At 33.0% G+C, this 72,089-nt stretch overlaps 2 protein-coding genes across 4 annotated transcripts; one reads left to right on the top strand and one right to left on the bottom strand.

The window, feature by feature from the left end:
* Positions 1-48,104: 48,104 nt before the first annotated feature.
* Positions 48,105-59,094, top strand: LOC120086771 (transcription coactivator). Of its 3 annotated transcripts, XM_039043563.2 has the most exons (10): positions 48,105-48,473; positions 48,586-48,681; positions 48,819-48,923; positions 49,334-49,435; positions 49,540-49,624; positions 54,933-55,002; positions 55,112-55,156; positions 55,610-57,883; positions 58,072-58,288; positions 58,402-59,094. In XM_039043563.2, exons 1-10 carry the CDS (start codon positions 48,393-48,395, stop codon positions 58,960-58,962), a joined length of 3,636 nt encoding a protein of 1,211 aa, XP_038899491.1. In that variant the 5' UTR covers positions 48,105-48,392; the 3' UTR covers positions 58,963-59,094. The 3 variants fall into 3 exon arrangements, with proteins under 3 accessions (XP_038899491.1, XP_038899492.1, XP_038899493.1); XM_039043564.2 differs by lacking the exons at positions 48,105-48,473; positions 48,586-48,681 and having other exon boundaries at positions 49,323-49,435; XM_039043565.2 differs by lacking the exons at positions 48,105-48,473; positions 48,586-48,681; positions 48,819-48,923; ... (2 more) ...; positions 54,933-55,002; positions 55,112-55,156 and adding an exon at positions 55,406-55,495.
* An 8,585-nt stretch (positions 59,095-67,679) lies between these two features.
* Positions 67,680-70,813, bottom strand: LOC120087026 (Heat shock protein DnaJ with tetratricopeptide repeat-containing protein). Its single transcript, XM_039043872.2, has 3 exons — positions 70,327-70,813; positions 69,821-70,218; positions 67,680-69,310 (listed from the first exon to the last, which is right to left on the bottom strand). The coding sequence occupies exons 1-3, from the start codon at positions 70,390-70,392 to the stop codon at positions 68,005-68,007; spliced, it is 1,770 nt and encodes a 589-aa protein (XP_038899800.1). The 5' UTR covers positions 70,393-70,813; the 3' UTR covers positions 67,680-68,004.
* Between the last annotated feature and the right edge of the window lie 1,276 nt (positions 70,814-72,089).

The following is a 72,089-nucleotide window of genomic DNA, read 5'->3' as shown; positions in this document are numbered from 1 at the left end:
TACATTATATCGAGTATAATATAATCTATAGTTTTAAAACTTTAAATAATTCATGGAATTTTATATAAATCAAATTTATATCAAATTTAATTATATGAATCTTATCCATACAATTAGTATTTGAATCATATTCAAATATTTAATTTCTATCAAAATAAACTTTATATTATAATATATCAAATACATTATAGTAATTATATCACATATAATTAATTTAAAGTAATTATATCATATATAATTGATCCCTCAAATAATTTGAACAATTCAAATTAATCCATAATTAATTCTCAATAATCCCTGTTGAGCTACAAAGGGAACTTTATGGACCTGTAGATTGAAATTCCAATGGTACTTGAATAATTAATTAAATTTCTTTAATTACATTACTCAACATCAATTAACTATCGGCCACTCCACTAAAGATCGATAGTTGCACTTTTCACACTACAGATATATTTCTGTGTCCATTGGATATAACCAGTCAACAGCGCGATGACTTTTCATAAATTGCTCGTAAGTATAGCTGGGCCAAAATTACCATTTTGCCCCTAGAGTTATATCTAACTCTTTAAGTACCACTTATCCCTCTAATGAATAATAAGTCATAGTCCAACTATGACCAAACCCCTCTCGAGCCAATAGAGGGTGTGGTGCCACATTGTTCAAGCCCCAGAATCAGTCCTTAAGTAAGCAATTTATCTACTTACCCCAACATTATAGAATGAGTAAATTCTGTCTTGTGTAGCTGTGTTCCCAACTCCCCAATTAAACGAATTTCCAAAATGGTAAACATATTGAGTCAGAGATCTGGCCACTATCACCCATACAAATCAAAAGACCGCCTTCATAGGCAAGAGTTCACAACTCACTCAAGATTCAGGTCATGTCACCTATGGTCATCCTGGTGAAATGTAATTCTCTATTATTAACCGCGTTATATAATTAGACTATTCACTTCGTGATCTGGTCTTATACAAACTCTTTTGTATAGAACACCCCCACTCACATGTCTTTACATGAATGATCAGGGTTAGATCATTTGTAGAACTTTACAACAATTGTAACATCTACAAAACGGGTTGTATTCGTAGTGTCACCAGGATAAGGTAACCAACCTTATCCATTTACTATAGACCATTTAGGTTATCATTTAAACATGATCCACCTGTATGTCTCTACATACATGTTTAAGCTACAGAAGATAACATTGGATGTTAGTTTATTAGTTTTGTGGGTTAATACTACTAAATATCAAATAAAATACCTCAGAATTTATTAAATAGATAAATAAATTATTTTTACTTTACAATTACAAACTATAGGACCCACAAGATTCAGGGTATCAACCAACAATCTCTCATTTATCCCAAAGTTGGTGGGGTGTACATCATAAAAGTCATACTAATACAAAAGTACACAAAACAAGAAACCGGGGCATATAATGCGCCCAGTACAAAATCTCCCACTTGCCCTAGACTAGATGTGGCATATTCCATAAACTCATACTCTACATGTGACCCTCAAACACCTTAGCCGTGAGAGCCTTTATAAATAGATCGACAACATTGTGTGCCGAAGTTATCTACATGACGATCACCTCCTCTTGATACACAATCTCTCGAATGAGATGATAATTTTACTCTATGTGCTTCCCGCGTTTGTGACTCCTAAGCTATCGGAAATTAGCCACAACACCACTATTATCACAATAAAGAGTGATGGGCTTAGACATATTTGGAACCACTTCTAGATCAGTCAGGAATTTTATGAGCCATGCAACTTCCTTAGCAGTTTCACAGGCTGCTACATATTCAGCCTCCATAGTGAAGTCAGCAACACACCCTTACTTGGTGCTCCTCCAGACTACTGCCCATCTGTTAAGAGTGAACATTGATCCTGATGTGAATTTCCTAAAACCCTTATCGGTATGAAAATCAGAGTCTGCATATCCTATAAGGATCAGATCCTTAGAACCATACACGAGCATGTAGTCTTTCGATCTCCAACAGCGGTCCAGTGATCAAATCCTGGATTACATTGATATCTACTGACTATCCCCACCGCGTAGTAGATGTCAAGTCTAGTATCTAACATCACATACATCAGGTTACCAACAGTCGAAGCATAGGGGATCTGTCTCATTTCCTCAACTTCTTGAGGTATCTTAGGACATTGTTCCTTAGACAAAATAACTCCATGCCCGAAAGGGAGCAAGCCTCTCTTGAAGTTCTGCATCAAAAATTTGACAAGCATCTTTTTAATGTACGATGCCTAAGATAAGGTCAACATTTTGTTCTTTTGATCTCTAAAGATCTAAATGCCCAAAACAAACTGTGTCTCTCTCAAATCTTTCATTTGGAATTAGGTCACTAGTCAATTTTTAGTTTCAGTCAGTAGACCTATATCGTTCCCAATGAGTAGGATATCGTCTACATATAACACAAGAAAAGCTACTAAACTGTTGATGATTCTCTTGTAAACAGAAGGTTCGTCAACATTCTAATTAAAGCCATAAGATTTTATCACAGTATCAAATCTTATATTTCAAGATCGAGAAGCTTGTTTCAATCCATAAACGGACCGATTAAGCTTGCAAACTTTTTGCTCTTGACCTTGGGTTATGAATCCCTCAGGCTGCTTCATATATAGGTCTCCTCAAAATTGCTATTCAGAAAAGCAGTTTTAATGTTAATTTACCAAATCTCACAGTCATAGTATGAAGCAATGGACAAAAGTATCTGGATAGACTTTAACATGGCAACAGGTGAGAAAGTTCCCTCATAGTCGACTCCCTCAACTTGGGTATAACTCTTTGCCACAAATCTAGCCTTCATGGTTTGCACCTTCCCATCAGCACCTCGTTTTCTCTTGCAGATCTAACTTATAGGTTTAACCCCATCAGATTGATCTAAAAGATCCTAAACTGAATTGAAGTACATAGACTCCATTTCGAGATCCATGGCTTTGTTCATTCATCTTTGTCAACATCCTCCATTGTCTTCTTGTAAAGACAATGGATCCTCAACATCTCCGTCAGCCATGATAGCTAGAGTTTCTATTAAACCCATGTAACAACTAGGGGGTTTGCAACCCTCCCACTACGTCAAGGCTCCATCAACGTTTGAGGTGGATTTTACTTACTAGATGAACCAACTTCAACAACTCTTGTTGAGGTATTGGGCTTTTCAAAAACTCTTGTTGAAGGTGAAGGGATCGAATCCCAAACAGAAGCATATGGACGCCTTGCATTTAGAAATTTATTTTTTAAAGGAAAAAAATAGTAAAATAAAATATGTAATTTTAGGATAAACATTCAAAGAAAACATAGACATGCTTCAAAAGGGAAGAATATGAAAATTACAACTTACCTTTGTTAATTCCTCTAGTTTTCTTCTTCTACCGTTGTTAATAATCTTAAACTTCTCCAACGTAGAAGGACACCACCAATGAGGTTACCTTGTTATTCTCTAGGATTCAAAGAACTTGGAAGTATGGTCTCCAAGAACTTTGAGGAGGAAAAGGGTAGAGAATTCTATAGAGAATTAAAAAGAAGGTGGAGGCTAGGTTTTTGTGTGATATCAAAAACTTACCTAAAATGGCTATAAGGATGTATTTTTATGGGGAAGAGTTAACCTCTTCTCCAAGAATTTCCTTTTATGCCCTTAGTGTTAATTAGTTAAATAACCCTTATTTAATTAATTGACACATTAATTAAATAACCATATATTAAATCCTATTTAATATATATTTAATTAATCATTGTAAATATCATATATTTATGCTAACCTCCAATCTCTATTATTTCTTAATCAATTAATTAAGTAAATATATTAAATTATATTTAATATGGAGTTAAATTACATATTTATATGTATACATCTCTTTATGAATCTAATTCATATGGATTTAATATTTGAATCTTATTCAAATATATCTCTTTTACATAATTTGGATTATAGATCATATCTATAATTAACCATTATATATTAATCTCATTAATATAAAATTTCCTCATTTGATTTGAACAATTCAAATTATTCCTCATTAATATCCTTTTGTGAGCTAACAAAGGGACCTTATGGACCTACAAATTATAAGCTCCAATGATATAAGATTAATTGATTAAACTCCTTTAATCCAAGTAATCAATATTCATTAACTACCGATCACTCCATGAAAGATCGATAGTTGCACTCTTTGCACTGTAGATATATTTCTGTGTCCATGGATATAACCAATTAACAGAGCGATGACCTTCACAAATGCTCATAACTACAGTTGGGTCAAAATATTGTTTTGCCCCTACGATTATATCTAACTCCTTAAGTACCACTAATTCCTCTAATGAACTAACAGTTTATAGTCCAACTATAAACTAACACCTCTCGAGCCAGTAAGAGCTTGAGGCCTCATTATTCAAGACCTGAAATAAGCTATTAAGGGAACAATTTATCTACTTTCCAAAGGAATGGGAGGGAGTGAATTTCATCTTATGTAGTTGTATACCCAACTCCTTAATCAAACAAATCCCAAAATGGTAGGCTTGTTCAGTCAGCTATCATGGTCACTCTCCCCCATACAGATCAAATGACCGTCGTCGTAAACAAGAGTTCACAACTTACTTAGGATTAAGGTCAAGTCTCCTATGGTCATCCTAGTGAAATAATAGTTTCTTCAAGTAACGATGTTACAAAGAGAAACTAATTATTTTGCGGTCCAGTCTATGTATAAACTCCTTTATACAGGATACCCCCACTAACATGTCTCTACATGAACAATATGGTTCATGTTGTTTGTAACACTTACATCTCATATAACAATTACAAAGTAGGGTGTATCCGTAGTGTTACCATAATCCATTTACTACATACCTTTTAGATTATTACTTGAACATGAACCACTTGTATGTCAACTACATACTGTTCAAGTGACATCATATAACCTTAGATTTTAGTTTATTAGATTGAATTAATGTTGTCTAAATGTCAAATCAAATACCTCTGATTTTATTAGATAAATAATTTATGTTAACAAAATTATAAACCACGAGATACACTAGATTTAGGACATCAATCCCAATAGAAGATTCAGTAGTTTCATTGGAAAGTTAATTTAACACTATCTTACTGCAGAGCTTATGTTCCCTTATGTGGTCCTCTTCTAAAAAGGTAGTATTTGTCAATACAAACACTTTATTATCTTTAGGATCGTAGAAGCAATCACCTATTGTTCCTTTAGGGTAACCTACAAATAGGTACAATTTTGAACGAGATTTCAATTTCTTAGGATTTGCCTCAAGCACATGTGTTGGGCAACCCCAGATCCTGAAATTGAGTAAACTACCTTTACGACCAATCCATAATTCCAAAGGTGTTCCAGTAACACTTTTGGATGGAACGTAGTTCAAAATGTAAGTTGCAGTCTGTACTGCGTAACCTCAAAATAAGTCAGGTAAGGATGCATAACTCATCAAGACCGAACCAAGTCCAATAAAGTTCGATTTCTCCTTTCTGATACACCATTCTATTGAGATGTACCAGGTGCCGAGAGTTAGGATACAATTTCATGTTCTGTCAAAAGTCTTAGAATTTTAGATCCACATACTCTCCATCTCGATCAGATCGAAATATTTTGATCGTTTTATTTAATGCATTTTCAACTTCAGCCTTGTACTCCTTGAATTTTTTCAAGGGCTTCAGACTTATGTTGTATTAAATAAAAATACCCATATCTGGAATAATCATCGGTAAAAATGATGAAATGTTCAAACCCTTCTTTTGCCTTAACATTCATCGGACCACAGAGATCTGAATGTACAAACTCTAAGGGTTCTTTGGCCCTGTGACCTTTTCCAGTAAAAGATCTTTTAGTCATTTTGCCATCAAGGCATGACTCATATATAGGTAAAGATTTTTCTTCTAACTCACTTAGAAGTCCATTCTTAACCAGTCTCTCAATCTTATTGAGATTTATGTGTCTTAATCTTAGGTGCCAAAGATGGCATTTTCTTTAGGAGAATGTTTTTGTCTTTTATTATGAGTTACCCCATTTTTAAACAGTTCAGTATTTAGGAGAGCTTTTGTTGCTAACAGCCTTAACACATAAAGATTATTTTTCAACTTAGCATAACAAATATTGATACCATTTTTTTAAATAAATACTTTATTTATATTAAAAGATAATATATATTTTTGTTCAAGTAAACACTTTACAAAAATCAAGTTCCTCTTTAAATCAGGAACTACAAATACATTTTCTAATAAAATATAGTTTTTCTGGAAAATAAGCCAGAGACCTCATACTGCCCTCACATAGACAACGTACCCAGTTCCTATACGCATCATCATCTCACCAATGCCAACCGCCACCAAGAATCAATTCCCTGAAATGAAGAACAAATGTGGTTAGTGGCGCCTGAATCTATTATCTAGTCCGAATCGTCATTCTCTACTAAACAAGTTTCCAATACAAGTAAATCGTATTTACCTTGCTTGGTCTTCTTCTTTTATGCTAAGTATTTGGGATAATTCCTCTTCCAATGTCCCTCCTAGTTGCAGTGGAAATAAATTCCCTTTGCAGCCTTGGTCTTCTTAACTTTTTGGGCAAAAGCTGGTCGGTTAGCTTTCCCCTTTCCACCTTTCTTCTTCTTTTACTTTTTGGTGCCGGAAGAGGAAGACACAGACTTAATTTCAGAGGTCAAACCTCAGAATAAATTTTTGGAGGACGAGACAACATTTGCCTCACCCTTCTGTTCCTTGACTTTCATCAAGGATTGGAAAGTCTGCAACTCATTGAGCAAAGTGGTCAGATTGTAGTCAATCCTATTCATAACAGCATTGCTACAAAACTATAAGGAACTTTTAGGTAAAGTTTCCAGAATGAAGCTAACTTGACTGGCCTCATCAATGATAGACCCGTCCATCTCAGCCACATTAAAGTGGACCATCGTGTTGAGAACATGTTCTCGAATAAAGGCCTTTTCTTGCATAGGGGCATTGAAGATGAATTTAAGAGTGTCATGTCTAAGTTGAGTAGACAGTTGTCCGAGCATTCCCCATAGGGACTCCATGATCTCACGGGCAATGAGCATAGGCTTATGCTTCTTGACCAAGACTTCATAAAGGCTTGCCAATATTTATACTCGGGCCTTTTCATTTGCCCGTACATAGTGCTCATATGGCTCTTGAACGTTTCGAATGGCATTTTAAGTTGGGACTGGAGGACATTTCTCCACTAGGACAAATCTTAAGTCATCAATGATCAGGACTATATTTATTATGTTTTTCCAGGTGATGTAACTATCGCCAGTTAATTGTCAGCGGCGAGCAAATTTAAAGTTGCAGAAGTCATATTGAAAAAATGTTGAAACATACAATTTATTTATATTAGCAATGATGTTTCAATGAGGCAAGGTATAAGTCATTGTAGGGTGATCGGTTACTCCTTCAAAATGAGTCCATCTCAACCAATATATAGAACAACTCCTTGTTCCTGTAAATATTAGTCACCATTATTTCATCCAAAAATTGTTAACTAGCTTAACATTTTCTTTTAAGTGTAACTCCTCATTTTAGATTATAGAGTTTCGCCCAAATGAGCCAACTGTAGGGAAAAATCGGTTAGGGCAAAAACTAAGCAACCCTATCCATTTGTGGAGTTTGAGTAAATAATCTTGCAAATGTCATCCGTATGGGAACACAAGCAAAGGTGCCTCGAGGCTGAGCATGAGAATTTACTACAAACTGATGAGAAAGATCGTGGGATATGTAGACACATATCCCGCTCTCACTTACTATAAACACTCTCTCCATTCACCTTGATATTGACCTATATAAACACCGCTCATAGGGGAACACAAGCAAAGGTGCCTCGAGGCCAAGTATAGGTCTCACGATGTGAACTATAAGAGATAAACGTGAAAAGGAAAAATGAAGTATCACATACCTCATTTTCCTCCCACTGAGTGTTTTACCTAGGGTTAATTTTACTTAGAAAAATATGGCTATTTATTTTAATAAGTGATTGTTTAAGCTTGCCCAAAAGTAACACTTACTTTGAATAGTTAAATAATTTTGATTAATGTTCATTAAACATTTTAACAAACTTTAATAAACAATTGCATGCTTGTAGCAAATCTATCTAATTCACCTTCCATATTAGTTCCCAGGTAGGATGTTTCGTTTCCGTCAACTTAAACACCCCAGCCTAGACATAACTAGCCTTAGACAAAGGTCCCTTATAGATACATTTGCTACAATTTTAATCTTTTATTAAAATCAATTTAATCCTATTAAACTAATTAAAAAGAATAAACTAATTTATAATCATATTAGAAATTTTATGAACTTAGGTCTATGTGAATCATATTTTAAACTATTTAAGAAATTACTTTAACCTAAGTTTGCATGTAATTCTGAATTATTGATTTTAATTTCTAATTTTATTTAATTATAACAATTATTAAAATAAATGAAACAAACTAAAACCATACATTGCATTTGATGTCATTACTTTAGGACCCAAGGTTAATGCAGTCTACAAATTCAGACGTGCACTCGTCAAAAAAATGGACTAGAATCGATGATAAGAATGCTTAGAATAAAAGAAGAATTTAGAAAAAAAAACAGATGAAAAAAATCAAGTTGTTGTGTCTCCTTTCTTAGGTCTGACCTGTGTTAAATAGCGATGGAGAGGAAGACATGAATGGTCACAAACAAACAGTCACAAAACGAACGGTTGCAAACTGAACGATCCATTAACGGTAAAATAATGAACCGTCAACAAAATATTAATAAAAAAAAAATTATTAAAAAAATTTTTAAAAAAAATATTTTAAAAAAATAAGTAACGAAAATCTAGTTTTTTTTAGCACAAGCGCACGCATCAAATTATAATATAGTAACACGGCCAAGAGACAGAGTATCGTCATCTAGGAAATTGGTTTGACTCTTTTAGCTATTCATATATCCTTCTAATTTTATTTAAGGGATTGGACTGTGATGAGAATCTAATTAATCTACTCCTAAAAAGCAAATAAAAAATAACATTGGGGCGAAACTAGACAAAGACATGTTCTAAGGTATGATTTTATTAAATGGATTAACCAAATTAATTATTTTTACCTTAGATTGATTTCATGCAAATTATAGACCTAGGAGTCTTATGTCCAAGTTTCTTTCTTAAGTTCAACCCTTTCTAATAACTAACTGTCGACCCAAATCTCTTCTATCGCTTGATGAGTTACAACATTAAGTTTCTCCATCAACGATCTCTATTAATCTCCTATCACTCTCATACATACTTGATTAACAGTTTAACATGCTAGATATAACCCAATGCCCTCTCTCAAACAAGACATTAAGTAAAGAGCATTCAAACAATGATCAATTGTTCGCAAGCATTAAAAACAAGCATGCTAAAATAATTATGCATAAATTGAATCCAAGAAATAACCAATTTAGTTTAAGCAATCCATAAAACTAAAACAACATCCTAGAAACATAAATCAGTCACTCATGGTTACAACACAAACATAGACCATTCATAAAGTTTCAAACCAGAGGAATAGAAAATAAAAGAAGGAAGAAGATACAAGTCGTGTTCTTGACTCTCGTCCTCGAATCCGAAATCACAACCCAACGGACCCTTCAAATCTTCGATCCTTCGAAGCTCTGAGATTTCGCCTCTGTCTAGAATTATACTCTTGAGGGAGGTCTCGTCGCAATATCGAATTATGCTCTCAAAATAAGCTCTAAAATGCCTCTCTTTGACTGACAATGCAACACTGCTTTTATAGACTGTAATCACAGTGTTGCAACGCTGCAAATCAGTGTTGCAATGCTGACGTTGAATTAAATGTAGGGTTCTTCATCCAATCGAAGCGTCGCAATGCTGCAAGGCAACGTTGCGACGCTACCCTGTTTCCAAACGCTATCAGGTCTCTAGCATTGCATGGTAGCACTATAACGCTCGCTTGACGCTGCCCTGCCTCCAATCCTCACCTTTTCTTCACTTTTTCACCCTTTGATCATTGCCTTAGGTCAAAGTTTTGACCTTCTTGGGGTATTTTGGTCATTAATCCTAAAAAATTGTTTGTTTCGATCCAATTGCTTGATTCTCTACAATTAAACATAAAAAGTATCAAAGATCTCATATTAAGCATAAAAGTAACAAAATTCTAAGCCCAATGAACGCACTTTTGGAGTGTGTATCAATTGTCCGTTCGACCAGATGGACGACAGCGGCGGCGCGTGCATGTGATGAAAGGGTTAATACTTCCACCACCAACATACTTTGGATTCTCATCTAGAATGTCTTGGTATTTACAGCCTATAGACAATTCTAAATCTATCCATCTGCGACAAAACTTCCCACTCCCTTAACTTTTCCTATGGGCCTAAATCCAAAAGTTATTTCCATCAATATTTAGCTTTTTTTTTTAAATCATTGGTGAAAAATAGATAACAAAGGAAGAAAATTGGATGTGAAAGTAGTGTCTATAGGCTCAATTTTCAAAAATAAAAACTAAAAACAAAATGGTTACCAAGCAGGACCGTGACTTTTAAAAATTTATTTTTACTTTTGGAATTTGGCTAAGAATTCAAGCATTATAGTTAAGAAATAACGAATCATTAAAGAAATAAGGAGGAAATAGTCTTAATTTTTAAAAACAAAATGGTTATCGAACGAGATCTTAATTGTTATGTAATGGTTTTTTTTTTCACAAATATGTATATTGATAGATACACATTAGAGTTTTGATAGCGTTGTTGCATGGTGAGTATTCTTTTATGTATCTATGTAAACTTCTCTCTCTCTCTATCTCTTTTTTCTTTTTGGAAAGATCTTGATTTTCTTTAGCTGTTTTGAAAATAATAAACGTTCGACTAGCTTTTTATTGAGTTAGCAAATGCCTGTTTTTGTTTATTTTATTTTATTTTTATTTTTATTGGAAATTAAGAAAAGAGCTGAAGTTTGAATGCATAGACTTTGATGTATTCAAAAATATTATTTAGTCAATCCAACATGCAACCAATTTTAATTTTTTTTTATAATGCAGTTGAATGAATCCAATATTAATTATCCATTATAAATACATATTTACTTTGCATTGTAAGAATACTTCAATATTGCTATATTTAATCGAATTAATTAAAAGAAAATTTGATGTAGTTGAGTTGATCTTTTCAGAGTATCCATACTTGAATAGGGAGAAAATATTTTTTTCCAGAATTAAATAAATAACCTTTGAAAAATAGTCTTCTCAACTTGATCTTGATAAATTTCACAACACGAACATAAAATCACAAACAAGACACTACCACTTTATCTTCTCTACTGTTCTCTTTGGACAAGAAAATTTGTGAAAGTGAGGAAGGGAAAACTAATTCTACAAAAAACTTTTCTTTTTAGAAAGATTTTGAGAGATTTTGGGAGTGCGGATAATCATTATGTGAAAAAAAAAAAAAAACAGTAGTTTCAAATTTGGGATCTAATCCCTTAATATTACGTGAAAGGAGTTTGTAACTCACCTCCCCATTCACTGCACTGCAAGGAGTTATTTTAATAAAAATATTAATTAACTCTACTTCAATTAATTTATTTAATAATTAAATATTAATTTAATTTAATTCATTCATTAAATATAATTTAATTCATTCATTCATTTAAATATTAATGAACTAAATCTAATTTAATTAATCGATTTAGTGTATATATATATATGAATCATATTTCGATATACCTATTATCCCATAACCTATAGTTTTAATATGATTCTCGTTCACATTAATTATAACGTATAATATTAATATGAATCCATGTCATAGTAATTTAATATTTGAATCTTATTCAAATATTAATATTCTTATATTATAGATTTTTAATTTTGAATCTAATTCAAAATTAATTTTATAGTATAACGTATCTTATACATCATTTTAGTTGTATCATATGCAAAATATTAATTCCCTTATTTACTTTGAACATTTCAAATTCTTTCAACACTTAAAATCCTTGTTTAACCCGTTGTGAGTTAGTAGAGGGACTTGATGAACCAACAGTTATAAGCTCCAATGATGCGGTAATAATTAATTAAATTCTCTCATCATATTAATCAATATTCATTAACTCCACTAAAGTCCCATAGCTGCACTCTTATGAATTGTAAACTATTTATGTGTCTATTGATTTGACCATGTTACAATAATCAATAATTCACAAGTTGTTTATAATTACAATTTGGTCAAATTATCGTTTTACCCTTGTAATTATCTATTGCTCCTTAAGTACCACTGATCCTCTAATAAACAATTGTGTTTATGATCTGATAATAATCAAAGTCCCTCTCGAGCAAATGAAAAGGTGAGACCTCATTGTTCAAGTCTTAGGAGTCAGAACTTAAGGTAACAACCTATCTACTTACTCTAAAGTCGGAAATGAGTGAAATTCATCTTGTGAAGCTATGTTCCTAGTTCCTCACTCGGTATCGTTCCCAAAATGGTAGGAATATTGGGTCGACAACTAAGGCCACTCTCACCTATACAAATCAAAGAACAACCCTCACGAACAAGAGTTCATAACTCACTCAGGATTAAGATCGAGTTATATGGTTATCGTTTGGAATATTAACCTTTTCATTTAACAGTGTTATAAAGATAAATTAGATATTTCGCCATCCGGTTTTATACGAACTTATTGTATAAGATACTTTCAATTACATGTATTGACATGAACGATTTGGATCAATTTTTTTGTAACACTTACAATATTTGTAACATTTACAAAGTGGGACATATTCATAGTGTTACCAGGATAAAGCACTCGATCTTATCCACATACTATAGACCTTTTAGGTTATTACTTGAACATAATTCACTTGTAAGTCAATCACATTCTGTTAAAGTTACATTTAAATAACCTTGGATATTAGTTTATTGGATTTTGAGTTATTGATAACCTGTAGAAATACAAGTTATTGTTTTCTCAAAGTTGGAATAATTAGGACTATAAGCGATGTGAACGCATGAAATTGTATATTTGTGATAAACTCATACAAAAGTATCTTTTTAAGTGAAAAACTACATCACTAATGCACTTTAATGCAGGAATCAGAAAAAATCACTAAGTGTCAAAGACAAGGAAAACGCAAAGTGTATGCGTCCAACTTACTCTAATGCATGAAAGATGCATTTGGCTCGCACAATCCATGTCAAATCACAACTTGCAGACATGTGTTAGTTTCTAAAAACATGCAGCGGAAGAAAATAGAATTATTAAGCACTCTAATTCATCAATTTTAGCTCTAAAGACAGCATGCTCATCAAATGATAAAAGAGGGTTTCATATATACCTTCGAAGATCTTCTTCTTCAACGAAATTTAGCTGTAATCCTCTCGAATTCAAGTTGTGGGCCACCACTAGAGCTTTCCTACTATCCTTTAGGAGCTTTAGATTGAGTTGCGGAACTCAAAACAAGCTGGAATTGAGGGAATAAAGAAATAAGACACTGGTTTATCACAGCTGGAGAACCCTTTCTTCTAGCTTCAAAATTTTAGTAAATTCAATCAGTTTGCATGCCCAATTCTACTCAAAACTGAGTGTTTTTATGCAGGAGCTTCATGCAATCTGAAAGCCTCAACACAAGCCAGCTTCTTCTTTAAATTTGGTGGTAGAATAAGCTAAGGTGCTTGTTTTTCAAAGTAGGAAAATCTCACTTTTGGGATTTTTCCATTTCCAAAATCCTTTTATTTTTAAATTAATTTTCAAAAACAATACCATTTTTCAATTTAGTTTTCATTTTGAAACTAATTTCCAAAATAAAAACTATTTTCAATTTTAATTCTTTAATTAAAACTAAAAAGATTATTAATTTTACAAAAAATAATTCAATAATTAATTTTTCTAATAAAATTAATAATTAATAATTAATTAAATAATTTAATTAATTCTATTAATTTAATATCAAATATTAAATTAATTTGTCACCAATTCCATCACCATGAATCCCCATTCATGAAATCAATATTTAAATCATATTTAAATATTAATCGATTCTCCAATTTCGTTTTTTTCCATAATTAAACGTGTACTTATATTACATATAATTACTAATTCTCTTAATTCAAATTTGAACGATTCAAATTAACTTAGTATGCTATTCTAAGGCTAGCTTCATTTCTGAGCTAGTAGAGGGACCTAATAGACCTACAGATCATGGGCTCCAACAATCTGAGTTTAATTGGCTAAACTATTTACATCGAATTAATCCACATTCGTAAATTATCGGGTCACTCCACTAAAGCCCAGTAGTTGCACTTCTTTCACTGTAGATATATTGTGTCCACTCGATATAACCATGATTAATAAGTTAACCATTCACAGGTTCGTAATAACGACTGGATCAATAGTTGTTTTACCCTCGAGATTATCTCATGTTCCTTAAGTTCTACTGACCCTCTAATGAACAATTTGTTTGTGATCCAATCAACAAACTAAATCTCTCTCGAGCCAATGAGAGGGTGGGGCCCCTTGTTCAAGATCCAGAGTCAGCACTTAAGGGAACAACCTCTCTACTATCCCTGAATGCGGGTAAGAGTGAATTCTATCTTGCACCCAATGTCCTTAGTTATTTACCCGGTCTTACCCCTGAAATGGGAGGCTTATTGAGTCGACATTGTTGAGTCAATCCTCACCTATGAAAATTTAAGGATAATCTCAAATAAATAGGAGTTCATAATTAGCTCGGGATTAAGGTCAAGTTACCTAGGTCATTGTTATGAAATAGTTAGTCTTAAATAGTGAACAATGTTATAAAGTGAAAGTGACTTATTTCTTGGTCCGATCTTATGCAAACTCATTGCACGGGACACTCCCACTCCTCAAGTCACCATCCCTATATTTGTAGCACTTTACAACTCATTGTAACAACTATATAGTGGGCTACATCCAATAGTGTTACTAGAATAAGACATCCAACCTTATTCGTATACTATAGATCATTTTTACTATTTACTCGAACTTTATCCACTCTTATGTCTCCACATAAAATTCAAGTACTCATATAATAGTCATGGATCTTTTAGTTTATGGATGTATTTCTAAAACAAAATAAGCAATTCATATATTCAATAACAACTTTATTGAATCAAAACTTCAATGACTACTTTATCAATTTACTTAATAAGTTTATTGCTCACAAACCACAAGTTTTAGGACATAAAACCCAAAAGTATGGGCATCTGATTAGCAGCGTCTGATCGAAGTAGAATGGTAGGTGGCTGTCTCAGGTATGAAATTTAATGCAATCACATTACTAGATGGCTGAGCATATTGCCTATATAAGGAGGAGATACCTACAAATGGAAAAGTTGGCCAGTTAGCCAATTAGTTAGTTAGAGAGTTAGTCATTTTTCGCCTCTACCGTCTGCATGCAGGAAGTATGAGGGACGATAGTCATTCTCTACAATTGGTAACGAGGTGCTATCGGAGAAAAGCTCGAGAGAGACGTCTCTTTCAACCCCTCCATCGAGTTGGCAACAACAAGCATAAAAACAAGCCAAATTGGACAATAGATTGAACCCTCCGACTTGATTTCTTTCTTTTACCTTGCATTCTCATTAACCATCCCATTTGATTGAACTAAGATTATTCGTACCAAAACATATATCTTTAATTCAATCTCATTTTCGACCATTATTTATGTTAATTTTCTAAGTTGTTTGTGTATGTGAAGCTTGATAAGTGCATAAAAATTAGTACTTGAATCCACCCGATCAGTTGATTGAAGTGAAAAGGAAATTAGTCACTCAATAGAGTAGTTAATTGTCGAACGCATCAAGCTATGGCGTGAAGTAATTCTAGAGATAAAATTATTCATTTTACTTGTCTGTTCATTTTAACTGACACATGCACCCTAGAGATACGATAAGTGTGGCATCCACATCGAGAGATGTTGAGCATGAATTAAAGAACATATCCCTAACGCATCACGCATAAACTTAGATTTTAGCAAACACCCGTATCATTTCCATTTAATTGTCATTGTGCTTATATAGGATCGTTGTTCCCACTAGGAAATTAACGCATACCATCTACACTTAAGCCAACCATCCACGAACCCTTTTCATTTTTCCTGAACTTCTATTTCCTTCTTGCATGCGTGCTAGTAGTTTAGTGTACATAATTAACGCATATCAAATAATTGGAAAACCTCTGCAATAGATCCAAAGACCAAACCTGTGTTGGTGTACTCTAGAGTCCCTGCATTCAATCCTGGGCTTACTAGGACACTTATATTAGATTTATACTCGGGTCTAGCTTGAGAAAACTTATATGCACTAGCAAGGTGTGCACAAACATAAATCTATCATCAGTCCAATGCATTGATGGAACACGAGACATACGCAGAGGAATAAGGATCTAATTACACTCTGATTGCTTTTAATTTAAAGGAAATTAGCATGCAAAAAAGAGGAAAAAACAGTAAATTCAAAGGGTAGGATACAACCTTTGTAGCTCCCGATAAATGTTTTTTCTCATTGAATCTCGACCCGAACTCTTCCGGACTACCACTAGAGTTGACCTACTATCCTCTGGACTCGGAACCGGGTTGTGGGACTCGATGGATGAAGAAAACCGAGAGAGAGAAAAGAGATGGAAAATAAGAATGAATCTTCGGTTAGGTTTGGGTTTTTCTTTTCACAAAGTAGTGATTTTTCCAACCCAAATTTAGAAAACAATTTTGGAAAAATGGCCAAAAGTTTTAATACGAAATTGAAAGCCAAATTTATAGAAAAAAGCCATGCAACAATTACATGAAACAAATTCATAAAAACCCAACACCTATAATCCACTATCTTAGTAGGCTTAATGTCTCCACTATAAGCCAACACCTAGCCCACTATTTTGTTAGTGGAATTATTCTCACAAAAGTTTGAATTTTTCCACTAACTATAGTTAAAGGGCAAAATAGTCATTTGGTAAAAGTCGATCTTTGACCAATAAGTCAACATTTTGACTTTTTATGATTTTTTCCGTGTTGACTAATTTTGACCTCCCGAGCATGAATCCGCATTCATTTTCTCGAAATTCAAATCACATTTGAATATAAGGTCGGTCAAAGTTTGACTTTTCAAAGTCAAAAGTCAATTCTTTGACTTTTTCCATCTTTGACCATTTTCATTATTTCCGAGCTTCCAAACATGAACGTATTCATATTCTTGATATTTAAATAACATTTAAATATTAAAGTTGTATCTCTAAGCTATAAAATCAACCACTATATCACATATACTTGTCGGTTTCTCTCTCTTCACCTAATTCGAACAATTCGAATTATTCTATCACACTGTTCTAAGTTTATTCCATATGAGCTAGTAGGAGAACCTAATGGACCTATAGATCATGGGCTCATACGATCCGAGATTAGCTGGCTAAACTCTTTAGACGGAGCTAATCAACATTCGTTAACTAACGGGTCATTCCACTATAGTCCCGTAGTTGCACTCCCCTCACTATAGATATGTTTGTGTTCATTTGATATAACCATGATTAGTAAGCTAATCCTTCACAGGTTTTTCGTAATCTCGACTGGGTCATAAAAACCGTTTTACCCCCGAGACTACATCTTATTCCTTAAGTTCCACTAATTCTCCAATGAACAATTGGTTTAAGGTCCAACCTATAAACCGAATCCCTCTCGGGCCAAGGAGAGTGTGGGGCTCCTTATTCAAGACCTAGATTCAGTACTAAAGGGAACAACCTATCTACTATCCCTATAATGGGTGGGAGTGAATTCCGTCTTGCACCCTATGTTCCCAACTATCCACCCAATCTTACCCCTGAAATGGGAGGCTTATTGGGCCAGCGATGATGAACTGCCCTCACCTATGCAAATCTAAGGATAATTCCAAGTGAACAGGTATTCATAGTTGGCTCAGGATTAAGATTAAGTTACCTAGGTCATCAATTAACGAAATAGTCAGTTTTATACATAAAACGGCAATTAGAACGTAAAAAGTGACTATTTCATGGTTCAGTCTTATGCAAACTCATTGCATAGGATGCCCCCACTCACATATCTCTATATAAACGATTCAGGATCACATCATTTGTACTAACTACAAAGTGGGCCGCATCCATAATGTCCCCAGAATAAGGTGCCCAACCTTATTCATATACTATAAACCATTTTAGCTATATATTTGAACTTGATCCACATTTATGTCACTACATAAAGTTCAAACTACATTAAATAACCTTAGGACCTTAGTTTATTGAATTCAAGATTACAATTTCAATAACAACTTTATCTAAAAACAAAACAGAATATGTTTATTAATTTACAAACTATGAGTTTTAGGACATAAAATCCAACAAACTCCCACTTGGACTAAAACTCCTAGTGGAGTATCACCATGTTGAATTTAAGTGAGAAACATATGAGTACAATAAACTAGGGCATATACCCAAAAGTTATCCCACTTGTCCTAGTTTACAAACTTCGTAGACCTAGACTCTGTAGGTGACCTTCAAACACTTTAGCCCTGAGGGCCTTTGTAAAAGGATCAGCGATGTTTTGCTTAGAAGATATCTGGGTCACTACAACGTCTCCACGATGTACAATCTCCCAGATCAAATGGTATTTGTGCTCAATATACTTACCATGCTCGTGGCTTCTTGGTTCTCTTGAATTTGCAACTGCACCACTATTATCACAATATAGGGTGATAGGCAGATGCATATTTGGAACGATTTCCAAATCTGTAAAGAATTTCCTCAACCATACTGTTTCCTTTGCTGCTTCACATACAGCTACGTATTCAGCTTCCATTGTGGAGTCCGCAATACATTTTTGCTTCACACTTCTCCACACTACTGCTCCTCCATTTAGAATGAACACTAATCCCGATGTAGATTTTCTGGTATCTTTATCGGTTTGAAAATCAATATTCTTAGTACCATACACGAGCATGTAGTTCCTCGTTCTCCTAAGATACTTGAGGATATTTTTAACGGCAGTCCAATGATCGTATCCAGGATTGGACTGATACCTACTGACTATCCCTACTGCGTAGCATATGTCAGGTCTAGTACATAACATTGCATACATCAAGCTCCCTACTGCGGAAGCATAGGGAATGCGTCTCAAAGCCTCAACCTCTTGAGGTGTCTTAGGACATTGATCCTTTGACAAATGAATTCCATATCTGTAAGGTAACAGACCTCTTTTGGAATTTTGCATCTTACCTAGACAACATTTTGTCCATATAAGTTGCTTGAGACATGACTAGTGTTCTGTTCTTACGATTCTGAATTATCTAAATCCCGAGAACATACTGCGCATTTCCTAAATACTTCATTTAGAACTGTGTTGCTAGCCATTTCTTGATGTCAATTAGGTAACCTACTTCATTCCCAATGAGTAGAATATCGTCAACATATAAAACTAAGAATGCTATAGTAGAATTGACGATCTTCTTGTAAACACAAGGCTCATCAACATTCTGTACAAAGTCATAAGATTTGATCGCAGTATCAAATCTTATATTCCAAGATCTAGAAGCTTGTTTCAACCCATAAATGGATTTTTGAAGCTTACAAACCTTTTATTCTTGACCTTGTGCAATAAACCCCTTTGGTTGAGCCATATAGATACTCTCCTCAAGATCGCCATTTAGAAAGGTTGTCTTGACATCCATCTACCAAATTTCATAGTCATAAAAGATGGCAATGGATAAGAGTATTTTAATCGACTTAAGCATGGCAACGGGAGAGAAAGTTTCTTCATAGTCCACTCTCTCTCTCTGGGTATAACCCTTTGCCACAAATCGAGCCTTAAAAGTCTGTACTTTACCGGCTTAGTCTCGTTTTCTCTTGTAGATCCACTTACAACCAATTAATTTTACATCATTTTTTTTATCTACAAGTTCTCAGATAGAATTGAAGTACATAGACTCCATTTCGAGGTCCATGGCTTTGACCCACCGATCAAGGTCTACATATAGGTCGATGGATCCTCTATGCCATCATCGGGTATGACGGCTTGTGTTTCTGTTAAACCCAAGTAACGGTCAGGCTGATGAACAACCCTCCCACTACGTCGAGGCGTTCTCAACTCTTAAGAAGGATGTGACTGACCAGATGTACTAGTTTTATCTACTACTTTAGTAGATGAACTAGCTCTATCTGTAGCGTTTTTGGAAATTTCATTCAATACTAATCTACTGCGAGGTTAATGACTTCTTATGTGGTCTTCCTCTAAGAATGTGGTATTTGTCGATACAAATACCTTATTCTCTTGAGGATCGTAAAATAGACCACCTTTTGTTTCTTTTGGATAATTTACAAATAGGCATAGTTTTGAACGACATTCATATTTTTTAGGATTTTGCACCAACACGGGCGTCAAGCATCCCCAAATCCTAAAGTGATGTAAACTGCCTTTACGCCCTTTCTATAGCTCATAAGGTGTTTCTGATACACTTTTAGAGGGAACGTTATTCAAAATATAGATAGCAGTCTCTATGCATGTCCCCAAAAGGAATCAGGTAACTCAGCAAAGCTCATCATTAAACGAACCATGTCCAACAAGGTTCTATTTCTTCTTTTAGATACACTGTTTTACTAAGGCATATTAGGTGTAGAGAGTTGTGACTTGATTTCGTGTTCTACCATATAGTCCTGAAATCTTAAGTCCATGTACTCCCCACCTCAATCTGTTCGTAGTGCCTTAATTGTTTTACCTAACTGGTCTCAACTTCAGCCTTATATTCTTTGAACTTTTCAAAAGAATCAGACTTGTGATGCATTAGGTAAATATGACCATACCTTGAATAATCATCAATAAAACTGATGAAATATTCATACCCACCTCGAGCTTTGACATTCATCGGTCCACAGAGGTCCAAATGTACGAGCTCTAAGGGTACTATGGCTCTGAGACCTTTTCCAGTAAAAGATCTCTTAGTCATTTTTCCTTCAAGACAAGATTCGCGTTGAGGTAAAGAATTGTCTTCTAACTGATTTAGGAGTCCATTCTTAACCAATCTTTCAATCCTTTTGAGATTTATGTGACCAAGTCTTAAGTGTCATAGATAGGTATTAGAAGAAACTTTTTGTCTTTTATTCTGAGTTTCACTATTCTAAACATCTCAGTATTTAAGAAAAATTTTGCTTTAGTTGATCTTAACTTATATAAGTTGTTTTTAAGTATAGTAGAACAAATTTGAATACCTTTTCTGAAAATGAATGCTTCATTAACTTCAAAAGATATTTTATACATTTGCTTCAATATACATGTGATAGATATCAAATTCCGTCTCATTTTAGGAGCATACAAAACATCTTTAAGTATGATATACCTATCATTGAAAAATAATTTCAAGTCTCCCACTGCTTCGGCCGAAACAACCTCTCTTGTTCCAACCTTGAGTGGTGATCTCGCCTTCTTCAAGCTTTTTTCCAGGAACTAGTTTCCTGAAAAGAGAAGCAAATATGATTAGTGACTCCTAAATACAATATCCAGGTTGAGGTATCATCCTCCACTAAATATTTCTCAGCAACTTGTAAATCATATTTACCTTATGCTTCTTTCGAGGCAGGGGCCTGAGAACATTCCTCAGTTAAGACAAATCTCAGGTCATCTATTACTAGTGTTGAATTCATATTTGTTTTCCATGTTGAGTAGTTGTCACCATTAAGTTTCTCGGAAGGTAAGAGTTGATCTAAAGAGCTAGGCATGCTGAAAATAAAAACATATCCTTTTTAGTAAAAAAACATTAATCTTTTAAATCCAATCAAGTTTAGCACAAAAAAAAAAATAATAATGTACCCTTCATTATTATATTTTGCAATGATATTTCAATGATTTAAATTAACCTTCACCGAGGGGTGATTAACTATTCCTCCGTTGAACCAAGACTATCTTGACTAGATACTATCACCAGAATAACTCTTATTCCTATAGTAACTCAGTTATCGCTACTTTGGTCAAGAATTTTCTAACACTTAGTAATTCTCGTAAGTGTGACCATCCATTTTCAGACCTTACAGATTGGAATCATTATGCTCCCGAAGTTGAAAAAACAAGAATGAAAACGAACCTGAGAGACCCTATCAATTTCTAGAGTTCGCGGAGTTCCGAATCCTATAATACAGCCCTCCGATTCGTAAGGACGCTTTACGGTAGACATACAGGCGCATTATAGGAATCTCATGGTGTGACCTAGTAGAAGAGACCGTAGGATGTGTTGATACACTTCCTTCTCCCACTTACTATGAACAACTTCCCTTATTCACCTTGGTATTGACTCATGCAAACACTCTCCGAATGGAGTCTGCTCCCAAGGCGGCTCAAAGCCAAGCATGAATCTCACGGTGTGAACTCTTAGGGACGCTAGAGCTAAAAGTACATTACTTCTCTCCAGCTGAAGTGTTCTAGACGGTTAGGTATAAAATACTTAGCGATACATTTCGGCTAACTAATCTTAAGTCTAGGTGATTCATCCGAGTATAACTTTTATACTGAATTTTTAACCTACGATGTCTAGGTGATAAATAAATTTTACTACCTCGCACCGCTCATGCATGCTCATAAAATCGGTTTAACCTAACTCAGACGCTGACTCAATCTCCAGGTAGTAGATGTTCTGTGAACCATCAACTTAAAAACCTTCAACCTTAGTCATTTTATCTGACTTTTTGCCAAGATCTTGCTGGGTGAGTTTTCTTGTAACTTCAATTTTATAAGATATCGACCTATTTTCTATGAAAATTGGGATTGCTCGAAGGTTAACCCTAAATGAGCATGCATCTTATCTTTGTTATAGATTTTAGAAGTCTAGGTTATTTTATAACAATTATAACCCTAGAGCATTCATCTATAACATGCTTCCTTGAATCAAACATGCTTTAATATAATACTTATATTAAAACTAAGCATGCACAGTATATATTTTATAACACTTATAACATATAACACATACATGTCACATGCTTTTCCTATGGTGGGGTTTTAAAACTATATGGCATATTATATGCACACATAATCAAACAACATTATATATCACATACATAATAGGTAAACAACACTAAAGTGGACCGATTTGGAATTAAAAATAAACAAATAACTAATTTATTATAAAAACCAGCAACCAGCTACCCAAAACTGGCTTTGAACACTTTGAACCATCTAGAACCGCTCAGAAACTACTCGAACAAGCCCAAAAACACCAAAAATCAAGTTGAACAAGTCAAACCGGCTCAACCAGGTCAAATAGACAGGTCCAGACCGTCTGGACCGGCTGGTCAACGTTCGCTTGCGCAATCAATGGAGATTGAACGCGGGGCGGGTCGATAGAGCGCGTGGGTCGCAGGTCGCATGCGAACGGTGCACACGAGGCAGCTTCGGGCAAAGAATCGGGTCAGGTCTCGAAACGGGTCAGAGCATTTCTTCGACAGCTGGCGTGCGCGGGGCTTCTCCGAACCTGGTCGGATCTCGGGCTGCGAGTTAGGTCTGGGAGCTTGTCTTGGGTTTGGTGGCCAAATTCGGGTCTATGATCAATTTTTCTCTAATTTGGCTGTTGTCCTCTCTCCCATAATCAAGAAATTACAACCTAATTTCAACTCTAATGACTCCAAAAAATTTACAGACCCTTTTTCACACATTAATGCTCATAAACATGTGAGCAATTACAAATTTCCACAAGAAATTTAGAGAAAAACAATGCCAAAATCATAATAAACCCACTTTAGTGCACATTTCATTCAACATTTGAATAGAAAAGGAAAAACTACCCACCAAAAGCAATTGAGAGTAATTAAAGCATGCTCTGATACCACATGATGGAACACGAGACATACGCAGCGGAATAAGGATCTAATTACACTCTAATTGCTTTTAATTTAAAGGAAATTAGCATGCAAAAAAGAGGAAAAAACAGTAAATTAAAAGGGTATGATACAACCTTTGTAGCTCCCGAGTTTTTCCTCGTTGAATCTCAACCCAAACTCTTCTGGACCACCACTAGAGTTGACTTACTATCCTCTGGACTCAGAACCGGGTTGTGGGACCAGATGGATGAAGAAAACTGAGAGGGAGAAAAGAGATGGAAAATAAGAATGAATCTTGGGTTAGGTTTGGGTTTTTCTTTTCACAAAGTAGTGATTTTTCCAGCCAAAATTTAGAAAACAATTTTGGAAAAATGGCCAAAGTTTTTAATCCAAAATTGAAAGCCCAATTTATAGAAAAAAGTCATGCAACAATTGTATGAACAAATCCATAAAAACCCAACACCTATAATCCACTATCTTAGTGGGTTTAATGTCTCTACTATAAACCAACACTTAGCCCACTATTCTGTTAGTGAAATTATCCAACAAAAGTTTGGATTTTCCCACTAACTATAGTCAAAGGGCAAAATAGTCATTTGGTCAAAGTCAAACTTTGACCACTTTGACCAAAAAGTCAACATTCTGACTTTTTATGATTTTTCCCGTGTTGATTAATTTTGACCTCTGAGCATGAATCCGCATTCATTTTCTCAAAATTCAAATCACATTTGAATATAAGGTCGGTTAAAGTTTGACTTTTCAAGGTCAAAGTTTGACTTTACAAAGTCAAAAGTCAACTCTTTGACTTTTCCATGTTTGACCATTTCCATTATTTTCGAGCTTCCGAACATGAACGTATTCATATTCGTGATATTTAAGTCACATTTAAATATTAAAGCTGTATCTCTAAACTGTAAAATCGACCACTATATCACATATACTTGTTGGTTTCTCTCTCTTCACCTAATTCGAATTATTCTATCATACTGTTCTAAGTTTATTCCATATGAGCTAGTAAGGGAACCTAATGGACCTATGGATCATGGGCTCCAACGATCCGAGATTAGCTGGCTAAACTCTTTAGACGGAGCTAATCAACATTCGTTAACTAGCGGGTCATTCCACTATAGTCCCGTAGTTGCACTCCCCTCACTATAGATATATTTGTGTCCATTTGATATAACCATGATTAGTAAGCTAATCCTTTACAGGTTTTTCGTAATCTCGACTGGGTCATAAAAACCATTTTACCCCCCAGACTACATCTTATTCCTTAAGTTCCACTAATCCTCCAATGAACAATTGGTTTAAGGTCCAACCTATAAACCGAATCCCTCTCGGGCCAAGGAGAGGGTGGGGCTCCTTGTTCAAGACCTGGATTCAGTACTAAAGGGAACAACCTATCTACTATCCCTATAATGGGTAGAAGTGAATTCCGTCTTGTACCCTATGTTTCCAGCTATCCACCCGATCTTACCCCTGAAATGGGAGGCTTATTGGGCCAGCGATGATGAGCTGCCCTCACCTATACAGATTTAAGGATAATTCCAAGTGAACGAGTATTCATAGTTGGCTCAGGTTTAAGATTAAGTTACCTAGGTCATCAATTAACGAAATAGTCAGTTTATACATAAAACGACATTTAGAACGTAAAAAGTGACTATTTCATGGTTCAGTCTTATGCAAACTCATTACATATGATGCTCCTACTCACATTTCTCTATATGAACGATTCAGGATCACATCATTTGTATCAACTACAAAGTGGGTCGTATCCATAGTGTCCCCAAAATAAGGCGCCCAACCTTATTCATATACTATAGACCATTTTGGCTATATATTTTGAACTTGACCCACATTTATGTCACTACATAAAGTTCAAACTACATTAAATAGCCTCAGGACCTTAGTTTATTGGATTCAAGATTACGATTTCAATAACAACTTTATCGAAAAACAAAACAGAATATGTTTATTAATTTACAAACTACGAGTTTTAGGACATAAATTCCAACATGCATAACACCATCTTCATACCCATAGATGGATTAAACATCTTTTCCATTATCAGAGATGGACTAAACATCTTTTCCATTATCATTCATCCTTGAAAGCATAAACACGATGAAAGCACAAAACAGTTATTCAATTAATAAATAAGACTTATTTGAAAAATAACAATACTTTATTTATTAATATTTGTTTACAACACTTTACATACTACGAGATTTAGGATATAAATCCCAACATATGTAACACAATGATAAAATAAGTGCATATATCGCACAAAAATAGACCCATGTATAGTAAAAAAAAGACTACAAAGCCCATGCGCAACCCACCATCTCATATACTTCATCTTCCCGATTTTCTCAATTTGAAAGATAACACTAATAGCTGCTATCAGTGATAGTCTTCAATTCAATAAATATTAATACAATAACCTTGAAATATTAGTTTCCAATTTGCTATCGGTTATTAGTGGCCATCAATAATACACTTTCGTCAAATGGAATCAACCTTGAAATATTAACACTCAAGGTTATCAGTGGCTATCAATAATAGACTTTTATAAATAGTATCAACTTTGAAAGAAAATTATCAACTTTCAAATATTAACATTTAAAGCTATAAGTGATAGAAGTCTATCAATGAGAGGTCTATAAGTGACTATTCATTGATATCCACCTATGTCATAATTGGGGTTGATGTCCTAAATCTTGTGGTCTTTTAGTTTGTAAATTGTATTTGTACAAACAAATTATCTAATTAATAAAATAAGTGTTATTTTATTTAACATTTAGTTATATTAACCCAAAACCAATAAACTAAGATCCAAGATTATTCGATGAAGCTTAAACATATATGTGGAGACATATAGATGAATCATGTTTAAATAACAACTTTAACGGTTTGTAGTAGATGGGTAAGGTTGGGTACCTTATCCTGGTGACATTATGGATACAACCTGCTTTGTAATTGTTACAATTGTTATAAAGTGTTAAAAATGATTTGATCATGATCATTTATGTGGAGACATATGAGTGGGGGTATCTTATACAAAGAGTCTGTATAAGAGCGGACCACAAAATGAATAGCCTCTCTTTAGAACACCGTTGTTAAAAGAGACTTACATTTCACTAGGATGACCATAAGTAACTTGACCTTAATCTTGAATAAGTTGTGAACTCTTGCCCCTATGAGGGTGGTCCTTTGATCTGCATGGGTGAGAGTGGCCAGTATCACCGACTCAATATGTCTACCATTTTAGGGATTTGTATGATTGGGGAGTTAGGAACATGGCTACACAATAAGGAATTCGCTCATTCCTAATTATTAAGATAAGTAGATAAATTGCTCTTTTAAGGGCTGAATCCGGGTCTTGAACAATGTGGCGTCACACTCTTTCCTGGGCCAAGAGAGGTTCAATTATAGTTGGACTATGACTAATTATTTATTAGATGAATCAGTGGTACTTAAGAAGTTAGATGTAACTACAAGGGTAAAACAACAATTTTGACCTAATTGTACTTACGAGAAATTCGTGAAGGGGGGTCAATGCATTGTTGATTGGTTATATCCAATAGACATATAAATATATCTATAGTGCGAATAGTGCAGCTGTCGATCTTTAATGGAGTGATTGACAGTTAATGAAGGTTGATTAATTTAATTAAAGAGTTTAATTAATTAATCTAATTAATTAATCTTGTATCATTGGAGCTTTAATCTACAGGTCCATAAGGTTCTCTTGTTAGCTCAATAAGGATTAATGAAAATTAAATTAATTTTGGATTAACTTGAATTATTCAAATTAATTAAAAGGAATTAATTGTATCTTATACAATTAATATAATGTATGTGATACATTATAATATAGAGTTTTGATGAGAGAAACAAATATTTGAATATGATTCAAATATTAATTATATGAATATGATTCAAACAAAAGCTATAGGTTAAAATTAATGTGAGTATGATTCATATTAATACTATAGTTTATACAAGAGAATAATAATCTATAGATTATATTATATATGATATAATAAACTATAGGTTATATATTAGATGAGATATAACATATAGTATGGATTTATTTATATTAAATTAGTTTAATATAATATAATATAATATAAATTTTGAATTCAAATTTAGAACTCTTGGGAGTTATTAAGGCAGTTAAATAGAGCAGTGATTAGTTTTTTTTAAGGGGTAAATTCAAGAATAATGTAGTTTTTAAAAGTAATAACAAAAATAGGGTATATAAGAAAGAAATTACAAAAGTAAGGCAGAGGGAAAACATATTGACAAAAATAGGGTAGCAAAATCGTGTACCCGATACACTATTTTTATATAGCTAACAAATTCGTGGACGGGGACCACGAGTTCCATATTTTTATTATTTATTATTATTATTTTATTTAAGTGGATACAAAGAATTTCAGGGTATAACAAATTTATGTGAAAAAATAGATTTAGGATTCATTCGTGGCTAGAAATTTTATTCAATTTTTATTTTACCTTAGGTCTTTAAAATTTTAAATTTCACAATAAAAAATTCTCAAAAAATACACTAAAAAACAAAAGAAGAAGACAAAAGTTGGGAAAATGTGAAAAAAAAAAAATTAGCCTTAATTCGTGGCTAGAAATTTGATTCTCCAAAAATGCAAAAAAAACATTGAAAAATAAAAAAAGAAGACGAAAGTTGGGGGAAATTGTGAAGAAAAAAAAATAGACAGAAGTTGGGGGAAAATGTGAAAAAAAAAAAGATTTAGAATTAATTTGTAGCTAGAAATTCGATTCAATTTTTATTTTACTATAGACCTTTAAAAATTTGAATTTCACAGTAAAAAATTCTCCGAAAATACAAAAAAAACTAAAAAATAAAAGAAGAAGATAGAAGTTGGGGGAAAATATGAAAAAAAAAATAGATTTAACCTTAATTCGTGGCTAGAAATTTGATTCAATCTTTATTTTATTGTAGACCTTTAACAATTTGAATTTCACAGTAAAAGATTCTCCGAAAATGCAAAAACGCTACAAAATATAAGAAGAAGACTGAAGTTGGGAGAAAATGTGAAAAAAAAAATTCAGCCTTAATTCGTGGCTAGCCTTAAATCGTGGACGGGTACACGATTTAGCCTTAGACGGAGTACACGATTTATGTGCTACTCAAAACTCGTGGACTCCGTCCACGATTTCACAACACTATTTTTGTCAATAGTTTCAAACCAACCCTATTTTTATCAATAAATATTAAAATAATATTATTTTTTTAAAAAAAATCTTTTTTTAATTGAATGTGATATTCATTTTAAACACACAAGTGTTATGTGTAATCCTCTCCTTTCATTATCTTCTTTCGTCTGCAAAACAAATTCTCTAAAGATCTCATATTCTTCTTACACCAAAATTAAAAAGCAAGTCCACGAAACTCTACGTGATCTCACCTAATTAAGAATAACGAAGAAGACATTGTGTTGGTGTCCTCATTATGGTATTCGAGTTCCTTTCTTGTATTGTATGTTGTGTTTGTGTTATTGTGAACGAGAAAAGAATAGGAGATCGATTCGTGATTTCTAGTTGTGGAGAGGAGGCGAGAAGACGGTTCTCAAGGGTATGTATATTGTCATCCCTTCTCCTCTTTGTTAATTCATAGAAAAGCATGCTTAGAGAATTTTGTTTATCCTATTGTTTCCGGTACTTTGTTTTTTAAAGTTATGTAAAAACAACATTAGAGAAACAAATGTGTTCACACGCTTCCACTTTGGGAATTTCATCCCTTCAGTCATATCACCGGTGTCACTAGTATCATCAACAAACATTATATAATAGAAAGAGAAATGGAAGATAAGTCTATCGATAATAGAAGTTTATCGCTGATACATCCTATATAGAATTATATCAGTAACAGAAGTTCGTCATTGATAGATCTCTATTAGCAATGAAAACATTTAACTATTATCAGTGAAAAGCTTTTATCACTGATAAAATTTATTGTGTGCCTAAGTTAATATCACCAATGTCTACCTAAGTTATATCACTAGTATCATTGATAATTGATATTATTGATACACAAATATCACTATTTCTATCTAAAGTTATATCACCAATATCACTAATATCATCTATTTAATTTATATATACCTAATTCATATAATTTATATACAAATATCATTGATACATGGATGTTGCTAATACTTATCTAAGTTATATCACTGATTTTAAACACTAGAATTATCAAATTATGTTTATGAAAAGAGATGTCAAATTTGTCAATAAATGAAATTGACATAAGGATATCAGTTGTCAATGGTAAGATAAGGACTATCCATGAAAAATACAATCATAACTATCAATAGCTATCACTCATACAATCCCATCAATGATAACCATTGCTAGCTACCGGTGTGGCTATCGCTGATATGTTACGATCAATGGTAATGTTATGATGCGCTTGTTGTTTGAATTTGATATGATGTTATACTCGATTGTAAATAATTGAAGTCTTTTGATTAATGTGTTGATACATGTAACGTGTTTGTATGTCATTAATATGTATGCATATGAATTATACCCTTCTATATTGATAACCATATAGGATGTCGTTGATAGTGAAGGAGTATATCAGCATGCAGCGGGAGCAACAAGGATCGATAAACATTTTAATTCATTAATTTTAGTCGTAAATAAAGCATGCTTATGCAATAGTAAGAAGGCTTCAAGTCATACGTTTGTAGAACCTATTTAATCTCGAATTCAGCTACAAGTCTTCTCCAAATCTTCTTGTGAACCACCTCAAGATCTTCCCTACTATTCTCTTGGAGTTTTAGATTGGGTTGCGAAACTTAAAATAAGCTTGAATGAAGGGAATTTGGAGAAGAACTCAATGTTGCACCCACTTGAAGAACACTTTCTTCAACTCTAATTTTTCAGTAAAAGTTCAACTGATGCTTCCCTCAATTCCACTTCCATCTTCTCTATTTAGTGCAGGACATTCATGCAAAGAAGAAGGTTGCATGAGATGCAACTCATGCTTAGAGTATTGAAGTAAGAGCAAGTGGGATTGTTGTGAGCAACTTGAAGGTGTTAGTGGAGAAATCCAACTTTTCTCTTTTCTTGTGTTTTCTCAATTTTGATTTTCAAAATGATTTCTAAAATCAATCTTGTTTTTCAAAACTTAAAACATTTATTAATTTTACAAAATTAATTTCATAATAAAATTAATAATGAATAATTAATTAAATAATTTAATTAATTATAATTAATCTAATATCAAATATTAAATTAATTATTACACAAATTCCACCTTAATGAATTTAATATTTAAATCATATTTAAATATTAATTAAATTCTCTAATTCTGTTAATTCCAAAATTGAACGCGTAATTATATCTCATATAATTTTTCATTCCCTTAATTCTAATTTGAACGTTTCAAATTAACTTATCATGCTACTCTAAATCTAATCCATTTACGAGCTAGTAGGGGGACTTTGTGAATCTACAGATCATGGGCTCCAACGATCCGAGATTAATTGGCTAAACTCTTTACACCGAATTAATCCCCATTCGTTAACTAATGGGTCACTCCACTAAATCCCATAGTTGCACTCCCCTCACTGTAGATATATTATGTCCACTCGATATAACCATGATTAGTAAGTTAACCATTCACAGGTTGTTCGTAATAACGGTTGGGTCAAATGTTTGTTTTACCCCCGAGATTATGTCTTGTTCTTAAGTTCATACTGATCCTCTAATAAACAATTGGTTTGTGATCCAATCACTAAATTAGATCTCTCTCAACCTAGTGAGAGGGTGGGGCCCCTTGTTCAAGACCTGAATTCAATACTTAAGAGAACAACCTTTCTCCTATCCCTAAATCGGGTAAGTGTGAATTCCGTCTTGCACCCTATGTCTCCAGCTATCTACCCAGTCTTACCCCTGAAATGGGAGGCTTATTGAGCCGGCGCTATTGAGCCAACCCTCACCTATGCAAATCTAAGAATAATCCTAAATAAACAGAAGTTCATAGTTAGCTCAGGATTAAGATCGAGTTACCTAGGTCATCTAAGTGAAATAGTCAGTCTTATACAGTAAACAACGTTATAAAGTAAGAGTGACTTATTTCTTGGTTTGATCTTATGCAAACTCATTGCATAGGATACCCCCACTCCTCAAGTCAATACATGAACGAATTTGGATCACTTTGTTTGTAGTATCTTTACAACAACTTGTAATAGCTACAGAGTAGGCCGCATCCAATAGTGTAACCAGAGTAAGGTACCCAACTTTAATCATGTACTATAGACCATTTTGATTGTTTACTCGAACTTGATCCATCTCTGTGTCTCTACATAAAGTTCAAATATTCATATAATAGCCATGGATCTTAGTTTATTGGATTTAGACTTTTATGTATGCAATTTATAGAATCAATAATAAGTTTATTGACTATAAAATATGTTTATCTTTTACAAACTGCGAGTTTTATGACATAAAATCCAACAGATAGCTACTGTCAGTGATATCTTTTTATTGTTGTCAATGTAGAAGGATATCACTAATAGTATTTATGTTGTATGTAATGTGGTCTTTTAGATGAAATGGCTCTGATAGAGATTTTGTGTTTAGCATGTTATCAATGATAGAAGCTATTACTGATAGAATGTTATTAATGATAGAAGTTATTATCGATAGCATGTTTTCATTGGTATAACTAATAATATCACCGATAGAAAGATCTCGTCTCATTGGTGCTTCATGCAGATGAGATGTTTTTTTTTATGGAAAACTTGTGTTGCTTCAAGTCTCCTCTGTTAAACCCTAAGTCAATGGGTTCAAGTCGACGGGGTGCGTTTCGTCACCTGAAACTGCGACTCAGTCTCACCGAAAAGTTGAGGAAGAATGTAGTACGAATCCGTATATATTTTCTCCTAAGGCAATGAAGTATTCCAGTCAATGGAGAGAGCTTTTATTGCTAAAAAAGTTATACCAAAACGACAACAATGGCAATGGCAAGGGCGACACTAAAAACGTAAGTCATAAAACAACAATGTCGTCGTCTTCATCTTGCTTCTCGAAAGCAAATTCGAAGGTGATAAAGTACTTCCTCTACTAGACTTCAAAATCGTTGTTGTCATCCTCATTGGATTTGATGTTAAGCCTTCCATTACTGAATGATTTCGATAATGAGTCTGTTTCACTGTCGTCTTTTCGTGTATCTCTTTCATCTTCTTTCTCATGTCACAAACACAAAGATCTTCACAGATTGTCGCTCGATTGCGAAAAAAAGCCAACAAAACCAAAAAAGGCCAACGAAGAAGAAAGTATATGCCCAACGTACATACACATGCAAACTTGAAATTTTAAAACAATTCAAAAATTGATCGGTCAAGATTTGCTAGATTTGCAAATATTTTTAAAAAGTGTTATATTTTTAGATAGTTTCCTTGATTTTTCTATCTATTACAATTATTATTCCCAATTTTTCTATCTATCACAATTATTCTTTATTTTATGCCAGAAGATTCAAGTCCGTGTATATTTCTTCATATATTGATCGTTGATGTAACAAATATTGTTTGGTCCATATTCCATAGTATAAATATAACTTAATGGGAAAATCAAGTATATATCACTAATTAAACTATCATTTGGAGAAATACCAAACTACGAAATTCTTTGAAATATAGCAAATTACATGATACATGTGGGTTAATTTTCCATTAATCCTAAAATACTCTAACCATCCTTTTTAATTCCAATGTAACTAATTCTACATTTTTCTTAATTACATTGTAATTATTTATTAAATTTATAATATTTCCTTTGAGATTTTCACCTAAGAGCCTCTTTCCATGTGAAAAATTTAGCATAAACTTTGTGATTTAATTTGAAAATTATTGAAATATGTATCTCAACTATCCACTATCGTAAAAAAAAATGTTTTGAATTTTTCTAAGGGAAATTATTTCAAATAGTAAAATTGTTGAAAATATTTACAAGATATAGTAAAATTTTATAACTATCAATGATAGACACTGATAGACACTCATAAATTTCTATCAATATCGCTGATAGATTTTTATCCGTATCTATCAATATCACTGATAGAAGTCTATCAATGTTTATCAACGTCTATCATTAATAATTCTAAAATTTTGTTATATTTTGTAAATATTTTGGTTTATTTTTCTATATTTAAAAACAGACCTTTTTCTAAATCATCTCCTAAACTGACTTTTTATATTTGTATTATAGTTCCAATTAATCCTAACTAAATCATCTATTTTTAAAATTATTTTTATGTTTATCTTATTTTGAATCTTCAAATTTTATATTATATTAATTTCCTTAACTTAATTTTTATATTTATATTATATTTTATGTTAGTCATAACTAAATCGTACATTTTTTAAATTGTTTTTATGATTATTTTTATTATAATTTTGTTTCAAAATGTGAAATGTTAAAAACATCTCATTTTTATTAGTTAATCTTATTTTAAAATTTTGAATCATATTATTTTTTGTTTTAAATATTTCATTGGAAATAATAGCAAAATAGAAATTTCATCGAATTTATAGCAAATACACTTTCACTCGCGTGTTACCACTTTTCTTTAACCTTAAAATGCCCTCATCTGAATTTTCAACTGTAATTCTGCCATTTATAGATTTTTTAGCATGAATTCTGATTGTCTCCCTACACTTTTGAATTTTAAAAATCGAATGTAATCCTTTTTTATTTCAATATCATATTTGATCTTAGCTTCAATTTCAAGTTTTATTTTATCTAATTTTTCAAAATTGATCTTTTTCTACTGATTTTATTTTTTGTTCACGATCGACGACAAGTCTACTTTGGAGCCTTGATTTTATTTTTTATCCTCAATCGATGACGAGTCACTTTGGAAGTTTGACTTAATTGATCAAATTCACCAATGCATAGATGAAAGACTCGACTTAATCGACCATCGACTAAGCGTTCGAGTTGCAAATCTCTTCTTTTCAAAGTAATTCCTATCTAGCCATTGTGAAAAGATAAACCCAGTATATGGTTCTAGATATGCTTCTAGATAAGAAACTGAACCTCAGAGTCCCTATCCTTTGCTTTATCGGGCGCGTGAGAAAAATCATAAAATCATATTGTTATCTTTTTTTAAATATTAAAACTAAACTTTTTTTTTTCAAATATCATTTTATTTATTTGTTTTGATTTTTTAAATCTTTTTTCAACTTATTTTTTGTTTTTGCATTTATATTTTTTAATTAGTATATACATACATACATATAAAGCGAGTTAATTTTTTGTTTTAAACAAATTTAAGTTTTTTTTAACCTGTTGTATACCCTCCCCCATCTTCTTTGTGTCAATGATTTCCTTAAAGTAGCAGAGTGGAGAAAATTATGGTTGCGATGATAAATTTAGAGACGGTGATTCTATTTAAGACAACACCATTGCTAGGAGTTGAGGTCAACGATGGAACTTGTGTTGGAGGAATCGAGATAGAAGAAGATGGAATTTGAGTGATCATTGGTGGCTCCAAATGAGTAATAAAATGAAGCCGGTGGAGAATGAGTTAAAGTAAATCTGATGGTGATGTTTTGGTGGAAGAAGAGGGACCACACCCAACAGAGAAAAAAGGGATGAAGATAGAATTGAAGTCGGAGGTGTCGCCACTATTGGTGGAGGAGTCGATTTCAGAGAGGAAAAGGATGACAAATTGGTTGGAGAAGAGGTCGATGCGGTGGTCAGAACCTGGCCAAGATAGACACCGATAGTCTCTAGATGTTTGTTTTAATTACAATGTAATTACGAAGATTTCTGAATAAGTCAATTGCAATCTCATTATGGTTGAGGATAGTTTAGACTTTTATAAATTCGTTTTTTTAAAATTCGTTTTGTCATTTTTACGAGTGAAATGTTCATTTGCTATTTTCATAAATGAAAAGTTAAAATCTGCTATTTTATGAGTGGAGAGAAGGTTGAAGATGATATAATATTGTTGTGTGTTGAGAATATGTTTATAAATGAGGTATATGGGATAACTTTAGATATAAATATTTAATACAAACCCAAGTAATTAAATTATTAACTTTTAAGCTTTTATATAAAGATATCTTGTTATTTAGGGGTCATTTGGTTTAGGGTTTTAGAGATGCATCAAAATAAAAGATGTTTGGAAACAATATATATGGAAATCAAATGTTCAGAATCAAATATGATTGTATTTAATCGATTAGTTAATCAAACAATAAATATCATTAAATCCATCGATAACAAAATTAATTAATTAAGAAAAAAATTATCATTTTAATTAAAAATATTTGAAACTAGTAAATTATAATTAAAACAAACCAATTGATATACTTAATGAGTTTTATATTAATTATACTTCAATATTCAATTATTTTAAATTAATTTAGTTAGTTTTAGAAACTATAAACTCAATTTAAGTTTTATTAATTAATATAATAAAAATATATTTTAATAAAACAATATATTATATACAAAGTGAAAAAATGAGGGGAAAAAAACAATCATGATATGATAATAAAAATATTAATCCAGAATACTAGGAAACGTTTTATAGTTATGATGTGTTAATAATGGGTGAAGTAATAAAAATTAAGTACAATAACTAACTAACTGGTTAAAAATAATCAATAAATAATTAATTATGACCAGTGAAAAAATAAAATTTTAGTATTAGTTCGATTTAATTAATCTCAATTAACTAGTTAGATATGTTTAAGATATTCATTACTGGGTTATCAACAAAATCAATAAAATATTCAATGAGTATTATGCTATAAAATTGAATTAAATATATTTTTACTGAAATATTATTGAGTTATTTTAATTAAATAATTAGATGCATTGGTTTTGGTGAGTTAATATTAACTATATTAAAAAATGAATGATGGAAAAATGGGAAACCTATCATTCTGTAAGGACACGAGAAAGAGAAACCCCACCATTTCATAATACATTATGAAATAGTGAACTTTTTGTTTTCTCAAGCTCCTTCGCCAAATGAGTTTTGTCGACTCTCTCAATAATTGTTGGGTCTACTCACTTAATTTCTTGAATCAAGAAAAGTCCAAATGATGAAATGGCTTCAGCTGAACCAATTCATGATCCAAAAGCCTAGTTAATTTGCCCCAAAAACTTGGTAGATAGATTGTTTGACTCTGGTTGCTCCACAACCTTCCAACTGATGTGCAACACATGGTGAATACCACTTTCACTACCTGATGGAAGAGACACCACTTTCTGATGAGAAAAGAAAAATAACAAACAAATTTTATTTTCTCTCTCTTTTGTTTCAGTATGTTGTTTACAAAAATGCTCTCTAACCCTCTTCTCTTTCCGATTGTTTGCGTGAGTTTGCTGTGAGAATGAAGAAGAAGAAGAAACATGCAATGTGATAAAGAGAAAGAAGGGAAGAAGAGATACACGGAGATGTATGTGGTTCGGCAATTGAGTGCCTACATCCACGGGAAGGAGAAGAACTTTATTATTCAAGAGCTAAGTCACTTTCGTTACAAATCTTGTAGCTTTCTTGTAAGTTTTTGAAAGATTGTCCTACTAAATATAAATGATGCATATTTATACTTTGAGCTAATACAAATAGTTACATAACAAACTGTAAAAAATTGTAAAAAGCTGTTGAAGACTTGATTTGTATGCTTGAGCTTATTTATACTTCAAATCTTCATCTTAAGCTCAACATGCAAGCTTTTCTCCTTCCAGATCTAACTTGTCTTCACCTTTTTTCAGGTAGCTGGAAGCCAATCTGACCAAGATAGTTTGAGAGCTTGAGCTTTGAAATAGGTTTGGTAAGCATATCAGCAGCATTCTTAGTGGTATGAACTTTGTGTACTTCGACTTCACCTTTTTTTATTCTGTCCCTTACGAAATGATATTTTATATCTATGTGTTTGGTCCTTGAGTGGTATTGAGGGTTTTTTGAACGATGAATGACACTTTGGTTATTACAGTAGATTTTAACTACTGTTTGATTGATACCAAAGTCTTTCATCAACCTCTTTAGCCACAATGCTTCTTTTATAGCTTCTGATAATACCATGTATTCTGCTTCCGTAGTAGATAGGGTTGTGATAGACTGAAGATTTACTTTTCAACATAGTAAATTTGGACCATATAAGAATAGATAACATGTTAATGATCTCCTTTTGTCTTGGTCACTTGCAAAATCTGAATCAACATATCCATATAGCTCTAATTCTGTTTCTTTTGTACTTTGATATGTTAATTTAGATTGTTTATACCATATTAAGTATCTTAATATCCATTTTGTTGCTTCCCAGTGTCTTTTTCCAGATATGCATCTACTGACAAGACTAGTACAATACGATAAGTCTGGTTTAGTTGATATCATTAGATACATTAAACTACTTATTGCTTCGTTGTAAGGGATTAATTGCATTTGAGTCAAATGTTCTATATTTGTTTCTTAGGTGAATTATCTAAGGAGAGTTTAAAATGACTAGCAATAGGTATAGTAATAGGCTTAGCATTAGACGTATTGAACCTTTTAATAACTTTTTCACAGTAGTTTGTTTGACTGATGGTGAGGATAGAGGAATCCCTATCTCTGTTTATTTCAATCCCAATAATCTTTTTAGACTGACCCAAATCTTTCATGTCAAACTCTCTCTTTAGGAGATCTTTGACATGTTTTATATCCTCCTTAGATTTCCCAGCTAGCAACATATCATCCACATAGAGGAGTAAATAGACTTTGTCCTTATAGATAGTTGAATAACATAAGAACAAATGTCATAGGTACTTCTTTAAAACCCAATACTCTCTATGTAGTCATTGAATCTTCTATACCAGCATCTAAGGGATTGTTTAAGACCATATATAGATTTGTTTAGGAGACAATAAAGATCTTCCTTTCCTCTTTCTTCAAACCATTTAGGTTGAACCATATAGATAACCTCTTATAGATTTCTATGAAGGAAAGTTGTTTTAACATCTAGTTGATCTAATTCAAGGTTGTAATGAGCAACTAGAGATAGTAGAAGTCTGATAGAGGTTTGCTTTACTACTGGTGACAAAATTTCAAAATAGTCTATGCCTTCCCTTTGAGTAAATTCCTTAGCCACTAACCTAGCCTTATACCTAGGTTTTTCTTCTTTAGTAGAACCCTCCTTTAGTTTATATCCATTTGGAAGCTATAGGCTTGCATACTTTAGGAAGAGGAGTCAGGGTCCAAGTGTTTTTTACACTGAGTGATTCTATTTCTTCACACATAGCTTCAATCCAAGACCTAGTATTAGGGCAGCTCACTGCCTCATCAAAAGTAGTAGGTTCTTGGTCATTAGGAGCTATTGTGACATTTAGAACTAGGTTCATGTAATTAGTTTCAGTATACCTAGCTGGAGGAACTATCACTCTTCTTTGTCTATCCTTAGTTGATAAGTACTAACTCAGATCAGGTTGAGTTTCAGTATGCTCAGTAGACTCACCTGAGTTTTTCTCTTGTTCTTCTTCAGATTCATTAGGAGGATTATGACTAGTGGATGAATCTTTAGGTGCCTCCACCTCAATCCTAGCAGTAGTAGGGTTTTTAGGAACTTCACAGGTTATCTTTTCCTTTTGCACAAACATCTCTTTCTCTCTAAAAGTAACATCCCTGCTTACAACAAATCTTTTCTCAATAGGATTCCACATCTTAAAGCCTTTAACACCTTCTGAGAACCCAACAAACATACACTTTACTGCCCTAGATTTTAGTTTCCTTTGACTTTGGTGAATATAGCCAACACATCTAAATACCCTTAGATTATCTAGGTTAGGAGGATGTTTTATCCATTTTTCTTCAGGAGTTAGGAAGTTTAGGGAGGAATGAGGACACCTATTTAAGGTGAAAACAGTGTAGCTTGTTGCCTTAGCCCAATACTTTTCACTAAGAATAACATTTGAAAGTAGACATCTGACCTTTTCCATGATTGTTCTATAAGTCTCTCAACAACTCCATTATGTTGAGGAGTAAATCTAACAGTCCTATGCCTAGTTATGCCCGTTTCTTTACAAAACTTATTAAACTCTTCACTACAGAATTCTAGTCCATTATCAGTTCTCAAGTATTTAATTTCTTTAGAAATTTGCTTCTCCATCATGAGTTTCCATTCCTTAAACTTATCAAACACTTGGTCTTTAGTTTTAAGGAAGTAAACCCAACTTTTTTCTAGAGAAGTCATAAGTGAAAGAGAGTAAATACCTTGAGCCACTTAGGCTAGGTGTAAGAGCTAGACCCCATAGGTCTGAGTGAATATAATCTAGGATAGCCTTTGTGATATGTTGTGCTTTAGTAAAATTTTGTCTTGTAGCCTTTCCTAAAACACAATGTTCACAAAAAGTTAAATTATCTAAGAGACCTTTAGGTAGAATCCCTTTCTTAGATAAGACTTATAGGCCTTTAACACTAATGTGAGATAATCTTTTGTGTCAAACATCAGTCTCAGTGATCTCATTTGTGGTGGCAACATGTGCCTCTATCATCATTTCAACTCCTTTAACCACAAATAAGTCATTTACTTTTTCCCTAACAAATATTACCTTAAAGTCTTTTAGCACCTCAAGGGTTCCTCCTTTGCCCCTATATTCACACCCAATTGCATCAAACATTCCTAAGAAAATTAGGTTTCTCTTAAGAAGTGGAACATATCTCACATTTCTAAGAAGTTTAACAGTTCCATCCTTAAGTTTCATAGAAACAGAGCCAATACCTTCTATTTTATAGCTTAGGTTGTTTCCCATGTAAACCACTTCTCCTTCAATTTCTTTATAGGTGTTGAACCATGGTCTCATAGAGGTCATGTGATAGGTGCATCCAGAATCTAGAACCCAATCATATTTTCCTAGGGGATTTACATGGTTGGATTTTTCTAAGGTTGAGGCTAGAGCATCTGAGTAGATATAAGATCCTTCTACCACAGAAGCTTCAGGCTGTTTACCTTTAGAGTTTTTTTCTTTCTCTTGGTTCTTCCTTTTAAGAATAAAACAATATTTGATTAAATGTCATTTCTTTTTGCAGTATTTACATTTTAGTTTCTGTTTAGGCTTATTTTCTTCCAAATTATGTGGTTTTCTGTCATTTGAGTGATTTGGTTTCAAATTTCCTTTAATAAATAATCTTTCACCACTAGATTGATCCTTTTTGACAATTTGTAACTCTAGCTCTCTAGTTCTTAAAGCTGATATTATTGTATTAGTATTTATGTTATCTCTTCTGTATTTTAGAGCATTTTTAGTTTCCTACAAGGTTCAGGTAGAGAATTAAGAAGCACATAGGCCTCATTTTCATCTCCAAGTTTCTTTCCTAAGGCTTTGAATTCAGCAACAATTTTCTTGAATTCATCTAGATTATTAGTTAGAGACTTTAATGAATCTATTTTAAATGTAAAGAATTTTTCCCTAAAGTACATTTTACTAGGAAGATCCTTTGTAGCATATAAGTCTTCCAATTTAATCCATATCCTATAGGTTGTCTCTTGATCGAAAACTTTTTTTAAAACATTGTCACAAAGGTTTAAGACTAATGTACCATAAGCTGCCAGGTCCCAATCTTCTTTTTCTTAAGTTGTCACTGAGGCTGGGAGTGTAGATGGGTCAATGAGAACTCTGTGAGCCTTCTGTTGGCCAATAATTGCTTTGATTTTGGCCTTCCATAGGCCAAAAACTCCTTTACCATCAAACTTCTCTACTTCGAATCTTGCTACTGACATCCTAGAGTGAAACTTGAATCTTGAATCTTCAAGAATTACAATCTTGTAAGTCTTTTGCTCTAATACCACTTTGTTGGGTCTGCTCACATAATTTCTTGAATCAAGAAAAGCCCAAATGATGAAATGGCTTCAGCTGAACCGATCCGTGATCCAAAAACCTAGTTAATCTACCCCAAAAACTTGGTAGGTAGATTGTGTGGCTCTGGTTGCTCCACGACCTTCCAGTTGATGTGCAACACGTGGTGAATACCACTTTCATTGCCTGATGAAAGAGACACCACTTTCTGATGGGAAAAGAAAAATAACAAACAAATTTTATTTTCTTTCTCTCTCTCGTTTTAGTCTGCTGTTTACAGAAATGCTCTCTAACCCTCTCCTATCTCTGATTGTTTGCGTGAGTTTGCTGTGAGAATGAAGAAGAAGAAGAAACATGCAATGTGATAAAGAGAAAAAAGGGAATAAGAGCTACACGAAGATGTATGTGGTTCGGCAATGGAGTGCCTACATCCACGAGAAGGAGAAGAACTTTATTATTCAAGAGCTAAGTCACTTTCTTTACAGATCTTGTAGCTTTCTTGTAAGTTTTTGAAAGATTGCCCTACTAAATGTAAATGATGCATATTTATACTTTGAGCTGATACAAGTAGTTACATAACAAACTGTAAAGAAATTGTAAAAAGTTGTTGAAGACTTTTGTATGCTTGAGCATATTTATACTTTAATAATATTTATTTATTTATTTATTATCATTATCCCTCTACCAATCCAGATTTTTTCCCTGTTCGAGGATGGTTGGTGTACCTAACTCTGTTGATTTAGTGAATTCTCCTTTATTAGGGACTATTTAGGACGTTGAGTTGAGATAGAATTTCTGTAGTTTATATGTTTGTTGAGTTTATATATATGTATATGTGAAATTCAGATGTTTGTGTTTGGGGTACATGGTTGAATTCATATGTAGCTGAGTTCATATGTCTCTGGTATCTGATGCGGTTTTTTGAATTTAAAGTAATATGCTTTTATCACTACTATTTTTGTTTTAAAACTTTAATAATTCTACCCATCTTTATTTGAATAAAATATGGATTGCAGTTTTTTTTTTTTTTTTTTCCTTTTGATTTTTAAAGTTTTTCTTTCTTTCTTTCTTTCTTTAGGCAACAAACAACAATTAAATTAAACAAGATATGATCTTGCTGCTTACTTGCTATATCTCTGCGTGCTTGCACGACTCCCATTACATTTCTTGCAGAAATAGGGTTAAATAAAATGAGAAATCAAAAAGAAAATCACAACTTTTTATTCCTAATTATTCTCTATGAATTTCGTTATCATCTTTTCTTTTTCTTCTTCTTCCTGTTATTACTCTGTATTTTTACTATGTCATGAATTTTTTTAATTAAATCTCTTATATCATCTTAGCAACTAATGAAATGCCACTAAATTTCTTCAATAATTTTCCTATCAATTCCTCTAAATTTGGAGGATCATCATAGAATAAATCGCTTTATTTTTTTTCCCACTAATTCTGGTTGAAAATGTTACAAATTTTCATTTATGATCTTTTTTTGTTATATGTTACATACTTTTCAATTGCATACATATTTTTTGTCTTGATATTCCTAACACTAATTTGATATGTGATTTTAATTAAATAATTTTTTTTTTTACAAATGTTTACGTATAAATATTGTACTTAGTGTAGACAAAATACTATTTTTTGTATAATCAACAATCCTACAACATACTTTAACAGTCATAAGTCTTATAATAGTCGAAAGTGATTGTCGAAGTTGATTACCGAAGATGATTTTTCACTGGAGTCTGTAGTCGGAAGTGGTTGTCGGAACCTGAAGTTGGTCGAATGAAGGTGATATTGGAGTTAATTATTGAAGTTTGTCATCGGAGGTGGTTTTTTAAGCCTAGAGTTGGTCGGGCGAAAGCGGTCATCGAAATTGATCATTGAAGATGATTATCGCCATAGTTTGTAGTCGAAGGTGATTGTCGGACCCGAAGTTAGTCACGTGAATGTGGTATTAGAGTTAATTGTCAGAGTTTGTCGTCGGAGGTGGTCGTAGAAGTCCCGAGTTGGTCATTGGAGTTGCTCACTCAAATGTGATCATCAAATGAGATTTTCATCGAAGTTTATCGTTGGAGGTGGTGGTCGGAGCCTACGAAAGTGGTTATCGGATTTGATCATTGGTTGTCAGAGTTGGTTGCACGAAGGTTGTCGAGCATGGAGTTGGTCGCTGAAGTTGTCATCAGAGTTCAGAGTTAATTATCGAAGTGTGAAAGTGGCCAATGGGTGGAGCCATTGAAAACATTGAAGTAAGGGAGAGTTTTGGTGAGTTGGTAAAATATACCAACTCAACTCCACCAACATCTAAAGTTGGTGACTCAAATAATAAATTAGTATATTATATCAACTCAACTGAACTCATGTTGGTGAGTCAAACACCCTTTTAGTATGTATTTAATGATATCGTTATCAATGGAATAATGAGATGTTTGGAAATACAGAGTTTTCACGTCAAACCCATAAGCTTTGTATCAAATAAGGGTATTGGAAGCCTTACTAATTCTCATCACAATTTGTAAGCCTTACTAAGCCTTACAAATTCTTCGAAAATGCATTTTCTTTTAAACACTTTATGTAAAAATTGTTTAAAATTTAAACACTTGCATGTTTGGTTATATTTTTTCAAAGTATTTATATACATAAGTTAACTTGGTTTGTTCTACACCAAAGTGTTTATAGTAACGTCAAATTACCATAAAGAACTATTAAATGCTATAAACTAATTATGTTAAAATCAAACACTATTTTCATTGTTTTTTCTATTAAAAATAGAATATTTTTGGATAATTCAATTTTAGAAGCACGTCTATCTTGAAATTTAAATACATAATCATTAAAAAAAATTGATCTCAAACAACCATACATAAACGATAATATTTTTTATCGAATAATATAATATCAACAAGATATAAGAAGTTGTGCAGTTCATTTACGTTCTTATTTCATCCCATTTCACGAACAATCGAACCCCCATGTTCATTAATGTTCTCATGATTTCTTTCATTATTTGAAGATAGTAACATCTCATCGTCGTCATAAGACTTGAACTCAAGATTTGTGTTTGAATGAACTATTGTAAAGTTATGGAAAGCCATTGAAGTAACAACATTTTTCATTTGTTTGTCAAATGGAAAACTATGCATTTGTCGAACAATTTTTCATCTATTCTTCCAAACACCAGATGTTCTCTCAATTTTCCATCTATATTCATAGACATTTCAATCAAGTAAAAATTCAATATTAGAACCGTATAACACAAAAATAAAGTTTATAAGAAAAACAAAGTTCATATATGCAATTTTTTATGCAGTATATAGCATTTCAACCCTAAACATAGTATCAGTTAACTACGAAATTCCTACTGTCACAAAAAGCATCAATCACCAAAAGCAACAATCAGTTCAAAGTTCGACTACTTGGATAAAATATAAAAACTAAAGAACTAAGCTATAGACCATACATAACAAGAAATGAATCCAATTAAAGTAAAAATACTATGCACGAAATAATGCAATTGAAACAAGTGAATTGTTAAATCATGGAATGGACAGAAATAATAATAATAATAAAGGTATCTCAAAGGAAACCAACTAAGATCAAATTTTCAAGTAAAGTGGAACTATCACACAAAAAAAACAGTTGATATTTGAATGCTAGAAGAATCACGTCGAACCTCCGTCAGGCCGTAACCCTACCATCGATTCGTGTTTCCCAGCCGTCGCTATTCGATTTTTTGAATCTTACAAACAGAACCTGTATTAATAAATTTTGTTTTAATGGTCAAAATATTTTGGATTTTCAATGTGCCTTTACGAGTAACGACCCTTGTTACCTATCTCGAAATGTTAGTCGTTACATATTTCATTTCGATCAAAGTAAATTGAAAATGAGGAAGGTGGAGGGGAATGCAAGGGCGGTCCTGTCATTTCAACATGTCTTTAAATTTTGAGAGAGATTCCCGATTAAACACAAAAAAAAACACTTTTTTTTTCTTTCTAAAATCTATTTCCAAGCATTTTCTTGAAAATAGTTTATTTTCCAAACTCATTTTTTAAAAAGTCATTTTAGATAGTTGCTAATCATCTCGTTTATTTTTAAAATAAATTATTTTAAGAATTAACACCTAAAAATTAATCCAAACGCATCCTTAATATACAAAACAAAAAGTGTATTAAAATCTATCAAATATTTAATATTTAAACAACGAATAGTAAAATAACGAGGGTTACATATTAATGGGATGTAAACACCAAATGTACAATGTAAACCTATACCTATGTCTATATCTGGATAGACGTTTGATCCCAACTCTTTATATACTTGGATTGGAAGATAAAACTATGAAAGATTAACGACACTTGTTTACAAAATTTGAATAGAGCTTTTAGAGGACATCCAAGTATAGAAAGTTATGAACTATTTGATAAAGTTAATAAGACATAAAATTGATTTTTTTTTAGTTATGGTGTCTACGGATTCTTTGGCAAAATAAAGAGTGAAGTTCACAACTTTGATATTGCATTATTTGGGCGATACACCCTCTTAGATTTATCTTTAACACATTTAGTTTTCTCTTAGTAAAATAAATTCTATCGAAAAGTTTTAATCATATAGTCAGTCTTTCAATATAAAATATCCTTTTAATGGTTAATTCCATGTAGATAATTTGAATGTAAAGATAAATGACTTAAATCTTAAAAAATAATTATCTATAAGATTATCTATATATTTATTATAAATATTGAGCCATATCCATTATCTTGCCGAACTTAAAATTTATATATCATACATATAATTGCAATAACAATGATAACAAATTTATGGTTTAAATCTTAGTGTGGTTTCTAAACTTTGAATAATGTTATATTTTAGTCCCTAGATTTTTAGAAAGGTTTGTTTTAGTCATTGAATTTTAAATATTGTCATATTTTGGTCCTTAAACTTTTAAAAATATTCGTTTTAATTCTTAAACTTTTAAAAAATGTTTATTTTGGTCATTGCTATATTAAGATTTTGTTAACGGTTTAACAAATTTGTGAGGTGATTGATATTTTTTTATGACTAAGCTATCAAATAAGTTAGCTACGCTAAAAAAATCTAGAGTTTCAATTTTAAATAAGATGGCAATGTGAGAGAATTTAAAATACATTATTAGTTCAATATTTTGGTGTGTTTGTTGTTGGCATTTTACTTAACTTTCATCTCGTTCAATACATTACGAGTCTAGTCACTAAAAAATACAAGTTTCCTCACCTTTCTATTGAAGAGTTAACATGATTTTAATAGTGGGCACTAAAATAAACACTTTTTAAAAGTTTAAGAACTAAAATGAGCATTTTTAAAAGTTTAAAGACCAAAATATAATAAGATTCAAAATCAGGGACTAAAATAGGATTTAAACTGAAAAAGAATATAGAGGGTGTAACTATTTATGTTTAGCTTAAGAGAAATTTATTCTAGTGAACATCCCCATGACATTTTGATTCAAATAGGAGAATCTAGGGGTTAGCTCGAAATTTGGTCTCACTTTTCAATTTACTCAATTTTTGCATTTTACTTATGTCATCATCCTGTGAATTTACCACTTTAACTTTTCTCCCTTATTCATTATTCACTATCTCTTTTGTATGAATTTTTCTTCCTCTCCCCATTTTCTTGCTTTTTTTTTTTTTTTTCGGTGATTTCTTCTATTTGCGATGCTCTTTGTTTCTAGTAATTTTCCATTTTATTTTCCTGTGATTTATGTCTGTGTCGCTCTTTTCCTCCATTTTTCTAGCAAGTTTTTCTTCCTACCTTATTTTCTTCACTTGGCCTCCTTTTTCGGTGATTTCTTTTGTTTATGTCGATGTCTTCTTCTTCTTCTTGAATAAAAGTTGTAAGTTGAAGAATGAATCAAGATGAGACGAAGAAACGGGAGTGAGACTAAGAAACGAGAGGAACGGGTGAGAGTGAGAATTTAAAATAATGAAGGAACTCAAAGGAAAAAACTACAACATTGACGAGGAAGAAGTTAGATGATGAAATAAGAGGAGGAAGCGAGAAGGAGAAACAAGATGAAGAAGTGAGAGGAACAATTCAAAAGAAGGGAAAAAATGAAGAAGAACAACGTGAATCGGAGAAAGATGAAGGAGCGAGAGGAACGAGAGAAAAAAGCGAAAAATCTGGGTCGCATCTAGCCTCACATGCGTTTTGGGGTCAAAAGGATATTTTCACATGCTTATGACATAAGCATAAGACCAAATTTCGAGTGGGCCTCTAAATAGGGGTCATCGGTACAGATTTCCCTTCAAACAACACAATAAAACAATAATAAATTCGTTTTATTTTAACGGTTGAACTGGAAACACGTGTCAAGACCAGATGATAGAAACGTGGCACAATCTCACGAAATCACAAAAATTCAACCCTCCCGCCACTGGCACAAAAATCAAAAAGCAAAAATTTCCCCAGTTCCCTCCTTTTTCCACTTACACTTTTCTCCCTCTTCTATACTTTTATCTCGCTTTGTCGCCATTATTCAAACTTCCGCTGCAAGATTCATCCCTCAATCAACAAAACCGCTCACTGATTCTCCTCCATCTTTACACTTTCAAAGATCTTCGCCAGATTCTCACTCTCCATCTACCGCCTCCAATTCAAGTTCCGCATTCTGATGGTTTTCTCCCTCTCCAGCTTCCTAGGGCATTGTGTCATCTATCGTATTTGAGTTGCCGATGGAAATTGATTATTCCGGCAAAGCGTTTTTAGGTGTTCAGTTCGTTCTCTTTGGATTCAATAACGTCGATGAGAAACAGGTATCTCGCTTCTTCTCTCTGTTGCTTGCTTGTTTTATTTGCTATGACTGTGAGTTAAGCAGTTGAAGAATTGGTTTCGAATGCTATTTTGTTGTTTTTATCTCTCTTTTAGGTTCGGTCTAAGCTAATCGATGGCGGCGGGGTTGATGTTGGTCAGTATGGTCCGAGTTGCACTCATGTGATCGTGGACAAGAATAAGATTGTTCATGTAAACCCTACTTCCTTTCATAGTCAATTCGACAATTGATTTTTTAGTTTTCAAGATTATTATGTTACTCGGTTTGATTTTACACTGCTATGCTGCCTTGTGAATTCAGTTTCACTGTTACTCTGTGTGATTGATAGGACGATCCGGTTTGTGTTGCTGCTCGAAATGATGGCAAGTTGCTTGTCACGGGCTTATGGGTTGATCATAGATATGATTCTGGGTTGCTTGCAGATGCTACTTCGGTGGGTTCTTAACTCAATTATTTTGTTCATATTGTTCTGCGTTTAAATTGAAATGATTGTCTTTGTACTTAATAGTTTGTTTTCATGGTTCGGGTCCCATTATTGCACATACCACAAGCAATGGTTTTCATAGATTTCTTATGGAAATGTTGTTGGATTTAAGCTTTTAATACTGAAATACCTTTGACTGCGAACTCCAAGACACCATTATTAATTGAATGCAATATGATTTAAATATCCTTGTAATTTATTATTCAATTATAGCCGTGACCAATACAATTGGGCGCATGGGGAAATATGATGTTGCTTGCATCAAATGGTATTTTGAGGATTCACGAGTGTCTTTGGTCTCTATTCTATATCTTTATTATCAGCATACTTATAAGTTTATCTTGTTAGCCTTTTAACAGGTATTGTACAGACCGTTAAGAGAACTGAGTGGTATCCCAGGGGCTAAAAGTTTGATCATGTGCTTGACTGGGTACCAACGACAGGATAGAGATGATGTTATGGTATTGGATATATGCATTTGTCTCTTTTCTTTTGCTTGACCAGTGGTTATCTATTGGTTATTGTTGTTTCAATTTTACAATTTTTTTCCCCACGTGCCTTGCAGACAATGGTTGGCTTGATGGGTGCTCAATTCTCTAAGCCATTGGTGGCAAACAAGGTTACCCACCTCATATGTTACAAATTTGAAGGTACGCCTGTCTTGCTTCTTTTTATGTGTGCTGTGCCCATCCTTTCTTAGTTTATAATGTCCTTATTTTTATTTTTCCACTTGAGCAAAGCTTTGATGTTAGTGGAATATTACTGACCATTAGTATGATTTATAATGGTCAGTACTTCCTCTTCAGTAAATGACATTCTTGCTTCATTAGCTATTGATTCTTTTGATGCAATCTATAAATATTAGCGGATCTAATATTTCTGGCTTCTAAATATGCGATAAAAGACTGAATTATTTGTAATGTGGGTAATGTGGGAATGCGGTGTTAGGTTCTTTGTCTATCTATTAATTTGTTTCAAACATAGTGATTTATCTATACATGTTAGTTTTTTGGAAATAGGCTTATTTGACGTATTAAACACATAGTTTAGCAAAATTACAGCAAAGCCCTTTAATGAGCTACAAAGAAGTGAGGACAAAAGGGTAAAATGGAAACAATGGATGTGAGCTCACAAATTAACAAATCACCCTCTTGAGCAAAATATCATCAAACTGCACAAACTAAAATTTCAGTTCTCTGAAACAAATGATCAAAGTTTCTTAGAACTATTAGCCAGCCCCTAAATTTAGGAGCTTGACACAAATATTCAAATCTGTTACCTGCCAAAGCTAGTCAACAGATCAGCGTTGTTTTCAGATGTATGAATTTTTGACAAAGACAGCCTTTTCTCTTGAATGGCATCATGAATATAGTGATATCTAACATCAATATGTTTTGATCTGTTGTGAAAGCTGGGATTCTTTGACAAAGCAAGGGCACTTTGGCTGTTGTAAAACAATTTCATTGAACAGGAAGCAGAGGACATTTGAGCAATCAAACCTTTCAACCAAACTGATTCCTTCACTGCATCAGCAAGCGCCATATACCCTGTCAATGAATGTCTTCTATCAGCAGATACATAGTTAGAATTGGCGTATCCCACTAAACAATCATCGGTTTCAATAGCTTTTGAGAACATCAATCCCTTGTCAACGGTTCCTTTTATATATCTTAGGACCCACTTGGATGCCTCCCAGTGAACCTTACCAGGGCTACTCATGTATCTGCTAATCATGCTCATGGAGTATGCTAAGTCTGGTCTGCAAGAGATCATACCATACATGAGACTTCTGACTAGATTAGCATAAGGGACAGTCTTCATCTGATTCAATTCTTCTTCTATGGAGGGAGACTGATTAGATGACAACTTGAAGTGCTGTGCCAAGGGATTTTTCGCTGGTTTACTGTTCTCCATATTGAATTGCTTCACAATTTTATTAAAACAGTCAATTTGAGAGATGAAAAGAAAATCTCGCTGTCTGTCTCTACTCAATTCCATGCCCAGAATCTTTTTGGCAGGGCCTAAGTCTTTCATCTCAAACTTGTCGCTTAGTTGACCTTTCATCTTTTGAATTTCTTGCATATCATTTGAAGCTATTAGTATCTCATCAACATAAAGCAACAAAAAAATAAAAGACTTATTGTTGATGACTTTCTTATAAACATGAGTCGCATGCAATTTTTTCAAAACCATGTGAAACAATGAAGCTGTCGAAACATTTATTCCACTGTCTCGATGATTGTTTCAGCCCATATATCGATCTTTTCAAATGGCACACCATATCCTCTTTTCCAGATTGTTCATAACCCGGGGGTTGTCTCATATATCTGTTTTCATCCAAAGTTCCATGCAAGAATGTTGTTGTAACATCCATTTGTTCAAGCTCCAAGTTAAATTGGACTACAAGGGACAATGGGACCCGAATTGAAGTGTGTCTCACAACAGTAGAAAACACTTCATTATAGTCAATGCCCTCTTCTTGTGTGAAACCTTTAGCCACTAATATTGCCTTGTAACGTGGCTGTTGTATGCCTTGATCCCGGGTTTGATCTTAAACAGCCATTTGCAGTCAATCAATTTTCGTGTTTGGAGGTTGTTTCACCAGCTGCCAAGTTTGATCTTGGTGCAGGGAGTTTATTTCACGGTCCATAGCATCTATCCATAATTGACTGTTCTCACAACTAACAGCTTGCTTGAAAGTGTTTGGTTCTGGAGGCAAATTGTCTTCAAGGCAATTTAAAGTAACAATATCAAGTTCATCATACCTTGCTGGAGGTCGGATGATCCTCCTTTCTCTATCTCTAGTGAGTTGGTAAGATTGAAGTTGAGGGTTTGAAGGTGGAGGGTTATCATCTTGTGTATGAGATGTTGCCGTATCACCCTCTGAAGAATGTCTTCTTGGTTGGGGTTCTGATTTTCTTGTTCAAGAGCGTCAATGGGTGTAGTTTCTGATGAATATTGTGATCCTTCACCAGTTTGTGGTTCAAAGACAGGGGTCTGCAATTCTAATTCAAAGTCTTTGTTTTAAGTAGATTTTGATGTTTCTTTAGAATGAGGCTCTTTCCAAGGCATCACTTCCTCATTGAAAGTTACATCTCTACTAACAAAGCATTTTTTATCGCCTGATTCTAGTGACCACACTCTATACCCTTTGGTCCTATGAGGATACCCCGAGAAGATACATCTCTTAGCTCTAGCTTCAAGTTTACCTTGTTTTATGTGTGCAAAAGCAGCACATCCAAAGACTTTTAAATGTTCAAGTTTAGGTGGTCTTCCATTCCAAATCTCTTGAGGAGTTTTAAAATACAAAGCAGTAGATGGGCTCGTATTTATGATATATGCAGCTGTGTTTACTGCCTCTCCCCATAAGGTTTTTGGAAAATTAGAGCTTAAGAGCATACATCTAACCTTGTTTAGAATAGTTCTATTGAATCTTTCTGCTAATCCGGTTTTGTTGGGGAGTGCCAAGAATGGTTAGATGTCTCAAAATGCCAGAATTCTTGCACAATTTGTTAAAATTTTCATTCAAGAATTCTAGTCATTATCTATTCTAAGAGTCTTTATTTTTCTACCAGCAGAATTTCAACCAGATTTTGCCATTCAACAAACTTTGCAAACATTTCATCTTTAGTTTTTAGCAGAAACACCGATAATTTCCTTGAAAAATCATCAATAAAGGTAAGAAAGTACCTTGCACCTCCATGTGTTTGGACCTTAGAAGGCCCACAGAGATCTGAATGCAGATAGTCATGCTTTCCTTTTGCCTTGAAGGTGCCTTGTCCAACATGCAGTGATCACAGAAGTCCAGCCCTGTAGGCTTATGACTACCAATAAGGCCTTGCTTGAATAAGCTATCAAGACCTTTATAACTAATGTGGCCCAATCTCTTATGCCATAACAAAGTAGTCCTATCTTTTGGTTCCGTGACCACATTGAGCTTCCCTGAGACTGCACTGCCTTGCAAAATGTATAAACCATCTTTCAAGACTCCTTTCATCTTGACAACAGAGTCTTTCAAGACCAACAAACTTCCTCTGATTTGTAGTTGCAACCAGATTTGTCTAAGGTTCCTTGGGAGATAAGATTTCTTTTCAAGCCTGGCACATACCTCACTGATGTAAGGATTTTAGAAGAGGCATCAAACATTTTGATTTTTATAGAACCAATGCCTTTTATATCACACGAGCGGTTATTTCCCATGACAACCTTTCCTCCAAATTCTTGAAGATCCAAGAACTAATGCTTGTGCGGAGACATGAATTGTGCAACCTGAAACCATGACCCAGTCATCTGATTCATTTGAGTCACAGACCATGAGAACCTCAGTCAACAGATTCATAACCTTTGAGAACGTTTGCAGCTACTTTATTTTCTTTTTTAACAGGGAGCTTACCTTTCCTTCTTAAAATAGGACATTCATACTTGGTATGACCTTCCTTATGACAATAGTTGCAAGTGATTTTGTCCTTTGTACCTTCCTTCTGATTCGACTTCGAAGGTTGCTTATTATTCTTACTGTTTTGGCCTTTCGATTAGTTGCCTTTAGTAAACAAAGCAACAGAATCTTCTTCTCTGATTTCAATTCAAGCTCCTTAGATCGAAGAGAATTCAGAACTACATCCAGAGTCAACAAATCTCTTCCACATTTTATCGCTGATTTCATTCTTTATATTTTTCAGGCAGGGAATTTTGGAGAATCACAGCTTGATTTTCTCCATCCAAATTTTCACCGGAATTCACTAGATCCTGACAAATTCTATTAAAATCGTAGATGTTTTCTTCTAAGCCTTTTGAGAGTCCACTTTAAAACTGAACAGCCTCTCTTTCATATAGCTCTTATTAGTGAGTGACCTAGACATGTATAGACTATCTAACTTAGTCCAGAGTTCAGAAACGTTATCAATATCACTCTTCTCGGAACATTGTCAGCAAGATATAAAATGACAGTACATAGGTGATTTCAGCCATTTCTTGTTTATCTTCTTCAGACATACTGCTACTTACCTGGATTGAGTAGGGCTTTAACAACTTTCTGCTGAACAAGTAATGCCTTCATCTTCTTCTTCTAGAAAGTGAAATCTCCTTTGCCGTCAAATTTGTCGATCACAAATTTGGCATACATATACGAATTTGACAACAGGCACTCATGGAGGAAACTTCAACGAACGAAATGAAGGAAGCAGCGAAGTTTTCAACCAGAATCTTCAACGAGCTCTGATATCAATTGTTGAACAATTTGAAAGAAAACTGAAATTAAGTAGATAAGAAAGAAGAAAAAACAGAGTTATAGTGGTTCGATATATGTCTACGTCCACTTTCGAATCAGAGAGGCTGAGTAATTTTATTCAATCACAGTCGTCTTTCCCTACAAAAGTTTGAAGGAGATGATCTTATAATTCCTTTCAGACCTCATTCCAAAAACGTGTAAACTAATTAATCATTACCAGTTTACACCAAGCTGTTAAGCAAGCAAAATTACAGTAAAGCCCTTCAATGAGCTACAAAGAAGTGAGGACAAAAGGGTAAAATAGAAACAATAGATGTGAGCTCACAAATTAACAACTAGTTAGCTAATGGGCAGTTGCTCATATTTGTTTGTTCCAAAATCTTAAGGGGACATGTGGATGGGTTCAAAGCTTATTGCCGAAATGATTAGTATTATGTAATCTAAATTTGGTTGTAAGGTTCATGATTTCGAAAAGTTAATTATGCAGCATTAAAGGGTTTTGATAAGCCTCGATTTATTTAACATGGTTTATAAACCAAGCCATGTGAATTATTTTTTACAAGCAAATGTAATAGAGCCATATAGGCTCAACTTCCTACCATTAGATTACTCGAATTTAATAGGTGAGCCAAACACCTCTTCGAAGATTTTTTATTTTATTTATTTTTTGTGCTGATTTGTTATCCAATTTCTCAAAGAGAGTCAATCATAGTGGTCAATACCATGTACAGGGGATAAATATGAGCTTGCTAAAAAACTGAGGACCATAAAGCTTGTCAATCATCGTTGGCTGGAAGACAGGTGCTTTTTATTTATATTCCCTTGTTGAATCCTGTAATATCAACTCATTTTCATGTGTTCTGTAAACAAATATAGGTATTTATTTGACCTGTATTTTATTTCTCATCAGCTTGAGAGAATGGATGCTACTTCCAGAATCAAATTACAACATAAGGTATGTGGGCGCATTGTCTTGGTCACAATGCATGACAGTCTTGTATCGGCTTGACTTTTTGTTCCCTTTGCTTGACCCATTTTATTTGTGGAGATCTATTACCTCTATTAAAATAGCCAGGGATCTGAATTCTCTGATGTCATTTCCTACTCTTGTTTTGAGAAATATCATTTGGGTCTCAGTAATCTTTAATGAAATTACCTTCACCAAGTATGATCGGGGACACTGCCCTTTGTTTGCAAATTGCAGAATATATTGCTAGGTGTAGCTTCTCGGGATGCTAACTGACGTATGCTTCCATTTGTTTATGGGATTGCCATTTTGAATAACCAATTCTGGGTGTGTCCCTCCAAATATTTGTGCTATGTTCTTCTGCATGTTAGCCTGCTGATTAAATTGATGTTTTCTGAATATATCCACTCATGTTCTCAAATTCTCTTGCGATTCTCTCAGTGGATATGACATGGAGATGCTTGAAGCTGAGGCGAAGGATTCTGAAGAGGAATCTAACAGTAGCATCACCAAACATTTTGCAAGGAGAAGCACTAAGAGTCCTGATAACATGAAATTTGGTTTGCATTCAACCAGTGAAATATCTAATACACTGCCAGCTTCAAAGCCAATGGATGGCCGCACAAACTTTGCTGAAACTAAGAGCATGTTGACGGTTCCTACTACCAACACTAAATATAGTCCTTCTGGAAAGTTTGATAGGCATGATGCTGTCAGGGGACCTATTTGTCAGGAAGATGATGTTTTTAGTACTCCTTGGGGTTCTGTGCCATCTGATATGCATACGAAAACTTCTGAATCTGAGAAGCAGAAAGTGAAAAATGAGGCAGTGACAAGTCCATCAAATTCAGCAAGGTCTCCGCGGCTGTGTGCTACCAGTTACTCTAGGAGAACCCCATTGAAGTCGCCACTTCCACTGTTTTCTGGAGAAAGATTGGACAGAGCTGATGTCTCATGTGAAATGGGAACAGGTGAAATGAAAGATACTATTGATGTCGATGTATCTTTAGAAAAGATGGAGCAAGTAACGTATGCCACTTTCTCTGGCCATGAACCAAATTCTCCAAGGGGAACTGATTTATTTCGTACAGGAGATTCAAATGCTAGATTGCCTTTGAAAAGCATTTCAGACGTATCTTATGACGTCTCTCAATCTCATTCAATGAGTGAGATCACAAAATCATGCACCTTGAATAACCCCTCCATGGACGAAAAAATTTTAGGATTGAAAATGAGAAGTGTTTCTTTAAACAACAATGATTCTGGCGAGTGTCGTGCTGAGAACTTGCAGCATAGTAGGGTTATTACCAACAGCTCTAGTTCTATTAAGAAACCATTGATGTCCGACCTACCTTTCAGCAACAGTGTTCGCACTCCAACTGCAGATGTTGCTGAGAGCAGTAAGAAGACTCCTCAAACACCCTGCCAGATATCAGGAAAAGACACGTCACCTGACAAGTCTGACAAGCTAAATCATGTTTATGGGATTTCTAGAGATGTGGTTGGAAAAACTAAAGAAACAGATAGGCAGCAGAATGATGTTCTGGCTACATCTGAAAGTGATAGAGGTACAGAGGCTATGAAATCAGCCTTGCCGACTAATTTGAATTCTTCTGTTGTTCAAAGTAATAACTTGCATTCCAAACAACAAAGAATTAAGATGTTTGCCAAAAAGAGCTTGGGTTCTAGACCGAAGTTGGGCAGTGCCAGTCGAAGGGCTTCTGTTCTCTCGAATGAAACCACTTCTTTGAATGATTCGGTTTCATCTTGTGGGAATGGTGAAAAACTCTTAAGCTCATCACCTCAAAATGTCAGTATTGGAGTGAAAAAGGTTTTGGAGACAATAGATATGGGGGATTTTTCTCATAAATATGAAGCCATGGATGTGGATGACAAAATTACTGATCCAGGAAATCCAGAAAATAAAGAAGCAGATTTTGAGCAGCAAAAAATGGATAAGGAGAATTTTAAGGAAGTTCAGCTAATAAGTGATGAGGATAAGCTAGCAAAAGAGACTGCATCTGGAGTGAAATGTAACAATAGTGCTAGTGTGCTTGATGATACTATTCCTTCAGGTACACTAAAAGAAGTGATTGAACCCAGAGAACCTGTTTCCATCAAGAATGTACAACGTGATGAATTAAGAGTAGAAGATGAGAAATCAAAACTGAATGTGGGGGATAGTGGTCCAACGGGAGCAACAATGTCGTTAAACTCTTCTAAAATGAAATCTAAACTAGGCAAGGTTGGTAAAGCACCCCCCCATAAGAAAAATAGGAAGACTGGGAAGAAATCTCAGTTGGTTGCTGCAGGACCTAATGCTGAAGTCCATACCATACCCGATTATAAGTCAGAGAAGGAAAATGTACCATGTGATGTTGGTGACAAAACCAGTGATCTTGTCAAGCATTGTTTAGATAAAACTAGGGTCAAATCTAATACAAGGCAAAGAAAGGCCAATAAAAAATGTTCAGAGATCAGTGCCAATTCTTCCATGGAAGTTGATGAAGTTTTGAGAGAAGTGAAGCCTGAACCTGTATGTTTTATCTTGAGTGGACATCGTCTTGAAAGGAAGGAGTTTCAGAAAGTAATCAAGCATTTGAAAGGAAGGGTTTGCAGAGATTCTCATCAATGGTCATATCAGGCTACACATTTCATAGCCCCCGATCCAGTCCGTAGAACTGAGAAGTTCTTTTCTGCTGCAGCATCTGGAAGGTAACACATTTCTTCCGTCAATTGTGTTTTTATAGATTTCATGAAATCCAAAGATCAAGTAAATAAGTGATTGAGGTATTATTTATATTGCCTTTTCATGTAAGAAATTTAGAAGTTAATTGCCGTATGCAACTTCTTAAAAACTCAGTCTACATAAAAGATCTAAAGTACAAGGTTTCACGATGCAGGTGGATTCTCAAATCTGATTATCTAACAGATAGTAGTCAGGCTGGAAAGCTCTTGAAGGAAGAGCCTTATGAATGGTACAAAAATGGCCTCACTGAAGACGGTGCAATCAATTTGGAAGCTCCTAGGAAATGGCGGCTCTTGAGGGAGAAAACTGGTCATGGTGCCTTCTATGGAATGCGTATTATCATATATGGGGAATGTATTGCTCCACCTCTGGTACGTTTACTATCCTACATTACGGCCACTTAAGCTGTAATGCTCCTTTCAAACATTACTTGTGAAGATATTGGTTATTTTGACATAAACATCATCTGCTAACCATGAAACAGGATACTCTCAAGCGAGCTATTAAAGCTGGAGATGGGACAATACTAGCTACATCTCCACCTTATACTAAATTCCTTAGGTCTGGAGTTGATTTTGCTGTTATTGGCCCTGGCATGCCACGTGCTGATACGTGGGTCCAAGAGTTTTTAAACGATGAGATACCATGTGTAGCGGCTGATTACTTGGTTGAGTATGTATGCAAACCTGGTTATCCTCTGGATAAACATGTTTTGTACAATACTCATGCATGGGCGGAAAGATCTTTTAGCAACCTTCAGAGTAGAGCAGAAGAAGTTGCTGAAGACGCAAGCTCACAGGATGATTGTTCTGATGAAGATATAGCCTGCCAAGAGTGCGGGTCTCGCGATAGAGGTGAAGTGATGCTCATTTGTGGCAATGAAGATGGTTCAAATGGTTGTGGAATTGGTATGCATACAGATTGCTGCAATCCTCCATTACTGGATATTCCAGAGGGTGATTGGTTTTGTTCAGATTGTATTAGTAGTAGAAACAGCAACTCTCCAAATAAAAGGAAAAAGGGAGTCTTAGTTAAGAGGAAATGACATTAGATTTTGCTTAATAATTTTAGTTATTTTGGTCTAAATCTTGTATATTTTCATCTTGCTTAAACAAATGAAGTTGATTGTATTATTCCAGGTCTTTTAGACGGCATGGGGAATTTCCTCATTTGATGATCTGCTGCGGTTTGAATCTTTTTCTCCAATCACTCAGGTTTGCAAGCTATTCGTTTTGCATGCTTGGTCGGAATGGTATTGGTTTATCATTCCATAATTCAGATTAATAAATGATGTAAGTTTACACACCCACGTTCTTTTTGTAGAATGTGGTGAGATTATTTTTTATTTTTCAAAAAAATCATTTTTAGAACTTATTATTATTGTTTTAATTGTTGAGTTGAAAAACATTAGGGGTGGAGATTTGAAATTCTTATCTCTAGGTTGAAAATATACATTTTAATTGGTCAAACTATGTTGAAGCTAACATGTAAGGTGAAAATTTGAACCTATAACTGAAGGGAAGTAGTAAAATAGTTGACTCAAGTTTTGCTACGTTGGATAATAAGGAAAATTTGAATCTATGACTTGAAGAGAAGTAGTAAATTGTTTGTATGGTAAAAGGTAAAAAATCTTAAGTGATATTTGTAAAATATAGGTTAGAAATATTGTGTGTTTGAATAAATTTGTGACCTAATTGTTAATTTGAAATAACCTGATGGTTTTTTACAATTGGCTTTTGGGTTGTTTCTTGATTAGATAAGGGTTGATATAGGAAGCATGAGCTCGTTTGAATAGTGAAATTTTCTTGAAGTTTTGCGCTTTATGTGGTGGGCAGTTTCTTTAAATGGGGAAGGCTAAGACAAGTATAGAAAGAGTAGGCTTTTTCTTGGTTTGTGGAAACTTGTTGGGTCCCATCAGCCTTTATCATCAACTAACTCCTTCCATCGTATCTGCAGGCTTCCTAAAGTATTAGGTTCTATAAGTTGGATGTACACAACCTGATTGTATACATGAGGTGACCTCATTTCTATTTTTTTACTCAAATTTAGAAACTTTTGCAATGCAACATTTACAATTGAAAAAGTTAATGTGGTAATGGATCAACCTATCCCTAAAAGGGAAGTAGGGTAGCTTGTCTCTAGTACACTCACTTTTGACTGAATTTTATTACTACTACCATTTTCTTTTAATTGATATCCACTACTTTCTTTTAACGTAGGATAATTAAATCTTCATTTTCACCATTGTTTGTACTAACAAAATAAAGTAGCTTCCCTTTCTTATATAGATAATTTTTCTAAGGAAAATTTATGGAAATTTTCACCGATGGAAAAAATTCTAAATTATTTATAAAAATAATAATAGTAAAAAATACTTATAGATATTGATAGATTTTTATTGGAGTCTATCCCAAAGTATTAGTCAACTTCTATAGGTTTAGATTTCTATTGGTCTCTATAAAAAAAGATAAATTTTTACTCCTTTGTGAAAATAGTTTTCTTTTTTTTTCTATTTTTTAAAATCTCCCAAAAATTTTTAGATATTTGTTTTATTTTATTTTTATTTTTCTATTTGTTTTCTTACTTTGTAATATTTGGAGTATGTTACCTATGGAGTGAAAAAAATTGAAGAAATTTTCCTAATGAGATCTCTTGATGCTTATTTGCATCAGTTTATTTAACACACATTACTTTGCAATTTAGATTATGTTTTTTATTTTTTCAATTTATTGAATGTAACAAATGTGTTCGATAGATAATTTGAATTTTATTTTTTGAAAAATATTTTGAATTCTATGATCAAACCGTGTTAAATTTGGAAACATGTTTATGTTTTTATTGTATCTAGATTTAAAATTTAAATTTAGAATGTAGAATTATATTAAATAAAGGAAAATATTTAGAAATATAGTAAGTTATTTTATAAGCTCAATTTATGCTTTAGTATAAAAATATATATTCTATAATTTATTATAAATTATATAATATTAAAAAGAATAATTATACCATTGTTTTTAACATATAACACATTCATAGATAAATTAATAATTGTTTATTGTTAGTTAATATTTAATGAGCAAATACAATTTAATTTGATAATTTATAAATCTAGTATAAGACATATATAGATAATTGTTTAAATTTGTAAATTTATTATTAAACCCATCTGAAAATATAAAACACGATTTTGTTTCATAAATTCCTTGTTTGCAAATTCCTTATTTTTTGAATTTCCAACCAAACAAGTTTTAAATATTTCTTATATTTTGCTTTCGAGTTTGATGATATAATAGAAAGATTAAATATTATTATTTTTATAATGAATCAAAGTTTTTTTTTTTGAAAAAAAATTTACCCAGAGATTCAAAGTTCTATCATTGATTTTAACCAGTTATTTAAACGTGATTCGAAATAAAATATAACTTAAGAATCGTATTAATTCATTACTATATTAGCTCAAAAACTCCGTATCCTTTGACCTTTCCACTTATCTACTCGTTATCCAATATATCTTAAGCTCAAAAACGCACCTTTTAAAAGGGGGGGGGAAAAAAAGAAGGTTATTTACCCTTTTTTACCGCTGTATAAAAGCTGAGAGAAAAGGTAGGGGTAAAAAGTAATTTTAAAAAACAAGTGTACTAGTGAAGTGAAGGGAAAAGAAGGGGTTCAAAAAGTTTTTCACCCACCTCATCTCATTATTTACTCTGAGTTCAAGTGCAATTCAGACTTGTTCAGTTTTTTTAACAGTCAATTTTATAAGAGTAAGAGCATTCTTGTTCTTGTATTCCCATCAAAATTACAAACATTCTCAAATATATTTTTTAAAAATTTTCAACATATGCATATTTTTATACATTTTGTAAATAAAATATCGGATCTAAAGTCATGTTAAAATGAGCATAGTTAAATAATAATTGTAAAATACCTTTTACCTTTACATGGGAGGTTTAAATCTCAATCTCTATTTGTCATATATAAAACTCAGTAATTATACAAACCAATATATACAATAGCGATTTGATTTTTGATACATAACCGTCCACATTAACATAATATTACACCAAACTAGGGTTGATTTTTTTTGTATATTAATTTAAGAAAGGTGAACAATAGAATAAAATGAGAATCGCCTGCAAAAAAAATTGACTGAGTAGACAAAATCCAATTTAAATAAAAAAAAAACTTACCATATGATATTTGAAGTAATCATTTACTCAAAAGACCATGTTTATATCATCTTTTAAAGAAACCATTTACCTAAAACCATTTTCTTACATTTACAATTATTTCAACACAAAACTCTTGTCAAGACATAGCATTTTTATTTTATTTATTTTTCTTTCAAAAACCCATTTATATATGTTAAAAAAAAAAACCCATTTTCAGATCTCATACAATTCAAACAACCTTAAAAAAATACCCCAAGAAGTGGATTAAATTATAAATAAATAAATAAAAAAGAAAAAAAAAAAAAAGAAAAGAAAAACCCAAGCCCTCATGCCACACCTACACACACACATTCTATATAGTTTGAATGAAAGTTTTATTGATTTGGAATGATTTGAATTTGTGTAATGTGAAAAGAATTTGTCAGATCTTCCCATTACACCAAACCAGCTCTGTTTTTGACCAAAACCCATAAACCCCATTTTAAAATAACCAAAAAAAAAATACTATTTATCATTATTTAATTTAATTTAATTTTGAGAGAGAGAGAGAGAGAGAGAAAAGAGGCACATGACATGATAGCATCACATGGTGTAACTGACATCATCATATCTGGCCACGACCTCCAATTTTCATAACATTCAAACATCACGTGTTTCTTTTCCCCCATTTCCCTTCCCATTCAAACCCCCCCTTCTTTCATTTATTTATAAAAACACCCCTACTCTTACTCTTATTTGCAATTCCTGGAATATATGCTTATTACATCACACAAAAAAAAAAAAAAAAAACATTTTTAATCCCTAAATTATGCAAAATATGTGTTTCATTTTCGAGTTTCTTAAATACATCTTTAGTCCTCTAATTTTTTTTTTTTTTTAAATAGGTACATTTAGTCTCTTCGTTTTCAAAATGTAATTATTTTTTTTAAGTTTATAAAGTAATTTTAAAATATTGTTTTAAATAATTATTCAACCACCATTTCAATATTAGATAATAATAAACATGGTTTTTTTTTTCCTTTCTTAAATCTAATTTTTCTCATTTAAAGAAGTGCTTGTCTTGAGAAACAATGCAAATCTCAAACCTTTGCCTTTTCTTTCATCACAAGAAAAATACAATTTCCTTTAGAAAGGAAAAAAGAAATAGAGAATTAAAAAGAATTTTTTCATTTCCTTTTAACTTTTATATCTAAACTTTCAAATGGTTTATTTCATTATATTAAAAACGAAATTTAATCATAGATTATTTGAAGTCGCAAATATTAAGAGAGACAAGATTCAAAAGTTTAGGACGTCCTTGGTATATTTTATCCAAATTTTATTAACTTTTTCTTTTTCTTTTTAGATTTGTTGAATTAAATGAGTTTGCCAACACTCTATTTTGTGGTTTTATTTTTTAATTAGCATTTTAAATGTATTTAGATATCATAATTGTGAAAGTGAGAAACATGAAAACAACCTTGAAACGTTTTCTTTTTCTTTTTCTTTTTTTTTTTTCCATTTTAAAATATAAAATTAACTACTAATAAAAGTATTAAAAAGTAAGTTAAAAACTCCATCTACTAGTTTCAAAATATTGATGTTGATGGAAATATCGAGATTCTGATTTTATGGAAATATCAATAAAAATTTTAGAAAAATGGTGAAAATTGATGGAAATTATTAGAATTATTTAATGAAACTTATTAAGCCACAATCAGACCATTTTTAATCACAATTTCTATAAAGTAAGACAACATTTAGATGTATATTGTAAATTTTTGTGTAAATGTTGATGCGAGAGCAAAAATTTTAAAAAGAAATGAAAAACAATTACAAAAACAATATAAAATTTAGTAATATTTTGAGGTGAAATGATGTGAAAATTCTATAAAATGGTTAAAGAATAAAAACTTGTTGAGAATCCCATATTGAAAAATCCAAGGGACCACACTCCTTATAAAATAGATGAGCTACTTATTCTATAGCCAATTGGTTTTGAGATATCCCATTAAAAATGGTGAAATGATATGAAAATTTAATATAGTAATAAATCATGCTACTAAAAAAACATACCTCAAAAAAGGGTCAAAATAAACAAAATCATGCATGAAACATACAAAATGGATTATAAATTTGGAGTGGAATTTAAAAAAGAAATTGTGAGAGAAGTGGGTTTTGTGTTATAGGAAGAGTTGAAGAACTTTGAAGTGTGTGATTGAGATGTGCAACCCATCTTTTTATTTTATTTTATTTTTTGCACTCTCTCTCTCTCTCTTTATAACACAAAGTTTGACATTTTAAGACAAACATTTCGGCAGGCATTTAGCAGTATAGCTGTGCCCAATAATCCCCCTTTGAACCATTTCCACATAAAAAAAAAAAAGATTAAATTTGAACAAAAAAACAAATCCCACAATTTAAAGCTATTTTTTCCTTTTTTTTTTTTTTGGAAGAAGAGAAATTATGGAAGTGGGAATTGGCAGAAGAAACAGTCCAATAATGTGGCAGCAATGCAATGCAATAAGCACATCTACATATAAAAATAAATAAAAGTTGGGGTTTGATAATAATTACAACATGTAATATTATATGTATAGATTTGATTTTCCATTATAAAAAAATATTTAAAAAGAAGAAGAAAAGAAAAAGAAAAAGAAAAAGAAAAATCCCTCTCATTTGCTATTCTCTCAAGTTATTCTAAAGGGAATTTGGTTGTGAAAAACTTTGCTTAAAGTGAAGAGAGATGGATAAGGAGACATGTGCAAATGGAGTCAATTCAAAGGATAAATTACCATTTCAAACCCAATCTTATAAAGCTATTACATCTCTTGCAAGGAAAGATAAGACTTCACTTAAAAACTTCTAAAAGATGCCCTATTTAATTCTTTCCATATATCCATAGTTTTTTCTCCTTCCATCCTTTTTCTTTTTAGATTAAAACTTTATTATAAAAAGGAAATAAAAAATATTGTTATGAAATCGACGAATAAATAAAACATAAAACGTTAAGTAAGAAAGAATGGACAAGGAAAGAATAATTTACTACTAAAATAATAACACATATTAGTGAGTCATGACGCCTCTGGGGTTAGAGACTCTATACAATGCACATGTCTAAACTCTAGGGTCATAGATACCATATTGAAAAACAATTCCAATAAATATCAACAATTAAAATTGTCAAACTCCTATGTTCACGATCTATTTTGTTCGTCAAACTTAAAAATATTTTATTTTAATTCTTACACATTAAACTTTTGAATCGGTTGCCATTTGTTTTTTCTTCGATTGATATTAATAGTTCATGAATTTGATTTCGCGAGTCAAATTAATATTATAACCCTATCCCAAGGGGTAGTTTTACATTAAGAAAAAAAGGCCAAAACTCATTATATCAATGGGTTTTTTTTTTTTTTTTTTTTTTTTTTTGGGTCAGAGAGCTTTTATAAAAGGAGGAGAAGAAGAGCATTAGCAATAAATGTTGCATTTAAAAGAGGTTCTAGGTTTTCAGAAAGAATCTCAAGAACACTTACACACATTAAAAATAAAAAGAGGGGAAAAAAAGGTAAAGAAAAAAGAAAAGATGTCATTGGTTGAAGGCAATCAATTGATCCAATGCTTGTGTTAAAGTGACTAAAACAAGAATCAATTCCATATAATGATGCTCTACCTTTTTCATAGGTGCTAGAAAATTTACCACAACCCACTCCTTAAAATCATTGAAATTACTTTGCATTTTGAGGTTAAAAAGGTGAAAACTAATTGGTTGCCCGACAACTCTCTTTAAATGTGCATTTGGATTTTCTTTTTTAAGAAATTTATCTTTTCAAAAGAATGTCAAACTATTTACAGAAATAACAAAACAAGCACGAATAAACTTTTATCGATCTTTATTAGCTTCTATTAAAAAAATTAAAATTTTACTATTTTATATAAATAGTTTTCATTTTTTTTTTTAAATTTTATGAAAATTCTTTTTTTTTTTATCCAAAAATGCAAAACCACTTTACCCACTTCTCTATTTTAGGGTGTGTTTGATGTGTGGTAAAAGAATAAGAATATATATATATATATATATATATATGAAGTGTAGAAGAATAAAATTAACTATGAAGGATGAAATATTGGTGCTTTTAATGTAATTTGTAGTGGAGTGTAAGAAATTTCGAATCAATATAATTAGCATAATTAAGTGGCCAAACATTAGTGCTTTCTCATGTGGATTATAGATTTAAATCACTCTTCCCCCTTTCCTAATCTAGTATTTTGAAAGAAAAATAAATAAACAAACCTATCATTATCGAAGAGTAATTACAATGTGTAACATTTTTATGACTAATAATTAAGTGTCTAGAAATATTTTTAAAGACTTGCAAATGTAGCAAAATTTATCAATGATAAACTCGCTAATAGACCCCTGAGAGTTGGTTCTAGTTTTGCTATATTCTTTTCATTGTGCTATATTTGATAATACTTTGTGTTTAATTGCTATACTTGCAACTGTCCCATTGTCAAAAATATAAAATTCCAAAAAAGAAAACAGGTCTTATTTGATAACTATTTTATCTATTCTCCATGTTTTGAAAAGTAAGTTTACAAATACTATTTTTACCTATAATTTTCTTGTTCTCTTAAAATTAAATTAGTTTTCTTGTGTATAATAAAAAATGAGAGAATTCAAACCACAAATCTTTTGATTGACACATTATATGTCAATTGAGTTATATAGTGACTTTGGCTTTTAAAAGTAGAATCTAACAGTAAAATTGTTAAGAAAGAAAGAAGATGTTGTGAAAATAATGAAAGAAAGGAATCAAATTCCCATGTAAAAGGTTTACCTTCTTACAACAATTTTAGATCTAAAGAAGAAGTAGAAAAAAATGAATGGATTAAGAAAGAGAGACAAACTCCAAAGTATTTTTTTTTTTTTTTTTAAAGCTGAATGAAATGACAATTCCTTTAAAAAAACAGAACAAAAGTAATTAAAAAAAGAAAAAAAGAAAAAAAGAAAAACCCTCATTGGGTTTCCTCGTATTGAGTGTTTTGATTAGATCCTACCAAACTCTTGGAGGCGTTTGAGGTAAATAATTAGTTATTATAATGTAGGTTATTATAGTTTGATTATAATAATATGTGTTTAAAATATAAATTATTTTAATTTGAAAAGAAAATATAAAAACAATTATAAAAGTAAATACCATAGTAAATAAGAATGGTGATTAGTTTTAGAACAGTTCTTACCCAAACGTCTTTTTAACTCCACAGCTTTCTTCTGCCACTCCCTTTTACTCTGGGGCTGAGTCAAAATTTCTTCTTTTTTTATTTATTATTTTTTTTGCATTTCTGACCCACCAATTTGGGTGTAAATATATGAAATTTAAAGGACCTGTCTGAGTTGTCATCTTGATAAGAGCCAACCCCAAGAAGAAGATCAGACAAATGAAACAGTCCAAACATGGCTTCTGCCAATGCCAGTTTGAAGATTACAATGCCATTCCCAACAATTTAATGCCACCAAACTCATTTTTACAACTTTACAATACACTACAACATTGAAAGAGACTTCAGTAACAAATTTCAAATCAAAATCAGGCACATAGTGAGACAGATATGATGAAATAATTGAAGCTGAACTTGATGATCATAATGATTCTGTACATGAACTTCTTTAAAAAAACAGTAGAAATGAAAGAACAAAAGAGGAAGAACAGTGACCAAAATTTTTCCGGCAGTAATTTCAAAGTTGGTTCTTTTTTTCTTTTTTTCTTTTTTTCTTTTTTTAAGACATTCTTTTGTTTTGTACAAGAATAAGAGAGAAGTTGAACTTAGAGATTTCCCTGCCGTATCAACAAAAAACCTCAAGATTTTCAAATTCCATGTTTTACAAGATTGGTTTTGTGTTTGTTGTTGTTGTAGTAGTAGTAGTAGAAGTGAATTCAGCAGCTTAATGCTTCGTACTTAACTGGCAAGGGTCGGTTTAATCCGACTTGCGATAACAAATTACCAACTGCAGCAAGATCACGACAGAATACTCCTTGGTATGTCGATTTGTCGTTCGAGGATTTGGCATCTGATGCACTGATTTGTTTGGTTTTTGGTGGTTTGGATTGTGTTTTTGTAGCTGCTTTGATGAGTTCCATTTCTAATAAGCATTCTTGAGCTTGTTGTTGCTGTTGTTGCTGCTGTTGTTGCAGCTGTTGTTGCTGCTGTTGTTGCTGCACTTGAATTGCAGCAGCTTGTGCTGCTTGTAATGCAGCTGCAGCTTTCTTCCTCTGTTTCTCCGCAGCTTCCTCGTCGGCAATTGTCGACATTATGCTCGAATATCCCTTCTGCAGCATTCTATACAGTAACAATGCTGACATTTTTGCCTTGTCTCGAACTGAATCGAGATCACGGTCGTCTGCAAGCTCACACCGCTCGATAAAGTTTGTAGCTTTATCGGGTTTATGTCGTAAACATAACAACAAATGAGCTCTCTCCAATTCAGACCTCGAACACCCACGTCGCAGCCCGATTAATGAATAATAATCCACATTCCCAGTCTCTCCTGAAGCAACCCTTTGCTTTAATTCTTGAATTTTCACAGTTAATGCACATAGCTTCCCTGGAATCTCTCTATATCTCATGTTTTGTCTCTTCCAAGCTGGCCCCGGCAGCTTTCTGTCCCTCAATATGGTATTATACAAAAGCTTCAAATGTTCTAGATCATGCAAACAATCCGGTAAGCATCGAATCGATTCGAATAGCACAGCTCGGGTCTCTAATGCTTGAATGCAGCTTGGATTAAGTGCCAATGTTCGATTGCAATCAGCAATCGACTCTGCAATTCGACCAGCTGATCGATAAGCAGAGGCACGGTACATATAACATTCTGCAAGGAAGCCTTGAGGTGCCCCTCGGCGACCATCGACGATCTTGCTGAAATGACGAATAGCCTCAGCATAGAGGCCAGCATCAAGGGCAGCAAGAGCAGCCGTCCTGCGGCGAATCAAAAGCTTAATGTGGCTAAGGAGATTGCTGATTGTTTCCGAATCGGACAATGCTCGAGGTGGTGTATTTGGTGGATTCGTCGTCGATATCTCACTCGAGAAAGGGAAATCAGACAGCGAGAAGCTATCTTCAGACCGGCATATACTCTCACGGCGAAATGCCGCCGTAGCGAGACGTTTTCCGGTCTGAAGAAGAACCATGGCATCTTCCATCAGCCCCAAATGACAACAAGCTTGACCCAAGATCAAATATCTACAACAGAGAAAAACAGAGTTTTCACAAAAAAGATCAGTAAAGATTCATCATATTCATTGAGTGTTTCCTAATCTTTTTATCCTGTACTTGTGAAACTGTGAAACACACACAAAAGTGAAAAAGAAATACAAAATCAACGATGCTTTTTTAATCCAACACCAAAGTTGGGAAGCAAAATCCATCAAAATGAGAAAGTTAGAACAAGAAACAGGTAAAACTCAGAGAGAAACAGAGGAACCTTGCATAAAAAGGAAATCCAATAGAAACCCAAAATACAAAAAGGTTAAAAGAGAGAAAATTGAATAATGGGGTTTAAAGTTTGCTGAGCATTTACTCAAAAACCAACAGAAACCATGTCGACTGAATCATAACAATAAATAACAATAATAACACCACATAAAAAGTCGAACCCATAAAACATTTAATCCACCAAACTCAAAAACAAACCCTTACCCAAAAAGAAAAGAAAATAAAAAATCAATGAAACAGAGCATTTTCCATTTTTACCTCCATTGCCCTTCTTTGTTGCAGTTTTTACACAGTCCAGCCATAACCTTCTTCTTCAAATCAGAAACAGAGAAGCATTTAAACGACGAGTCACAACCAGGCGACTCAGACGATCCAAGAAGCTTAACTCGGTCTTTGGAAAGCTGCTGTGAGGACCCTTCGGAGCCGGCGGAATCCTCACCGGCTATCTTAAAACTAGGAATATAATCCTGAAGCATATCGGCAACATCTTTAAATCGGCGAAGACAGAGAAGAGCTCGAGCTTTAAGCTCAAGGGCTTGTTCAAGACGAGGAGAAAGAGCCAAAGCCGCATCAATAAGATTAAGAGCAGCGGAGATTTCTCTCTGTTCTTGAGTAGCAATGAGGGTTCTTGCATCTTTGATGTATTTATCAACAATCTGAAATTTGGAGATTGAGAATCAGGAAAAAGAAAAAAAAGAAAAAAAAAAAAAAACAAAACAAAAACCCCATTTGTGAAAACAGAACAAGAGTTAAAAAAACACTACCTTTCTATTAGTGAGCCACCAGTTTTTCTTGTCAATGGAAGAGGAAGATTGGGAAGAAACAGCCATTGTTGAGGAATCAGGAACCTAACATAAAGATTAAACCAGAGGGAATGAAAAGAAGAAGGGAATGGGGAATTCCCTTAAAAGGGCTATGGGGGCTCTGTTTTTCTTTCTCTCTCTCTCTCGCTCACAAAATGCGCTCTGTTTCAGGTTCAGAGCAGCATTTGAGGTTAATAAATGGAGGAAGAAATTAGAGAGAGAGAGAGAGAGAGAGAGAGAGAGAGAGATTTGAAATGTGAAGAAGAAATGGGGGAGAGAGAGAAGAGTAAATAAGGGGAAGATTAAGAAGGAAGATGAAGTGAGAGTGTAGAGAGAGAGAGATGAAGGGGAAAAAAGAAAGAGAAAAATGCCAGCTTTGACCTCAAGGAAAGCTTTGATCCTTCAGCTTCATAGCTGGCAACACACAATAGATTCTCTCTTTCTCTCTAATACAGTGGGAGAGGGCTAGGTGTCCTATAACTCTATTGGGCATTTGGGCCCCACATGCCTACATCTTCCATGTCACACACTAACTTTTTTTTTTCTTTTTTTTTTTAAAAAAAAATAACTATAAATTTAAGTACATATTTCACAGTGATTTTGAAATTATTTAAATCACTTTTATCGTATTTTCATTCACTCCAACCATCGTTTTTAATCACTCAAATTTTGTTTTAAATCATTAAAAACATATTTCGGTGTAATTTTTTTAAATGATAAAAATGATTTTAATTATTACGAAATCACTCTTAAATGTGTTCTAAGTTATTAACTTTCAAGTCAAATTTATGTTTATTTGGTTTATGACCTTTCACAGTGTTTGATCAATCATTGACAAATTCAAGCTGGTTTTAAAAAGTAATTGATATATTAAATAGAGATGTGAATCTTGTGTTTAATAGAACTTTGAATTTTGAAAATAACTATTTGATTTTTAGAATTTTGTATTTGGGAATTGTATTCTTTTCTCTCGGTTTCTTACTCGTGGATTTCATATTTCTTTAGTAAACATTTGGAATAGTAATCAAATTCCAAAAACAAAAACATGTTTTTGAAAATTACTAACCCTATTTGGTAACCATTTGATTTTTTTTTTTTTTTTTTTTTTGAAAATTAAGTATATTACAACCGCATTTCTCACAATGATTTGCACATTTGTTAAGTACCATGGTTGAAATCTTAGCCAAATTTCAAGAACAAAAATAACCTTTTGAAAACTAATTTTTTTAATTTTCAAAATTTGGCTTGGTTTTTTAAATCATTGGTGAAAAGTAGATAACAAAAGAAGAGATTTTGAGGGAGGAGTAGTGTCCATATGCTTAATTTTTAAAAACAAAATGGTTACTAAATGGAGTCTTAGTTTTCAAAATTGGGTTTTGATTTTGAAAATAATCCTAAATATATACAAGATAACACATAAATCAAACTGAAGTTTATAGGCTTAATTATAAAAACAAACAAACTAAAAGATAAATGATTACCAAATAAGACCTTGGAGAATAAACCTCTAAACTTTTATATTTGTTTTAGTGTGATTTAGAAGCTTTCAAATAAACTATCACACAAATTTATGTGGTAGGTAATATGAATTCTACTTCCATTAATCGTGAGTCATATCAATATTATTTAGAACCGATATAAGGTTTAGTAAATCTCATTAGTCAATAAAAAAAATCATTGGCGTGAATGAGAATTTTCCATAAAGTATCTTAAGACTGGTTTGG

Source organism: Benincasa hispida, chromosome 9 (genome assembly GCF_027475165.1).
Source record: "Benincasa hispida cultivar pf3 chromosome 9, pf3_genome.v1.1, whole genome shotgun sequence".
Classification (NCBI taxonomy): Eukaryota; Viridiplantae; Streptophyta; class Magnoliopsida; order Cucurbitales; family Cucurbitaceae; genus Benincasa; species Benincasa hispida.
The sequence above is the reverse complement of the archived record's forward strand: the minus strand, read 5'-3'. Positions and strand labels throughout refer to the sequence as shown.

What these genes read in the sequence shown, in the direction of transcription:
- LOC120086771 (XM_039043563.2), top strand. Translation starts at nt 48,393, where the DNA reads ATGGAAATTGATTATTCCGGCAAAGCGTTTTTAGGTGTTCAGTTCGTT. An exon ending in GAATCAAATTACAACATAAG is followed by an intron (nt 55,157 to 55,609) that starts GTATGTGGGCGC and finishes CGATTCTCTCAG; the next exon opens with TGGATATGACATGGAGATGC. An exon ending in TCTGCTGCAGCATCTGGAAG is followed by an intron (nt 57,884 to 58,071) that starts GTAACACATTTC and finishes TTCACGATGCAG; the next exon opens with GTGGATTCTCAAATCTGATT.
- LOC120087026 (XM_039043872.2), bottom strand. Translation starts at nt 70,392, where the DNA reads ATGGCTGTTTCTTCCCAATCTTCCTCTTCCATTGACAAGAAAAACTGG. An exon ending in GGTGGCTCACTAATAGAAAG is followed by an intron (nt 70,219 to 70,326) that starts GTAGTGTTTTTT and finishes TCCAAATTTCAG; the next exon opens with ATTGTTGATAAATACATCAA. An exon ending in AACAAAGAAGGGCAATGGAG is followed by an intron (nt 69,311 to 69,820) that starts GTAAAAATGGAA and finishes TCTCTGTTGTAG; the next exon opens with ATATTTGATCTTGGGTCAAG.